At 38.9% G+C, this 72,089-nt stretch overlaps 3 long non-coding RNA genes across 3 annotated transcripts; all 3 read left to right on the top strand.

The window, feature by feature from the left end:
* Nucleotides 1–38,394: 38,394 nt before the first annotated feature.
* LOC149493240 (uncharacterized) lies at nt 38,395–40,916 on the top strand. Its single transcript, XR_016322881.1, has 3 exons — nt 38,395–38,904; nt 39,852–39,934; nt 40,746–40,916. It is a non-coding gene; the product is annotated as an uncharacterized LOC149493240 (long non-coding RNA).
* An 864-nt stretch (nt 40,917–41,780) lies between these two features.
* On the top strand, nt 41,781–44,805 carry LOC149493239 (uncharacterized). The gene is made up of 3 exons (XR_016322872.1): nt 41,781–42,794; nt 43,742–43,824; nt 44,635–44,805. It is a non-coding gene; the product is annotated as an uncharacterized LOC149493239 (long non-coding RNA).
* Nucleotides 44,806–48,485: 3,680 nt separating this feature from the next.
* LOC149493238 (uncharacterized) lies at nt 48,486–50,743 on the top strand. Its single transcript, XR_016322816.1, has 3 exons — nt 48,486–49,027; nt 49,593–49,658; nt 50,529–50,743. It is a non-coding gene; the product is annotated as an uncharacterized LOC149493238 (long non-coding RNA).
* The last annotated feature ends 21,346 nt before the right edge of the window (nt 50,744–72,089 follow it).

Genomic DNA, 72,089 nt, shown 5'->3' with positions numbered 1-72,089 from the left:
AAACATTGGGATAATTAATCTGGTAATTAGGTTAATTAAAATTGGAGTCTACTTAGGGTTTTTTCCTAGTTTACCCTAAAATAATTAAACAAGGTGGCGACTCACACATTCACGTGCATTTTTGCCCTTAGTCATATTCATTATATGCCTATTTTTGGGGGAGGGGTTCACAGTTTGGCGACTCTGCTGGGGACTTATGTAATCATTTTGCATAAAGTGGACTACAATTGCTGCATCAACTAACCTGCCCTTCTTTAGGGTTTTATTTTTGTTGAGCTTTGTTTTGTAGGGTACTTTAACACGAATCAAGTGTTCTTTCTTTAAGAATACTTGATAAGGAAATTTGGACTTAATTGTAAAATTTAATGAAAACATTTAAATTTGTTGATTTATTTGCACGATTGAGAATCTTTTTCTCCATTGCATAAAAAACGAATTTCAAATGAATTTCTTCTCTTCTGTTCAAACTTCTGAGTCTGGATAGCAAGTAGCGTTGATCGGTAGGTCTCCTTGATTATGTCGACGGACAGCCAAATCGTCCTCCCTGTTATCGCAAACCATCCCTAATCCTTTTGGGGATGGCCCATGAGTATGCGTACTGTTGGACCCACGCCAAACTCTTTGTTTCACATGTGGTTAGGTATATCCTTACTCAAGGTTCAAGGGTCCCTTAATAAGCCAATTTTCTATTTGTGTTATAGCCTATAGAACCTATCCTTTAAGGCTGTATGCAGCCAATGATGTGAAACATATCATTAAAATGAATTATGACATGATATTGTGCGCATTCATGACATATCATAAACATTAAAAACATTAAAAAGAACACAAAATATTCTTTTTAGTTATGCATAATTGGACAAAAGAGTCGATCTACCTCACATTCAGCTACCCTGATACACAATACTACCCACTGTACCCTAATCCAGCTACCTTTATCCTACCAAGTACCCACTGTTCGAGTGCCTATCCAAGTTCCAGTCACACCTACAGTGCCTTCACCAACCTCACCAGCCTCACCAGCTTCACCAACTTCACCTGCAATCCCAATGGCATCACTTGCTGACCAGGAATTGATCGATCCTTTTGAACTATTCCTAGAAATAAATGACATCTGTGTCCTGGACCTGAATGACTTATCTGAAGAGGTCGATGTAAGGACCAAGAGAAGAAAGAAGAAGAGTATACAGATGCAGCCTTACCTTTTGACTTTGAATGGTCATTTCTGCAAACCGGGAGAAACAATTCCTTATTGTGGCTTCCAGGAACCATTCTACTTCCCGACAGCTAAGAAAATGTTGCCCGGGCTGGAAATATTCGCTGATGTCTGGGACAACAAGCCCGAAACAATAACTAAACTGGAAGTGGAAGACTTCATGCAGCTCAGTCTTTTTGACGAGGTTACGGTCATTACAGGAAATGATGGGAACCAAGACCTATTGAGCCTGATCAAGCCGTACAAAGGGTCTCTCACCAACTGGTACGCCGAGGAGGAGCACGCTGCTGATAAACCCCCTCCCGAGTCAAACCTAGAGTCAAAGTCTGTAATCAAGTCCTGTACTGAGTCTGAGTCTGACCCCGAGTCTCAAACCGAGTCAGAGTCCAGTTCCAGTTCTGAGTCGTCTGTGTCGGATTTAGAAAATCCAGACTTCAAATTTGATGTAATTTTTGAGGACGATTCCGTCCTATTCAATAAGAGCTTGCAAATTATTGGCTACCCCGCGTGTCTATCTTTCCAAGCAAAAATAATGAAAATCAAATAAATGAAATAAAAAATGAAAAAGAAAAAATAATAATTGGCAAAGAAGAAAATGAACATACATACATTGCATCTGACTGTGTGAACAGGGAACAGGTCATTGAATGCTTGAAAAAGTTTGCCGATTGCTTCATGTGGAAAGCAAGTGACATCACGGGAATTGACCCGGCAATAGCGGTGCACAAGATTCCAGTATACCCTGAGGCTAAACCGGTAAAACAGAAGCTAAGAAGGCTGAAAACAGAATGGTCCTTGAAAATCAAGGAGGAAGTAGCCAAGCAACTGGAGAATAAGTTCATAGAACCTATTGCCTACCCGACGTGGTTAGCAAATATTGTGCCGGTGCCGAAGAAAGATGGCAAAGTCAGAATGTGTGTGGATTACCGGGATTTGAATAAAGCATGTCCGAAGGACGACTTCCCCCTACCGCATATTGACTTGTTGGTGGACCGAATGGCTGGACACGAGATGGTCTCCTTGACTGATCTTGCTGTCGGATACAATCAAATAATGATGCATTTGCCAGACAAAGAGAAAACGACATTCATCACGGAGTGGGGAACCTACTACAGGGTTATGCCTTTTGGGCTCAAAAAAGCCGGGGCAACCTATCAAAGAATGTCAACGACCATCTTCCATGACATGATTCACAAAGAAGTAGAAGTGTATGTGGACGATATGGTTGTTAAATCAAAAACAGCTGAAGAACATACAACAGCACTTGAGAAGTTCTTCCTTAGACTTCGAAAGTACAATTTAAAGCTCAACCCGGCAAAATGTCTGTTTGGAGATACTTCCGGAGTATTTCTGGGGCATATGGTCAGTCGGAAGGGCATAGAGATTGACCCTTCAAAAGCCAAAGCCATTCTGGAAATGCCAGCACCGAAGACGAAAAAAGAAGTTCGGGGTTTCTTGGAAGACTACAGTACATCAGCCGGTTCATCAATCAATTGGCCAATACTTGTGGTCCGATTTTCAAATTACTCAGGAAAGGAGTAGCTATCAAATGGAATGAGGATTATCAGAAAGCTTTCGACCAAGTCAAGCAATATCTGTTATCCCCGCCAATTTTACAGCCACCAAGGCTAGGAAAGCCTTTGCTATTGCACCTATCAGTGACAGAAGAAGCGATGGGTGCAATACTAGCTCAACAAGCAGAAGATACAAGAGTAGAAAATGCCGTGTATTACCTCAGCAAAAGGATGCTAGACTACGAGCTAAAATACAATAAGATAGAGAAGTTGTGTCTAGCTCTAGTTTGGGCTTGTACAAAGTTGCAGCACTACCTCTCGTCCTACACCACATACGTTATTTCTGAATCGAACCCCTTGAAATTCCTTATGGAGAGGCCGGTTCTTGACAGTAAGATGGCTAAGTGGGTGTCGGTGTTCGCAGCCTATGATTTAAAATTTGTACAACGGAAGGCAGTGAAAGGCGGAGCCTTGGCTGATCAATTAGCAGAATTACCGGTCAAAGACCAAATGCCGGAGGTAGAATTTCCTGATGAAGACTTGTTGAGCTTGGAAAGTGAAGTCTGGGAAATGTACTTCGATGGAGCTTCAAACTACCATGGAAATGGGGTTGGAGTCGTATTCAAAACTCCTTGTGGAGAATACGTTCCAATTGCAGTCAAATTAGATTTCGACTGCACCAATAATGAAGCCGAGTATGAAGCTTGCATAAAGGGGTTAGAAGCAGCCCTGGAAAAGGAAATAAAGGTCCTCAAGGTTTTCGGGGATTCCAATTTAATAGTCTCCTAAGCTTTGAGAAAATGGAAAATTAAGGAAGAGCGTTTGGTTCCTTACCTACAACTCTTGGACGAATTGGCTCAGCAATTTGAGGATTTATCCTTCCACTACCTGCCGCGAGCCAAAAATCAGTTTGCTGACGCTCTGGCTACTTTGGCCTCCATGGTTAATGTAGGGGGAGACCAAGTCATTCGACCTCTGATAGTTCGGCTATAGAAACAGCCAGCACATATCATGAATTTGGTGGATGACAAGCCCTGGTATTGGGATATACAAAATTATCTTCAGAATGAAGCCTACCCGGAGGGATCCGCCAAGACTGATCAACGGACATTGAGACAGTTAGCATCTGGATATTTCCTTACTGGGGGAGTTCTTTATAAAAGAAGTTGGAATGGCCTGCACCTAAGGTGCGTTGATGAGGAAGAAGCTCAAACCATCATGGATTCCTTACATAATGGGGAGTCTGGTCCACACATGCACGAGATAGCCTTGGCTCGGAAAATCGTGAACCTGGGTTATTACTGGTCGACCATGAATGCAGATTGCGTGAGGCACGCGTAGAAGTGCCATGAGTGACAAATTTTTGCTAAGCTGCAAAGACAGCCTCCGGTCAATTTGAATCCCATTGCTTCACCATGGCCTTTCGCAACTTGGGGCATAGACGTAATCGGAAAAATCCACCCAAAGGCTTCCAATGGTCATCAATTTATCCTGGTCGCTGTTGATTATTTCACTAAGTGGATTGAGGCAGCCTCCTATTCGGTCTTGAATGCCAAGAAGGCAGCACAATTCGTTCGTACTAACATCCTTTGTCGATACAGAACGCCATTCGAGATCATTACTAATAGCGGGTCCCACTTTCAAAGTGAATTTTCTGACCTGCTGAAGCAAAAGAAGATTCAGCATCACAAGTCTTCACCCTATCGGCCACAAACAAATGGGACTGTGGAGGCTGCAAATAAGGCTATAAAGGTCATTTTACAAAAGACAGTTCAAAAGCATAAAGCTTGGCATGAACAATTACCAAATGCCTTATGGGGATACAGGACTTCAATCAGAACGCCTACTCGGGCAACCCCGTATTCCTTAGTGTATGGTATGGAAGCAGTGTTGCCTATTGAGCTGGAAGTTCAGTCGGCGAGGATTATCCGCGAAAGCCAGATCAGCGAAGCAGATTGGGCTAAGAATTATCATTTGCAACTCTTGGGTATGGATGAAAAACGATTGCAAGCGATCCACCGAACGTAGGTTTACCAGAGGAGAATAGCTCGGCATTTTAATAAGAAGGTCAAAGACCAAAAATTGGAAGAAGGTTGTTTGTTCTTGAAGGAAATTAGACAACTAGTCATAGACCCACGTGGGAAGTTCCGTCCTCATTGGGCTGGGCCCTACATTCTAAAGAGAATACTGTCTGGCGGAGCCGTCATTTTGACTGATTTAGATGGTTTGGAGTTCACGAATCCATGTAATTTAGATCAGTTAAAAAGATATTATGTGTAATTATAATCATTGCATGATGTAAAAAAGAGCTACATTAGACCTTATTCTCCTCGAAAAAAAAAAGAAATTATGTATCGGAGATATGTAGGCAACCCTCTTTGGGCGCGGTCTAAAGATTAATGAGAAAATCATTTCATAATTCATTCTTCTTTGCCAAAAAAAAAAAAAAAAAAAAAAAGAGAAAAACCCGCTAAGTCGAAAACCCGAAAGGGCGGCTTAGGCAAAAGTCGGGGCCCGCTAAGTTGAAAACCCGAAAAGGGCGGCTTAGGCAAAAATTAGAACTTGAATAAATAAAGTTGGAAAATGCTTGGAAAGCTTAAAAGTCGAATGACATTCCCAATTAAAGCAATAAAGTCAAACAGTCCGAAGTCAAGCAGAAAACAAAAGAGTCCAAGAAAAAGAAATAAATAATGAAGTCTAAGTTCAAGTCCAAAAAAAAAAAAAAAAAAAAAAAAAAAAACGAAACATACATCCAAAGCCAAAGAACAAAATCCAAACTCCAAAGTCAAAGTCCCAAATAAAAAGTCAAAAAAGTCAAAATAAGGGAAAAAACAACAAAAGTCCAAAAGCCTATAAGAGTCTAGGTGTCCCGTCGCCTCCGTTGGGCAATATCCTCCGAGTCGTCCCTAGCTGCTGAACTCTCTCCAACCTCGCCTGTCCGGGGAGCCAACACAATCTCCTCATCAGTCCCAACCTCATTATCAGCGTCAGCCTGAGCCCAACCTTCAAGTGCACTCAGCAGTGCGTTCCTCCTTGGCCTTTCAACCGGCCAGACAACGGCAATGAACCAGGTCCAATACTCAGGAGAAGTCTGGACACCGGCAGGATTAGGTAAAGGCCTAACCATGTGATGGTCTCTAACCCAAGCCCTAAGGACGGCTCGGATAACACCCGGAGTGATGGCTGAATCAGCTGAAGTGCCATCTACAATTGGGACAGTCTGGTCTATCCCCATCTGCCTCAAAATGCGCGAAGCACAGTACCAAGTACAGTGTGTAAGGCCTAAAAGGTAAACCCGAGTACGGCGAGAGCTAACCTGGATAAAACGGGTGATGTCATACCAGGAAATGTACCACAGTACCTCATTTGGACCCAGCTCAATCAGCCATGAGGTCCATGCATGAGTAGACGGATGAGTGATCAAGATCCTCCGCATACGATATTGAGAGGGGTTGTAAGGCAAGAAAGTAGGAGCAGCAACCACTTGGAGGTGGTCCTCTAACCAAACCTGAGTAATGGATCCTTTCTATTACAAAGGAATGAACCAAAAGAAAGAAGAGACAATAAGCAATAGGAGATAGACCGTACCTCCCCAAATTGATCTTTTCTACCTTGGAGAGACTCTTAGTCCAATTGTGCATGCTGTGGTTATAAAAGGGATTCATTTTTGAAAAAAAAGATCAGAAATTGAAAAGAATTGAAAATTGAAATTGAAAAAAAAAATCCCGTTTTCTTACAAATCAAAGTGGATAACCATGCATACATATAAAATTTTCAGTACTAACCAAGTGCAGGTACAGTCAAAGAAAGAAAAATAGGAAAAATCTAGCAACCATGTCATCAGCGACGGGGCCTCCTCCTCCTCTGATCATCAAAGGCCCTCAGAGTCCAGGACGAAGAAAGTTCTTACTGCATCCCAAGCATCAGCTCCATCATCTAACTGACCAAGCCGTTAGGAACCTGGAAATCATACAAAAAACACAAGTCAATATCAAATCTCTTATGAATCCTTTTTGTGAGAGATTTATCAGTCATTACCTCATTAATGTCCTCGGGAGGAAGATCCAAGCGCTCCACATTCTCTAGGGAGACCTCCCGAAAAGCTAGAGTGCCGTCAGGAATATGGTAGGAAATGCTGTATGGAAGACGTAGGTTGGCCAGGCCTGGATGAAGCGGCCCGGTAGCCTCTAAGATGGCCCGGGGAGCCCTGGAAGGACCTGACGGGCGACTAGGCCCAGCCTGAGACGGGCCCTCAACCGGAGTGGAAGAAGAAGGATCAGTCTGGGGCCTCCTCCTTGGAGTCCTGGTCGAGGGGCCTGAAGCCCGAGAAGAATGTGTGTTAGGAGGCTGGAAAGGTGCCTGAAAATCATCAAACCGAGATCCGATACGCTGCATCAGAAACATCTTGCAGAACTCATCATAATCTCCTCTCAGAATGAACCCCACATGTGGGAAGCCCTCAATATGAGCGTCGGTAAGCGTCATCTGCTTTCCCGCTCGCATGTCCTTGGGAGGGGGATGAGGGACGGAGCAGCAGCCTCTGATCTGAAAGTCTACTCTCTCGCCCAGATAATAGCGTCTCAAGACGGGATGTGACAAGACAACCCACCGCCGGGACAAGGCCTCTGATCGCTGGAAATGGGGGTCAGCCTCAATCCAACTTTGAAGACGGGCATTCATCGCCCCCGCCTCAACCTATGAAAGAAGCAAATATGTTAATAAATCCTTTTTATATCCACATACTTAAAAAACTACAAGACACTTACCTGGTCCACGGTGCAAGTATCGAAGAAGGTCCGCAGGTCCCTTAACGACTTTCTGCGTCGAACAGTTTGGAGGTTTGTTCGGTACCACCTCCAAGCCAAAGGTACCACCCCTAATCCAAGATCAGCATGAATCAGCTTCGGGCGAGTGTAAGGAAAGTACAAATGCCTAAGTCTGCAAAACAGAAGCAAGAATCAGTGAGGGAAAATCAATAAATAAACAGAAAAACACAGAAAGGGAGAATGTTCTTTACATTACCTCCCAAAAGTAGTAGGTCCCGTTGAGTTTACAGTGGCCCCGACTCAGATCACACATGTCATCATACATGCAGCTCAGAATAGCGCCGGCCCAGTCGTACTCCTCAAGATGGGCCAGATTTTCCAAACTCTTCAAGATGGAAGGATTAAACTTATCCTTCCTGTTGGACCAGAAGGTCTAAGCGAACAGCAGCAACAAAGTGAATCTGGCTACCTGAGTAGCCGTTAGCTCTCCCTGCCTGTATCTAGCATAAATGTCGGGGGCCTGGAGGGATAACCAACATCTGGAAACGCTCAAAACAGGAGTAGTAGAGCTTGGCCCGACAATCCGGGGCAGGTCGATCCCTATCAGCTCAACCATCCGATCAGGAGAGACCTCAGTCCTCCAGTCATTATACAGCTCGATCGGCCGAATGCCAAAAGGAATCCCGGAGATCACCGAAAAATCAGTGGGGGTCATTGTCATCTCACCCCAAGGGAAATGGAAAGTATTGGTGGTGTCCCACCATCTCTCGGCCAACGCGCCCAGTAAGTCCTTGTAATTGTGCCGAGCCATCTCAAGATGTCTTAAAAAGTCCAGATGAGAGGGACTGATAATGGCTCCGACCGGGTTGTTGTGGTCGAGTATCTCGATCGGGATTTCAGCAACAGAGGTCTCGCCTACGTCCAATCTAATGTGTGGATCCTAAAGGTAAAGCAGTCTAAGAGTTATTCCTTGGTTCCTTACTAAGGGTAATATCTCAATTCTATCCTAGCATGTATGCTAATAAAACAGTAAGTGCAGAAACATAAAAAAAAAGTTCACATTTTGGCCCCAAAGGCCCAAAAGTTCACAATTTGGCCCCAAAGGCCCAAAAGTTCATATTTTGGCCCCTAAGGCCCAGAAATTCCCAATTTGGCCCCAAAGGCCCAAAAGTTCACAATTTGGCCACAAAGGCCCAAAAGTTCACATTTTGGCCCCTAAAGCCCAAAAATCCCAATTTGGCCCCAAAGGCCCAAAAGTTCACAATTTTGCCACAAAGGCCCAAAAGTTCACATTTTGGCCCCTAAGGCTCAAAAATTCCCAATTTGGCCCCAAAGGCCCAAAAAATGCCCAATTTGGCCACAAAGGCCCAAAAGTTCACATTTTGGCCCCCAAGGCCCAAAAATTTCCAATTTTTCCCCAAAGGCCCAAAAAATGCCCAATTTGGCCACAAAGGCCCAAAAGTTCACATTTTGGCCCCTAAGGCCCAAAAATTCACATTTTGACCCCCTAAGGCCCAAAAAAAAAAAAGAAAAAAATAATAAATAAACAAATAAAAGTGAAAGGGAGCTTACCTGGGCGTAGACTCCAGTTACGGAGGCGTGAGTGTCAGCGTCCGCCGTTGCATTGACTTCGTCGAGGGAAATCCCCAGAGACTCCAGAAAATCCTCGTCGCTAAGATCTGAGGAAACCATGGAGGAAGGAAGCTTTGAAGCTTTGGAAATTGAGAGAATTTTAAGAGAGATCTTTGAGTTGGAAAGTTTAAAATGAATGTAGAAGTGAAACTTCAGCTATTTATAAGGAAATAGCCAAAAGGCGGGTCTTCTAGACGCGTCCGATTTTCGCCTTCAAAATTTATTTTTCAGACAACCACTGACGCCCATAAATCATTTTTATGGTTGCCGGTGGGGGGCAACTGTGAATACTCAAATTTTGAGGCTCAAAAAGCCTATTTTCCCGGACTGCAAACAGTCCGGCCGGACCGGAGGCCATTCGGAAAGTTCACCGAAAGTATGCCAATATGGTACTTGAGTACGTCCGGAAAATTACGAGGATCGCAGAACTGGTCCCGGAATATTTTTTGGAGGTACGGAACTCTCGAAAAAGCCTTTGGAACGAAAAACTAGCGAGTGGACAGCAACCGCCGTCCACGGCGGCAGCTACCGCCCTCCACGGCAGCGGCGCCCGCCCTCCAGCCCGAGTTTTCCTATAAATACAGCCCCGATTCGTCATTTTTAGGCACTCGGTCTGTGTTGACGGACGCTCTCTTCTCCCCTACGCTCCTTGCGGTACTTTTACTGCTTTTCTGCATTTAGTGTAGGCTTTTATTACTCTACTGTTGTGATATCTGGTCACTTAATTGAATTAATTTTAATTAAATATTCCCCAAACGAGGAGCTTAATCTGGAATTTTGAAGCTGAAGCTAAGAAGCGGCCGCCGATTAACTCAGGTAATAACGAAACTCTGCCCATTTAATTTCAGCATTTTGTGCATATTCTCTTCTACTCCAATTCTGAATTAAACTGATGCATAAATGCATTCACGTCATCAATTTGGCAAATAAACTGCCTCAATTAAATATGATTAAGCTTAAAATGCCCGGTTAATTAATAATCGTGGTGTTAAAGCCTAAATCCGACAATATTGGCTAAAGTATCTGGTCAATTAATGACTACGGTATAATCGCTTTTATTTCGAACACTCCGGCTAAAAGTCCAATTAATCAATAATTGTGGCTAAAAGCCTCAATCAATCACGTTTTTTTTGGCAACAAATTGCCTATAATTCAAATAATCACCTTTTTGGCGACTAATCGCCCAAATATCACCTTTTCTTTGGCAATAAATTGCCTAAATTACATATCATCTTTTGGCATGAATGCCTTAATCATTTTGGCAACAAAAAGCCCAAACATCAATTTTTGGCAATAAATTGCCCAATCAACCATTTTGGCAACAAAAAGCCCAAACATCAATTTTTGGCAACAAAAAGCCCAAACATCAATTTTTGGCAATAAATTGCCCAATCAATTAATTTTGGCGACAATCGCCCAATCAACACTCTTGGCAAACAAATTGCCTAAATCAACCATTTTGGCAACAAAAAGCCCAAACATCAATTTTTGGCGACAAATAGCCCAAACATCAATTTTTGGCAATAAATTGCCCAATTAACCATTTTGGCGACAAAAAGCCCAAACATCAATTTTTGGCAATAAATTGCCCAATCAACACCTTTTGGCAACAAATGCCTAAAACAGAAAATCAATCAATCTTTGGCAAAATGCCTAAAAATGCACGAAGCATACACACACTCATGCATTAAGCATACCCATTCAAAGCCCTTCAAAAAAGGCCTATCGAACTACGTCGACTTTGATATTCCATTCAAGCAGAAGTACATAGGCACGTTTGGGATTTAACCCCGAGTGGCAAGTCGAAATCACTTAAACATTTCATTGGTCCAATTACATCATTTACCTTGCAAAGCATTCATTCATTGGTTAGTTCATCAATATGACATGGTCTCGGGATCCACCTCGGGTTCGCAAACTATGCCTTAAACATTGGGATAATTAATCTAGTAATTAGGTTAATTAAAATTGGAGTCAACTTAGGGTTTTTTCCTAGTTTACCCTAAAATCATTAAACAAGGTGGCGACTCACACATTCACGTGCATTTCTGCCCTTAGTCATATTCATTATATGCCTATTTTTGGGACCTGCCGTCCACGGCGGCAGCGCCCGCTCTCCAGCTCGAGTTTTCCCTATAAATACAGCCCTGAGCACTCAGTTTTACTCACTCAGTCTGTGTGGACGGACGCTCTCTTCTCTCCTACGCTCCTTGCGGTTCTTTTAATATTTTTCTGCATTTAGTGTAGGCTTTTATTACTCTGCTGTTGTGATATTTGGTCACTTAATTAAATTAATTTTAATTAATATTCCCCAAACGAGGAGCTTAATCTGGAATTTTCAAGTTGAAGCTAAGAAGCGGCCGCTATTTGACTCAGGTAATAATGAAACCCTGTCTATTTAATTTCAGCATTTTGTGCATATTCTCTTCTACTCCAAACTCTGGTTAAATAATTAAATAACCGCATTCACATCATCGTCATTCTTGGCAGCAAATTGCCTTAAGCAAATAAGGTTAGGCTAAAATGCCCGGTTAATCAATAATCGTGGCATTAATGCTAAAACTCTGAACATATTGGCTAAAGTGCCTAGTTAATTAATAACTACAGTGTATTTGCCTTTATTTCAAACAGTTCGGCTAAAAGTCAAATTAATCAATAATTGTGGCTAAAAGCCTTAATAAATCACGTTTTTTTTTGCAACAAATTGCCTACAGTTTAATCAATTACATTTTTGGCAACAAATTACCTATGGTTTAATTAATCGCTTTTGGCAACAAATTGCCTATAATTCAAAAAAAACACCTTTTGGCGACAAATCGCCCAAATATCACCTTTTTCTTTGGCAATAAATTGCCGAAATTACATATCATCTTTTGGCATGAATGCCTTAATCATTTTGGCGACAAACCGCCCAACAAAACCTCTTTTGGCACAAATGCCCCTAATCATTTTGGCGACAAATCGCCTAACCAATTTTTGGCAGTAAGTTGCCTAAACAAATATCAACTTTTGGCACAAATGCCTTAACTAACCATTTTGGCAACAAATAGCCCAAACATCAATTTTTGGCAATAAATTGCCCAATCAAACACGCTTTGGCAGCAAATGCCTAAAACAGAAAATCAATCAATCTTTGGCAAAATGCCTAAAAAATGCACGAAGCATACACACACTCATGCATGAAGCATACCCCTTCAAAATGCCTTTGAATAGGCTTTATCGAACTACATCGGCTTTGATCTCTCATTCAAACGAGAGTACGTAGGCACGTTCGGGATTTAACCCCGAGCGGCAAGTCAAAATCACGAAAACACTTTACTGGTCCAATTGCATCAAATTACCTTGCAAAGCATTCACACTTAGGTTAGTTAATCAGCATGGCATAGTCTCGGGATCCACCTTGGGTTCGAAGATTGTGCCTTAAACTTTGGGATAATTAATCTAGACTTAGGTTAATTAAAATTGGAGTCATTTAGGATTCTTTCTTAGTTTTCCCCTATAAAAATAAACTAGGTGGTGTGAACCCCTCCCCCAAATATTGGCATCTAATGAATATGACTAAGGGCAGAAATGCACGTGAATGTGTGAGTCGCCACCTTGTTTAATTATTTTAGGGTAAACTAGGAAAAAACCCTAAGTTGACTCCAATTTTAATTAACCTAATTACTAGATTAATTATCCCAATGTTTAAGGCATAGTTTGCGAACCCGAGGTGGATCCAGAGACTATGTCATGCTGATGAACTAACCAAAGAATGAATGCTTTGCAGGGTAAATGATGTAATTGCACCAATGAAATGTTTAAGTGATTTTGACTTGCCGCTCGGGGTTAAATCCCAAACGTGCCTACGTACTTCCGTTTGAATGGAAGATCAAAGTCGACGTAGTTCGATAGGCCTTTTTTAAAGGGCTTTGAATGGGTATGCTTAATGCATGAGTGTGTGTATGCTTCATGCATTTTGTTTAGGCATTAGCCAAAGAATTGATTGATTTAATTAGGCGTTTGTTGCCAAAAGTGTTGATTTAAGGCTTTTAGCCAAAAAGATTGATTTAGGCAATTTGTTTGCCAAAAGTTGATGTGATTTAGGCAATTGGTTTGCCAAAAGTGATTATTTGAAGGCTTTTAGCCAAAATGGGTTGATTTAGGCAATTTGTTTGCCAAAAGTGTTGATTGGGCGATTGTCGCTAAAATGATTGATTTAAGGCTTTTAGCCAAAAGATTGATTAATTCAAGGCATTTTGCCAAAAATTGATGTGTAATTTAGGCAATTTGTTGCCAAAATGTGATTGATTAAACTGTAGGCAATTTGTTGCCAAAAAACGTGATTGATTAAGGCTTTTAGCCACAATTATTGATTAATTGGACTTTTAGCCGAACTTGTTCCAAATAAAGGCAATTACACCGTAGTTATTAATTAACTAGGCTTTTTAGCCAGTATGTTCGGATTTAGGCTTTAACACCACGATTATTAATTAACCGGGCATTTAAGCTTAATCATATTTAATTGAGGCAGTTTATTTGCCCAATTGATGACGTGAATGCATTTATGCAGCAGTTTAATTCAGAATTGGAGTAGAGAGAAATATGCACAAAATGCTGAAATTAAGTAGACAGGGTTTCGTTATTACCTGAGTCAAACAGCGGCCGCTTCCTAGCTTCAGCTTAAAAATTCCAGATTAAGCTCCTCGTTTGGGGGAATATTAATTAAAATTAATTCAATTAAGTGGCCAAGTATCACAACAGCAGAGTAATAAAAGCCTACACTAAATGCAGAAAAGCAGTAAAAGAACCGCAAGAAGCGTAGGGGAGAAGAGAGCGTCCGTCAACACAGACTGAGTGCCTAAAACTGACGAACCGAGGCTATATTTGTAGGGAAAACCTGTGAATAACCAAATTTTGAAGCTCAAAGAGCCAGTTTTCCCGGACTGCAAACAGTCCGGCCGGGCCGGAGGCCATTCGGAAAGTTCACCGGAAGTATGCCAATATGGTACTTGAAACGTCCGGAAAATTATGAGGATCACGGAACTGGTCCCGGAATATTTTTTGGAGGTCCAGAACTTCCGGAAAAACCCCCGAAATAAAAAATAGCAGAACCACGGCCTCGGTGGCTCGGGCCACCGGACCCGGCGGCCCAGGACACCGGCCCCGGCGGCCCAGCCGCTGAAACAGTACGTTTTTGCCTATAAATACAGGCCCGGTGTGACCTTTCAACTCACTCAGTCTGTGTTGACGGACGCTCCTTCTCCCCTACGCTCCTTGCGATTCTTTATTGCTTTTCTGCATTTTAATTTAGCTTTAATTGCTTTCTTGCTTTGTTAAGTGGTCATTAAAATCAAATTAATTAATTTTCCCTTAACGAGGAGCTTAACCTGGAATTAAGAAGCGGTCGACGATTAAATCAGGTACATGAACTAAACTCTGCCTATTTAATTTTAGCACTTCATGCATGCTTCTCTTCTACTCCTAATAACTCTACAACTGCATAAATGCATCCATGTCATCATTAAGCAAACAAATTGCTTCAAGTAAATAAATTTAAGCTAAATGCCCGGTTAATTAATAATCGTGGTATTAAAGCCTAAATCTGACAATATTGGCTTAAAATACCTAGTTAATTAAATGGCTATGGTATAATTGCCTTTATTTTGAGCAGTCCTGCTTAAGTCCAATTAATCAATAATTGAGACTAATAAGCTTTAATTAAACATGTTTTTATCTTGGCAATACATTGCCTACATTGCAATTGAAATAATCACTTTTGGCAAACAAATTACCTGTAAGTGAGATTAATCTTTTTCTTAAGCGACAAATCGCTTAAATCACAATTTTTGGCTAAAAGCCTTCAAACAATTGCTTTTGGCAAATAATTTGCCTTAAGTCAATCAATTTTGGCGACAATCGCCCAATCACCAACTTTTGGCAATAAATTGCCTAAATCAATATTTTGGCTTTAAAGCCTTCAAACAATCAATTTTTGGCGACAATCGCCCAATAATCAATTTTTGGCAACAATTGCCTAAATCAAACTTTTTGGCTAAAAGCCATTAAAATCAACACTTTTGGCATCAAATGCCTAAAAATCAATTTTCAGGCAGAATGCCTAAACAAAATGCACGAAGCATACACACACTCATGCATAAAGCATCCCCATTCAAAGCCCTCTAAAAGAGGCCTATCGAACTATGTTGACTTTGATCTTCCATTCAAACGGAAGTACGTAGGCACGTTTGGGATTTAACCCCGAGCGGCAAGTTAAAATCACATAAACACTTTCACTGGTCCAATTGCATCATTTACCTTGCAAAGCATTCATTGTTTTGGTTAGTTCATCAGCATGACATAGTCTCGGGATTCACCTCGGGTTCGTAGACCATGCCTTAACATTGGGTTAATTAATCTAGCATTTAGGTTAATTAAAATTGGAGTCACTTAGGGATTTTTCCTAGTTTACCCTAAAATAATTAAACAAGGTGGCGACTCATACATTCACGTGCATTTCTGCCCTTAGTCACATGCATTCATATGCTATGCCATGATGTTTGGGGTAGGGGTTCACAGTTTGGCGACTCCGCTGGGGACTATACTTATGTAATCTTTTTGCATAAAAGTGGACTACAATTGCTGTGTAAACTAACCAGCCCTTCTTTAGGGTTTTATTTTACTATGCGTTGTTTTACAGGGTACCTTAACATTGAATCAAGTATTCTTTCTTTAAGAATACGGATAAGGAGAATTTGAACTTAATTGTACAATTTAATTAAATCATTTTAAATTGTTGATTTATTTGCACGATTGAGAATCCTTTTCTCCATTGCATAAAAAATGAATTTCAAACGAATTTCTTCTCTCTCTGTTCAAACTTCTGAGTCTGGATAACAAGTAGCGCTGATCGGCAGGTCTCTTTGATTATGTCGACGGACAGCCAAAGCGTCCTCCCTGTTACCGCAAACCATCCCTAATCTTTTTGTGGATGGCCCATGGGCATGCGTACTGTTGGACCCACGCGAAACTCTTTGTTTCACATGTGGTTAGGTATATCCATGCCCTAGGTTCAAGGGTCCCTTTATAAGCCTATTCTCTATTTGCGTCATAGCCTATAGAACCTATCCCTTAGGACTGTATGCACCCAATGATCTGAATCATATCATGAACAGATTATGACGTGATGTTGTGCGCATTCATGACATATCATCACATTAAGAGGAACACAAAAGACCCTTTTATTAGTCATGCACAGTTGGACAAAGAGTCGATCTACCTCACATCAGTTACCCTGATACACTGACCATTGTACCTAATCCAACTATCCTTATCCTTGCAGGTACCCACAATCCGAGTGCCTACCCAAGTGCCAATCACACCTACGGTGCTATCACCAGCATCACCAGCTACACCAGTCTCACCTACAACTCCAACAACCCCACCTGCATCAATGGCATCACTTGCTGATATCCAAACCCTCATCGAACAACTGGAGGCCAGAATGGAGGCCAGAATGAATGAGGCATTGGCTGCCCAAAGAACTGCCCTGATAGCTGAGCTGGGCAATGGTAATGGAAATGGGGCTTCGGCCGGGGGAAGTGGACCTGCTGCCTCCAATCAGGGTCCTGCTGCTGAACCAACAAACCCTACCCTAAACTTGGATGATGTGCCCTCCAAAACAGCTTCTGAGCTGGAAGCTCAGAGAATTAGAGAAAAACTAGAACTGCTGGAAAGGTCTGTCACTGCTCTCAAAACCCACAAGGAAGTGGTGGACATTGACTCCTTGTCCTTGTTCCCTGAAGCAAGACTGCCCCCAAAATTCAAGATGCCCAACATGGACAAATTTGATGGAACTACTTGTCCTAAAACTCACTTGAAAATGTATGTGGGTGCCCTTAACCCATTTGGATTGAGCAGCGAGCTCCTTGCTCAGTTGTTCCAACAATCCCTGACTGGTGCCGCTCTGAGGTGGTTTGTTAGCCTGGATCGGTCTAAGATGAAGACCTGGGAAGACATTTGCAATGCATTTAATTCCCAATACCACTATAATATGGAAGTGGATTTACTCGAAGAGAACTAGAAACCACTAAACAGAAAAACAACGAACCCTTTTCCTCGTTCCTTATGAGGTGGAGGGCCAAGGCCGCCCAGATGATTAATCGGCCTTCTGAGCAAGAGCAGGTGGACATAATAATAAAGAACCTGCAGCCCATCTACCAGCAACAACTACGAACCTAGTACGTACCAACGTTTTAGTCGCTCATTGCCACTGCTACGAAAGTAGAAGATCTGATTCAAATGGGGCAACTGAAAGAAGACTCAGGAACCTCCAAATATAAGAAACCTAGCCAACCTGGCAAAGTCCACGAAGTGGAAAGCATCACCCCCACCAACCGTTTACGTGTGGGGAATATGAGAAATGGCAATCAGTCTAGAAGAACTTATACTGATCTCAGGATGCCAATCCTTTTGGTTTTCCGAGAGGCTGTCAAGGCCAACTACATCAAGCCCTTAGAAGCAAGGCCACCACCAAACCCATTACCAAGGAATTACAAAGCTGATGAATACTGTGAGTACCATCAGGGGTATGGGCATAAGACTGAAGCATGCTGGACACTCAAGAACCGCATCTAGGATCTGGTGGATAACGGTTCAATTATTCCCAAAAGCAAGCCTAACATTAGCACTAACCCCCTACCAAATCACGGGGTAAATGCTATAATGGCTGACCAGGAACTGATCGATCCTTTCGAACTGTTCCTAGAAATGAATAACATCTGTGTCCTGGATCTGAATGACCTAACTGAAGAGGTCGACGCCATCACCAGGAGCGGAAGGCAATATGAACCATTGGTCCTGGATAACATCCAAAATAAGCCCTACTAGAGGGTAGAGGAGCCAAAGGAGGACCCGGTACTTGCACAGCTAAAAAAGACACAAGCTAAAGTATCAATTTGGGAACTGTTGGCATCATCCTTTCCTCATCGCCAAACTCTTTGCAAGGCCTTGAGCCAACTTCAGACATCAGTAGAGGTTAGCCCTGAAGTGCTAGTGTCCACCCTCACCCAATCATCTAAAATGCAAAGCATCGGGTTTTCTGATGATGACTTGCCCAAGGAGGGAGGCAGTCACAACAATGCCCTTTACGTCACGGTTCAAACCAGAGACAAAACTGTGCCCATGGTTCTCATTGACAATGGGTCAGCACTAAACGTCTTCCCACTAAGGGTAGCCAGTTGCTTAGGGTTGGAGGAAACGGATTTCACCCCATCTGACCAGATAGTGAAAGCCTATGACAGCACCCGAAGGGAAGTGTTGGGGGTTGTTACGCTGAAGTTAACAATCGGGCCAGCTGTGATGGAAGTCCCATTCCAGGTAATTGATGTACCAACTAGCTTCAACCTGCTTCTGGGCCGACCATGGATACACCACATTAAGGCGGTACCCTCGTCCTTGCACCAAAAGGTCAAGTTTCCCTATGAGGACAAAGTTATCACCATTCAGGGGGATGACTACAGCCAGCTTAAGAAACCAAAGGGCCAGCCTCTCTTTGAGGTCAACCCTGAAACTGCCAACTTGCCCCTCTCGGGATTTCAATATGACACTGTGCAGTTCATAGAAGGAAAGACTGCAAACTCTCGAATTCTCTTTGATTTCGGGACGGTATAAATAAACTGCATAGTGCCTTTGATGCTTAAGATGTCCTCTATGCCAGGAATGGTTATGGCAAGGTCCGGGAAGACATATCCCAAACTGCAAGCCTGGGAGTGTCTAGTAAATGAAGGGACCTTTGGACTGGGTTATGAGCCCACTAATGAAGACCGAGCTAAGAGAACCAGAAGGGGAAGGAAGGATAGTGTACAGATGCGGCCTTACCTTCTGACTTTGAATAGTTACTTCTGCAAATCGGGAGAAGCAGTTCCTTACTGTGGCTTCCGAGAACCATTTTGCTGCCCGACCGCTAAGAAGATGCTGCCTGGGTTAGAGATATTCTCAGATGTCTGGGGCAACAAGCCCGGAACAATAAACCGAACTGGAAACAGAAGACTTCATACAGCCTAGTCTCTTTGATGAGGTTGCGGTTATCACAGGAAATGATGGAAATCAAGACCTGCTCAACCTGATCAAGCCGAATGAAGGACCTCTCAACAACTGGTACACCGAGGAGGAGCGCGCTACTGATAAACCCCCTCCCGAGTCAAACCTAGTACCTAACTCTGTAATCAAGTCCTGTATTGAGTCTGAGTCTGACCCCGAGTTTGAAACCGAGTCAGAGTCCAGTTCCAGTTCTGAGTCATCTGTGTCGAATCTAGAAGATCCAGATTTCAAATTTGATGTAATTTTTGAAGATGATTCCGTCATAATCAATAAAGGCTTGCAAATTCTTGATTACCCTGCGTGTCTATCTTTCCAAGCATTTCCAAGCAAAAGTAATAATCAAATAAATGAAATAAAAAATGAAAAAGAAAAAATAATGATTGGCAAAGAAGAAAATGAACACACATACATTGCATCTGATTATATGAACAGGGAACAGGTCAGTGGATGTTTGAGGAAGTTTGCCGATTGTTTCATGTGGAAGTCGAGTGACATCACGGGAATAGACCCAGCAATAGTGGTGCACAAGATTCCGGTATATCCTGAGGCTAAGCCGGTGAAACAGAAGCTAAGAAGGATGAAGACAGAATGGTCCTTGAAAATCAATGAGGAAGTTGCCAAGCAACTGGAGAACAAGTTCATAGAACCCAATGCCTACCCAACGTGGCTAGCAAACATTGTGCCAGTGCCGAAGAAAGATGGCAAAGTCAGAATGTGTGTGGATTACCGGGATTTGAATAAAGCGTGTCCGAAGCACGACTTCCCCCTGTCGCATATTGACTAGCTGGTTGACTGAATGGCTGGACACGAGATGGTCTCCTTGACCGATCTTGCTGTCGGATACAATCAAATAATGATGCATTTGCCAGATAAAGAGAAAACGGCATTCATCACGGAGTGGGGAACCTATTGCTATAGGGTCATGCCTTTTGGGCTCAAAAATGCCGGGGCAACCTATCAAAGAATGGCAACGACCATCTTCCACGACATGATTCATAAAGAAGTAGAAGTGTACGTGGACGATATGGTCGTTAAATCAAAAACAGCTGAAGAACACACAACAGCACTTGAGAAGTTCTTCCTTAGACTTCAAAAGTACAATTTAAAGCTCAACCCGGCAAATGTCTATTTGGAGCTACATCCGGAGTATTTCTGGGGCATATGGTCATTCGGAAGGGCATAGAGATTGACCCTTCGAAAGCCAAAGCTATTCTGGAAATGCCAGCACCTCAGACAGAAAAGGAAGTTCGGGGTTTCCTGGGAAGGCTACAGTACATCAGCCGGTTCATCAATCAGTTGGCCGATACTTGTGGTCCGATTTTCAAATTACTCAGGAAAGGAGTAGCAGTCAAATGGAATGAGGATTGTTAGAAAGCTTTCGACCAAGTCAAGCAATATTTGCTATCCCCGCCAGTTTTACAGCCACCAAGGCTAGGAAAGCCTTTGCTATTGTACCTATCAGTGATGGAAGAAGCAATGGGTGCAATGCTAGCTCAACAAGTAGAAGATACAAGGATAGAAAATGCCGTGTATTACCTTAGCAAGAGGATGCTGGAATATGAGCTAAAATACAATAAGATCGAGAAGTTGTGTTTGGCTCTAGTCTGGGCTTGTACAAAGTTGCAGCACTACCTCTCGTCTTACACCACATATGTCATTTCTGAATCGAACCCCTTGAAATTCCTTATGGAGAGGCCGGTTCTTGACTGTAAAATGGCTAAATAGGTGTCGGTGCCCGCAGCCTATGATTTAAAATTTGTACAATGAAAGGCAGTGAAAGGCGGAGCCTTAGCTGATCAATTAGCAGAATTACCGGTCGAAGACCAAATGCCGGAGGTGGAATTTCCTGATGAAGACTTGTTGAGCTTGGAAAGTGAAGTCTGGGAGATGTACTTCGATGGAGCTTCAAACTACCATGGAAATGGGGTTGGAGTCGTATTCAAAACTCCTTGTGGAGAATACGTCCCAATCGCAGTCAAACTAGATTTCGACTGTACCAACAACGAAGCCGAGTATGAAGCCTACATAAAGGGGTTAGAAGCAGCCCTAGAAAAAGAAATAAAAGTCCTTAGGGTTTTCGGAGATTCCAATCTGATAGTCTCTCAAGCTCTAAGGAAATGGAAAATTAAGGAAGAGCGTTTGGTTCCTTACCTGCAACGTTTGGACGAATTGGCTCAGCAGTTTGAAGAATTATCCTTCCACTACTTGCCGCGAGCCAAAAATCAGTTTGCTGATGCTCTGGCTACCTTAGCCTCCATGGTTAATGTAGGGGGAGACCAAGTCATTCGACCTCTGACAGTTCGGCTCCAGAAGCAGCCAGCACATGTTATGAATCTAGTCGATGACAAGCCCTGGTTTTGGGATATACAGAATTATCTTCAGTATGAAGCCCACCCGGAGGGGTCCAGCAAGACTGATCAACGGACATTGAGATAGTTAGCATCTGGATATTTCCTTACTGGGGGAGTTCTGTATAAGAGAAGTTGGAATGGCTTGCACCTAAGGTGCGTTGATGAGGGAGAAGCTCAAACCATCATGGATTCCTTACATAATGGGGAGTCCGGTCCACACATGCACGGGATAGCTCTGGCTCTAAAAATTATGAACCTGGGTTATTATTGGTCAACCATGAATACAGATTGCGTGAGGCACGCCCAGAAGTGCCATGAGTGTCAGATCTTTGCTAAGCTGCAAAAGCAGCCTCCGGTCAATCTAAATCCCATTGCTTCACCATGGCCTTTCGCAACTTAGGGCATAGACGTGATCGGAAAGATCCATCCAAAGGCTTCCAATGGCCATTAATTCATCCTGGTCGCTGTTGATTATTTCACTAAGTGGATTGAGGCAGCTTCTTATTCGGTCATAAATGCCAAGAAGGCAGCACAGTTCGTTCGTACCAACATCCTTTGTCGGTACGGAACGCCATTCGAGATCATAACAGATAATGGGTCTCATTTTCAAAGCGAATTTTCGGACCTACTGAAGCAAAAGAAAACTCAGCACCACAAGTCTTCACCCTATCGTCCACAAATAAATCGGGCAGTAGAGGCTGCAAACAAGGCTATAAAAGTCATTTTGCAGAAGACGGTTCAAAAGCATAGAGCTTGGCACGAACAATTACCAAATGCCTTGTGGGGATACAGAACTTCAATTAGAACGCCTACTGGGGCAACCCCGTATTCCTTAGTATATGGTATGGAAGCAGTGTTGCCTATTGAGCTGGAAGTTCAGTCGGCAAGAATTATCTGGGAAAGCCAGATCAGCGAAGCAGATTGGGCTAAGAATTATCATTTGCAACTCTTGGGTATGGATGAAAAGCGACTGCGAGCAATCCACCAAACTCAAGTTTATCAAAGAAGAATGGCGCGGCATTTTAATAAGAAGGTCAAAGACCGAAAATTGGAAGAAGGTTGCTTGGTCTTGAAGGAAATTAGACAGCCAATCATAGACCCACGTGGGAAGTTTCGTCCTCATTGGGCTGGACCCTATGTGTTGAAGAAGATACTGTCTGGCGGAGCCGTTATTTTGACTGATTTGGATGGTTTGGAATTCACAAATCCATGTAATTTGGATCAGTTAAAAAGATATTTTGTGTAATTGTAATCATTTGCATAATGTAAAAAGAGCTACATTAGACCTGATTCTCCTCGAAAAAAAGAAATTATATATCGGAGATATGTAGGCAGCCCTCATTGGGCGCGGTCTAAACATTAATAAAAAAATCATTTCATAATTTCATTCTTCTTTGCCAAATAAAAAAGAAAAAAAAAAGAAAGAAAAAACCCGCTAAGTCGAAAACCCGAAAGGGCGGCTTAGGCAAAAGTAGGGGCTCGCTAAGTTGAAAACCCAAAAAGGGCGACTTAGGCAAAAATGGGTAGCTCATTAAGTCGAAAACCCGAAAAGGGCGGCTTAGGCAAAAATCAGAGCTTGAATGAATAAAGTTGGAAAATGCTTGGAAAGCTAAATGATATTCTCAATTTAAGCTAAAAAGTCAAATCTCATTCCAATAGCAGCCCAAAGTCAGGCGGAAAGCAAAAGTCCAAATAAATAATAAAGTCTAAACCAGAGTCTCAAATAAAAGCCAAAAAGGCAAAACATCCAAAATCCAAAGCCAAAACAAAAGTCAGAAAACAACAATAAAGTCCAAAAGCCTATAGGAGTCTAGGTGTCCCGTCTCCTCCGTGGAGCAACATCCTCTAAGTCATCCCTAGCTGTTAAACTCTGTCTAACCTCGCCTGTCCGAGGAGCTAGCACAATCTCCTCACCAATCCCAACCTCATCATCAGCGTCAGCCTGAACCCAACCTTCGAGTACACTCAGCAGTGCAGTCCTCCTTGGTCTCTCAATCGGCCAGATAGCAGTAATGAACCAAGCCCGATACTCAGGAGAAGTCTGAACACTAGCAGGATTAGGTAAAGGCCTAACCATGTGATGATCTCTAACCCAAGCCCTAAGGACGGCTCGAGTAACGCCCGGAGTAATGGCTGAATTAGCTGAAAAGTCATCCATAATTGGAACAGTCTGATCTATCCCCATTTGCCTCAAAATGCGCGAAGCACAGTACCAAGTAAAGTGTGTGAGGCCTAAAAGGTAAACCCGAGAATGACGAAAGCTGACCTGAATAAAGCGGGTGATGTTGTACCAGGAGATGAACCACAGTATCTCATTTGGACCCAACTCAATCAGCCATGAAGTCCATGCATCAGTAGATGGGTGTGTGATCAAAATCCTCCGCATACGATACTGAGTGGGATTATAGGGCAAGAGAGTAGGGGTAGCAACCACTTGAAGGTGGTCCTTCAACCAAACCTGAGTAATGGATCCTTTCTATTACAAGGGAATAAAATAAAAAAGAGAAGAAAATGAGGAAAGATAATAAGGGGAAATACCTGGAGAATGATAGGAGAGACTGTCCAGTCATCAAACCCTAAAGCAGCCTTGTCAAGACTCCTAATAGTCTCGGCCAGCACAATGCCACCAATGCAGCCCATATCCTCCATTTGCCGAACCATGGGGCAAAGACGCAAATCCCGAAAGCCTGGGTCCTGGTTAAACAAGAAGCCAGCCAATAAACAGAAAACCAAGGCCCGTATCCTCAGCCTCATCCGGTCTGGGTCGTCTGGGCAAGCCTCTGAGAATTTGTCAATCAGGGGCAGCAAGATTGCTTTCTAGTCATCAACAATCATAGCCCTAGCTTGGGGTCGACTGAACTGAAACAGGGTTTCAAACGACCTAACATACCCGATTTTTACCTCATGCTTGACCAAAAGGGCATTGGGGTCACACCCTATAATAGCACAAAACTCCTCAAAAAGAGGGCACATCTCCTCCATCATGGCCCCAAACCGGAGAACGTGGGCTTCAGGGTCCCAAAGTCTAATACAGGCCCGTAAAAAATCCCAATCAACTATTACACCCCTAATAGTAATAACAGGAGAAAGACCGTGCCTCCCCAAATTGATCTTTTCAACTTTGGAGAGACTCTTAGTCCAGCTGTGCATGCTATGGTTGTAGAAGGGATTCATTGTTTTTTTGTTTATTTTATTTCTTTTTTTTCCTCTTTTGTTTTAAAAAAATAAATAAATAAATAAATATAATAGAAAAAAATAGAAAAAAAAGAAGAGAGAAGAAACTGACCAGAATTGCTGTTTGGCTCGAAAAAGAGTGAATGAAATAAAAAAGGGGCCAAAAGCAGTTTTTATAGAGGATAAAAGCCCAGCCCGGCGGCCACCGCCAAAAAAAAAATTATTTTTTACATACATATATATATGTATATAATTTCCAGTGCCAAAAAAAAAAGGAAAAAATGTTCTTTTCTAAAATAAATATATTTTCCATAAAATGGGCAGAAACAAAATCCTATTTTCTTTCATATTTGATAACCATGCATACATATTTTCAGTACTCACCAAAGTGCAGGTACAAATAAAGTTCAGTACAGAAAATACAGTAAGAGAAAAACAAAGGAAATCTGGAAAATCTAGCAACTATCAGCGGCGGGGCCTCCTCCTCCTCTGATCATCAAAGGCTATCTGAGTCCAGGCCGCAGCTAGTTCTTGCTACATCCCGAGAACCAGCTCCATCATCTGAGTGACCAACCCGACAGGAACCTGAAAATCATACAAAGGAAAATACAAGTCAATCTCAAATCTCTTATGAATCCTTTTTGTGAGAGAGATGTGTCAGGCTTTACCTCAGTGATGTCCTCGGAAGGAAGAGTCGGGCGATCCACACCCTCCAGGGAGACTTCTCGAAGAGCTGGAGGGCTGTCAGGGACAAAGTAAGAAATACTGTATGGTAGACGTAGATTGGCCAGGTCTGGGTGAAGTGGCCCGGTAGCCTCCAAAATAGCCCGGGGAGCCCTGAAAGGACCTGTCGATCGGCTAGGCCCGGCCTGCGACGGACCCCCAACCGGAGTGGAAGAAATGGGATTGGTCATGGGCCTCCTCCTTGGAGTCCTAGTCGAGGGACCCGAAGCCCGAGAAGAACGGGTGCCAAGTGGCTGAGAAGGAACTGGCCCCTGGAAATTATCAAGCCGAGATCTAATGGGCGGCATCAAAGAGATTCCGCAGAACTCATCGTAATCTCCTCCCATAAGGAGCTCCACATGTGGAATATCTTCAGTATGAGCAGCAGTGAGTACCATCTGCCTACTTGCTCTCATGTCCTCAGGAGGGGAAAAAGGGACAGTCCGGCAACCTCTTATCTGAATGTCCACCCTCTCGCCCAAATAATATCGCCGCAGGATAGGGTGCGACAGTACCACCCTCCGCCGAGACAAGGCGTCTGACCGCTGGAAATCAGGATAAGCCTGAATCCAGCTCTGTAGACGGGCAGTCATTGGCCCCACTTCAGCCTATAAAAGATGCAAATATGTTAATAAATCCTTTTTATTTAACATATCTAAGAATCACTAAGCACATACCTGCTCCAGGGGGCAAGTGTCGAAAAAGGTTCTCAGCTCCTTCAGCGATTTCTTGCACCGAACGATATGAAGGTTTGATTTGTACCATCTCCAAGCCAAAGGCACCAGCCCTGATCCGAGATCAGTCTGAAGCAGCTCTGGGCGAGTGTAAGGAAAGTACTCGAATGCCCAAGTCTGCGAAACACAAAAAAAAAGAGAGAATCAGTGGAAAAGAAAGACGAACAGAAAAACACAGAAAAGAAGAATGTTCTTTACATTACCTCCTAGAAATAGTAGGTCCCGTTGAGTTTGCAGTGACCTCGACTCAGGTCGCACATATCATCATACATGCAGCTCAGAATAGCACCGGCCCAGTCATACTCCTCCAAATGGGCCAGATTTTCCAAACTCTTCAAGATAGAAGGGTTAAACTTCTCTTTCCTGTTGGACCAGAAGGTCGAGGCAAACAGCAGCAAAAAGGTGAATCGGGCCACTTGAGTAGCCGTCAGCTCTCCCCGCCCGTATCTAGCATAGATGCCAGGGGCCTGAAGGGATAACCAGCGTCTAGAAACGCTCAAAGCAGGGGTGGCAGAGCCTGACTCGACAATCCGTGGCAGGTCTATCCCAATCAGCTCCACCATCCGGTCGGGGGAGATCTCAGTCCTCCAGTCATCATAAAGCTCAATCGGTCGAATGCCGAAAGGGATCCTAGAGATCACCGAGAAGTCCGCAAGGGTCAGTGTCAACTCACCCCAAGAGAAGTGGAAAGTATTGGTGGTGTCCCACCATCTCTCGGCCAAGGCACACAATAACTCCTTATAGTTGCTCCGACTCATGTCAAGATGTCTCAGATAGCCCAGATAAGACGGGCAGATAATCGCGCCAACCGGGTTGTTTTGATCAAATATTTCGAGCGGAACTTCAGCCACAGAACTCTCACCCACATCCAATTTAATACGGGAGTCCTAAAAGGTAAATCAACCTAAAAGTTACTCCTCGGTTCCTTACTAAGGGTAATATCTTAGTTCTACCCTAGCATGCATACTAATAAAAACAGTAAGCACAGGAAATTTTTTTAAAAAATCACAATTCGGCCTAAGGCCCAAAATCTCACAATTCGGCCTAAGGCCCAAAATCTCACAATTCGGCCTAAGGCCCAAAATCCACAATTCGGCCTAAGGCCCAAAATTCACAATTCGGCCTAAGGCCCAAAAATTCACAATTCGGCCTAAGGCCCAAATAATAAATTATATGCAAACAAAGGTGAAAGGGAGCCTACCTGGGCGAAGATGCCGGTCATGGAGGCGTGAGTATCAGCGTCTACCATAAGATCGACCTTGTTGAGAGAAATCCCTAGAGACTCGAGTAAATCCTCACCGCTGCTGTAGCTTGGGGAAGCCATAGGAGAAGTCTTGAGGCTTTGAGGAAGTTGAGAGAATTTGAGAGAGCTCTTTTGTTTTGGAGAGTGTAGAATGAATGAAATGAGAATTTCAAGCTATTTATAAGCAAATAACCAAAAGGCGGGTCTCTTGGACGCGTCCGATTTTTGCCTCCAAAATTTGCGTTTCAGATAACCACCGATGCCCATAAATCTTTTTTATGGCTGCCGGTGGGGGGCAACTGTGAATACCCAAATTTTGAAGCTCAAAGAGCCAGTTTTCCCGGACTGCAAACAGTCCGGCCGGGACGGAGGGCATTTGAAAAGTTCACCGGAAGTATGCCAATATGGTACTTGAAACGTCCAGAAAATTACGAGGATCACGAAACTGGTCCCGGAACTTCCGGAAAAACCCCCGGAACAAAAAATAGCAGAACCACCAGCCTCGGTGGCTCGGGCCGCCGGGTCAGGTCACCGGCCCCGGCGGCCTAGCCGCAGAGCTCCGGTGGCCCGGCCGCCCAACCCGGCTGCCCAGCCGCCGAAACAGTCCGTTTTTGCCTATAAATACAGGCCCGGTGTGACCTTTCAACTCACTCAGTCTGTGTTGACGGACGCTCCTTCTCCCCTACGCTCCTTGCGATTCTTTACTGCTTTTCTGCATTTTAGTTTAGCTTTAATTGCTTTCTTGCTTTGTTAAGTGGTCATTAAAATCAAATTAATTAATTTTCCCTTAACGAGGAGCTTAACCTGGAGTTAAGAAGCGGTCGACGATTAAATCAGATATATGAACTAAACTCTGCCTATTTAATTTTAGCACTTCATGCATGCTTCTCTTCTACTCCTAATAACTCTACAACTGCATAAATGCATCCATGTCATCATTAAGCAAACAAATTGCTTCAAGTAAATAAATTTAAGCTAAATGCCTGGTTAATTAATAATCGTGGTATTAAAACCTAAATCCGACAATATTGGCTTAAAATACCTAGTTAATTAAATGGCTATGGTATAATTGCCTTTATTTCGAACAGTCCTGCTTAAGTCCAATTAATCAATAATTGAGACTAATAAGCTTTAATTAAACACGTTTTTGTCTTGGCAATACATTGCCTACATTGCAATTCAAATAATCACTTTTGGCAAACAAATTACCTGTAAGTGAGATTAATCTTTTTCTTAAGCGACAAATCGCTTAAATCACAATTTTTGGCTAAAAGCCTTCAAACAATTGCTTTTGGCAAATAAATTGCCTTAAGTCAATCAATTTTGGCGACAATCGCCCAATCACCAACTTTTGGCAATAAATTGCCTAAATCAATATTTTGGCTTTAAAGCCTTCAAACAATCAATTTTTGGCGACAATCGCCCAATAATCAATTTTTGGCAACAATTGCCTAAATCAAACTTTTTGGCTAAAAGCCATTAAAATCAACACTTTTGGCATCAAATGCCTAAAAATCAATTTTCAGGCAGAATGCCTAAACAAAATGCACGAAGCATACACACACTCATGCATAAAGCATCCCCATTCAAAGCCCTCTAAAAGAGGCCTATCGAACTACGTTGACTTTGATCTTCCATTCAAACGGAAGTACATAGGCACGTTTAGGATTTAACCCCGAGCGGCAAGTCAAAATCACATAAACACTTTCACTGGTCCAATTGCATCATTTACCCTGCATAGCATTCATTGTTTTGGTTAGTTCATCAGCATGACATAGTCTCGGGATCCACCTCGGGTTCGTAGACCATGCCTTAACATTGGGTTAATTAATCTAGCATTTAGGTTAATTAAAATTGGAGTCACTTAGGGATTTTTCCTAGTTTACCCTAAAATAATTAAACAAGGTGGCGACTCATACATTCACGTGCATTTCTGCCCTTAGTCACATGCATTCATATGCTATGCCATGATGTTTGGGGTAGGGGTTCACAAAACCCGTGCTGGAGGGCGGCCGCCGCCGCCGTTGCCGGCGGACTTGCTAGCCTGACGAACCGGGGCTGTATTTATAGGGAAAACCCGGGCTGGAGGGCGGCCGCTGCCGCCGTGGTCGGCGGACTTGCTAGCCTTTCATCCCGAAGGCTTTTTCGGGAGTTCCGTACCTCCAAAAAAAATATTCCGGGACCAATTCCGCAATCCTCGTAATTTTTCGGACGTTTCAAGTACCATATTGGCATACTTTCGGTGAACTTTTCGAATGGCCTCCGGTCCGGCCGGACTGTTTGCAGTCCGGGAAAATAGGCTTTTTGAGCCTCAAAATTTGAGTATTCATAGGTGGCGACTTCATAAAACACACATGTGAGCATACCTCGTTCTAGCTCGATTTTGCCTTCGGGGGAAGGTTCACACAGCAGAGGAGGCTACTCTTGCCCGGTCTCTTCTATGACATGTTCTACCTCGAAGAGAGGGTATATGAGTAGGAACTAGGTACTTCATAGAGGAGGCTCCCACATGCAGTCCCTTGCTGTATGTTGGCTACCTGAGGGATAAAAGGGAAGTGAGAGATTGTTATAGCATGGACGGCACAAAGGCCAATGAGCATCATGCTGTAGCGTGGACTCCATTTCAATTTAAGGATAAAAGCACAGCCTCGAATCATTGGTTTCAGGGACTAGTTTTTCAACTTTTTTTCATAGAATCTATGGTTTGGAATTAATCGCGTAATCAAAATATCGATTTTGCATGAATGTTAGTTTATCGATGCATGGGCATACTTGGATGCATGGCAATAATAGGATATGGATAAAGCACTGAAAGCATAAATAATTGTAAAGTGTAATTCAAAGGAGAGCTCGACTCTAGCCTTGTTTATCAAGGATTCTAGGTCGTGCTACACTCTTCCCAAGATATCAACCGGTTAGTTCAGTCGTTGTAAACGCTCAATTTTTGCCCTAAAAGGACTCAGTGATGTTAACCTTTTCTTTGTATAAAATGAAATCAGGATGTCTTGATTGCTCTGATTCTTAAACTGATTGGTTCGTGTTAAAGAAAATGATTTGTTTGACCGTTTTTACTTTTTCAGATTTTTAGGGGTTTCCTAGCGAAACCGGGCCCCAGAAGCGCCTTGGGCTCACCCGATGCGCCATCTCATTTTGTGTGCCACCGGGACGTTTTAGTAAAAATGAGTCGGATCAGATTTTGTGGCCCACTAGTGGCACTTACCAACTAATCCTTAAAAGGTCACCTCAGCTCCCCATTTGCCTATAAATACGATAAGGGTTTAAAAGATGAGGAGGAGGTTTTTTTATCACAGAGGGGAAACTCTATCATTTTTATTTCTCAACCTTTGATTTAAAGCTACACTTCATAGTTCTAGCTTAAATCAAGAGTTCAATCATTCATTTTTGCTAAAAACCCCTCATATCTTGTGATCAAATACCCACAAACAATCTCATTTAAATAAAAACTTGGATCATTCAACAAGCATTACAACATTTTGAATTTCTTAGTGCCTTTTTGAAAAAATCTTTGGATTCTCTCTATAACTAGGTAACCTCTGAGAGTTCTAACTCTTCTTCTTTGTCTTTTTCATCTTTTTAAGTGTTAAAAATGCCTACTTTTCATTGGTTGTGAGGGAAACCCAGTGATCAAGCAAGTTCTATTGCTTGAGCTACAGTGGCGCATGCCACATGCCACATGATGAAGGCGCCACACTACTTCATGTGGCACATACCACCATGGCCAGCCAAACAAAGTAGAAATAAGATTTTTGGGCTTCTGATCTGGGCAAGACCCCCGCATGCCACTATGTGTGCCGCACGCCACTTCTAGTGGTGCACAAGTCTTCAATTCAGTCCCTAGAGTCAATCTTTTCAAATAATACGTCATGATTCTGGGATCCAATCGAGTCGAGCATTAATCACCTTTGCTTAAAATGTGTATAGAACTCATTTTTGGCCCATATAATCAAATAAAGGATGGCAAATGAGTAGTGATGGTTATAGTTATTCATCATTCATGATGAACAATAAATTCTTGAACTCAAATCCTATTCTAAGCTAAATAATAATGATTTATTCTTCTATCATTTACTTTCTAGTTCATTTAGTTTCTGTCATTTTCAATTCCAAGTCATTTGCTTCATGTTTTTTTCGCTATTTCACTATGATTTACTGTGCTAACCATTGTTCCTTAGTATTGTTACCTTTTGTTATAATTCTTTGATGTTATTGCATGATTTATGGCCTTGGAATGTTTATTTTATGTTTATCATGTTTATTGTTTTATTCTTTATGATTTATTTAATGCTTTATGTTGAGCTTGATGCATGGGTCCATAATAGATTCCATAAATAGCTTATTTGTAACATTATTGGGTTTGGAAAATATTAATAAGTTGAAGGGTAGAATGTAAGGTAGAAATGGGTTGTAACTCTATTCTCCTCCCCCTTTTCTTTGCTTGACTGTTTTCATATTATATTTAATTATCACTCCTCATGATTGCCATATTCCAAAAATGCATTAGAACATATTTTACACCTCAATTAGAGTTAATCATATTATTGAGATTATGAATGAATGGACAACGAAGGAGATCGGTTTCTAACTGGGCGGTTTGAGTGCCTAACACCTTCTCTTGACCGTACCTAACTTCCTTATCTAGTCTTTGGTAAACAAGATTAGTCATTTCCAAAGGAATGGCTAATTCATGAATTTTTCCCTAAAGAGGGTGGCAACTCCAAAAATAAAGTTCTTACCAAAGTAAGAAATATTTTACAAAAATCACATTTTCAAAATAAGGCCGCCTATCTCGAGGATGTTAAAATGGGTCTAATAAAAGAAAATCAATTTTCATAAAATTAAAATAAACGAAGCTTGTTTTTCCTTTTAGTCATCGAAAAAAATGACGTGACCTCATTCGAGGGCCCGCTACCTAGGCCGAAATCCTAGATATGCCTTCGTACCTCGTTTATATGAGGATCAAGGGAAGCAAAGTTCTACCATCGATTAGGATGGTAGGGTTTTGGGTGTCATTCTTAGAATGGGCTGATGATTTTCCTGACGGACCGGGCTTAGAGTGTCGAATGGACTGGGTTTGGTTTGAAAACTCATTTTATGATATGCTTGACGGACCGAATTTAAGGCATTTTGAATGCCGAGCAGACCGGGCTTGAGAGTTATAAAGTGCCAGATCGACCGGACTTAATTGACAAGGTTTTGAGTTAAGTTTTATACCCTAGGTCATGAGGTTGAAAGGTCGGGTGGTGCAAGTGTTCGGTTTCAGAGCTCCAAGATGTTAAACGGTTGAAGAGACTCAGTCTTTTCTCCAAATAGCTAAGGATGGACACAAGGGCCCGATTTAGCCTTATATTATATATTTAATTAGCTTTGAACCAAGGAGGATCGAAGTGTATATGAAAGTCGAAAGATCAACTTTTGAGTACCAAGTCAGATTTTGACTCAATTAAGGAAAAAGAAAAAAAATCGGACTATAAAGCCTTAGAAACGTTCACCGAAGGGAGAATTAGAGTCATTGAAGCTTGAGAAACGCTTGATCAAGCAACAAGAGGTGCTGAGAAATGAGGGAGAGAGCCATATTTATAGCCTAGCCAGTACCGGCATCCTTTCTGCCTGGGGATGGCAACAGGTCAAGTACCCACGTAAAATGCACTACCTGAGCTCGAACCCGATTACAAGTTAGGTACCCGAACCCATCTGAAATTCATCCCAAATCTATTCAGAAATTCATATTTACTATCTGAATCCGTCCCGATTATAATTACCCATTTAAAAATCCGAACCAGTTTAAAGATCCATTTAGCATTAAAAATATTTTTTATTTAATTTTTTTAAAATAAAAATAAGTAGAAACTATAAAATTATTTATTTTAACTTAATAAAAATATAATATAAATATTAAATAATTATAGCATTAATTATAATTAAAAAGTGTGTATATATAAATTTTTATTTAAAAAATAATTATTTTAAATATTTTTTTAAATATTATTAAATGGGTAACGGGTAGCGGTACCGCGACACGAATCCGAATTTGACCCGAACCCACTACGGACAGTAAAAATACTATCCGAATCCCCCCAAACTCGTTTATTCACTACCCGAACCCGCTAAAATCTAATTGGGTCAGATCGGGTACCCACTGGGTCAAGTTAAATTGCCATCCCTATTTTTCCCCTATACAGGGGGCCTTGGCGCCAAACTGAGGCAGCTTCTGACTGCCTGGCCAATACCGGGCACGGGGCTATCGGTACCATCGGCAAGCAGGCCGGTGCTGGCTAAGCCAAATTACCTCCTTGCCCTTTTGGCTTGTTTTAAGATTTTCTATCTTCGGAAAGCCCGTTTGAGGTCCAAACATCATCCTATCGAGTTGATTTTTGTGCCATTGGAACTGTAGAAAAATCTCCTATGGTTTTAGGTGCTAAAATCAGGATCAATAACAATATAAATTAAATTGAAGTGTGTATGTTTTATACACACAGTGCTGTTTTATTAATTAACCATTATATTCACATTAATTTTATATGAAATTTTATTTTAATATTATAAAAATCTAAATAATGTAAGACAAAAATTATGATCAATATTTAATATTAAAAAATAAAAATGAGTATAAATGGCAAGTAAAGATGAGCAATGACAACAAATTGAATGAGTAAGAATAACGAATATAGTCAACGTGCAACTCATGTCATAAAAAGACTAGTATATATAAAAGTACAAATGGGATGGAAATATTGGATTTTTAAAATGCTCCTGCTAATTAGCAAGTCTTCAAAAATATAAAATGGAAATGCATACTACTTTCTTATACCGCAATAGAACTTAAAATCATTGTGGCGTTATATATTGATGAAGACAAAATCATCTCCAAAATTAGAAAAATTAATTTAATATGTCATGTATGTATTATTGTCGAAACTTTTTTGTTTAAATGCCATTCTTTGAAAAAAGTTGAGGTAATTAGACCATTGATATAAAATGATATATTATTTTAAAAAAAAATTTTTAGTCGCACTTGCAATAATCTAATTGGATATAAAATTTTATTAATAGCCAATCTAAATTAAATTATCTTTATTTTCTCAATCAATAGAACCAATCCATAAACTTTTGTAGGGGCAAATATACTATTGGGTTCGCCAAAATGTCCCTATAATCTTTTAATTTTATAGGTTGATTAAAAATATCATTAAAAATAATTTATTTATATTTAATTAGAAAAATTTTAATTTTATTTGGTATTTTATTGGTTGAAATTGTAACGCGCTATTTTTTTTTTTTTTTTTTGTGTCTCAAATAGTAGTTTACCAGTCTGTGAATAGTACTATAAGTCTAAGAATCGGTATTATTTCGGTCCGAAAAAATTATTATTTATATTTTTATATTTTATTTAATATTTTTGGAGCATGCATACATGATTTTTATGGGTAAAAAGTAAGTAATGAATTTATCTGAAGAATTTAGATAATCAGTGAATAATGAATTATGGTGTTTTATTAATTAAGAAAATTTAAGAAATTATTTTTAAAGAGTAAATTTAAGAATTTTGTACATATACATAATATTTTGAAGGAATTTAATTGGAGAATATTTTTAGCCATTAGATTAGAGTACCATTGACTTAATCTTAACCACCCAATTATGTGAAAATACTAAAATACCCCTTTAGTTGCTTTATAAAATCAACTACAATCATTGAGCAACCATTTTTTCCCTTCTTCTCCATGTTAATGCCAACTTCTTCTTCCTCTCTTCTTTGTTTGTCTTCACTTCTTTATAAAGACCGATAAAACTACTATTCACATACCGATACAACTAAAGTAAGCTAAAATTTGGGAATTTGACATGTTAAGGCCTAATGAGGTGAAATGATGTTATGAAGGTGCTACTAAGACTAAATGCATGTGTTATGATTAGAGAGTTGATTTGCCTAAGTAAATCAAATATGAGACTTTTTCCTACTTATGCCATAACATAGAAAAAGTCATCTTTTGGGATTACGACATACCTTTAAAAGATAAAATGCTTTTGTTTGATGGTAAATAATTTATGTGTGCGAAGTTTGGATGAAATGCTATGCTATACCTTGAGAAATGAGAAATTTCCTATGACTTGAATCATAGATTTATTTGGATAAAGGTGTTTATAAATCATGTGTGATGAAGTTCTCTTGATTATTGGTATGTTTTAGGATTATTTGATGAATATAAGACATAAGTTTGAAAAGTGTTCTTTATAATAAGAATTTCCTATGATAAGATATTATGCTTAAGCATGAAACTTTAGTGAATTACTTGAGTTCTAAACTAATCATATAATATGATTTCAAGAAGACTAAAGAAAATGAATTTTATGAGAAATGTTATGAATTAGAAAGAATAAAGATATGTTTTTGGGCTCTAATATACTTGGTGTGAACTTGATGTGTGATTTGATTTATTATGTAAGATGAGCATGCTCGGCATTTGATGCCATTATGATATGAAGCTATGATCATATGTTAGGCACGTGGGTGACTTATGTTAGAGCAGACGCCCTCCATATGTTATGATAGGCTATTGAAGCCCCTATGATTATGTTGGCATATAAGGCCACTATGAATAAGTTTATGAAATCTTACTTGTTTCATTTTCTCCTAAGTATATGCGAGCCCTTTAGAAAATATTTTTAAGGAAATTAAATTAATGAGATTATATTATTTTAGTTGATCTTAGTATAGGAATAAATGATTATATTATCAAATGAATCTTTAAAGCATGATAATTTGGTACATGGTTTTAAAATAAATAGCATCCTTATTGATAAAATAAATGTCTACAGTAATGAACATATGATATAAAAGGATGAAGTTGTATATGTTATCAAATTGTAAGTTTAGTTTGATATTTCTTTTGCTATAAAAGTATATGCATGTTGAATGTTCAAATGATTTTATTATTGTGAGCTTTTTTTTATGAAATTTATGTTCTAAGTATGTTGCTATCGCAACATTGGTAAGTATGTGATTTATGAACACCACTGAATTTTATAATCAACGCGTTGATTTTTATCACACGCAGGTTGAAGATCATGGTTGTTGCTCGAAGACCAAAAGCGTAGCATCAGAGCAGAAGAAACTATTTTGGTAGTAGTAGAATTAGTTTTATGTAATTAAAAATTATGATATGTATAATTATTATCTATATGGAGATTATGTTATTCGAATTATAACTTAAGCATGTTATTCCAAATTATTTTGGTGTATATATTTGGAGTTAAGCTTGGGACTTATTTAATGATTGGATGTAAAATATTTTCTAAGTTAGTTGGCATGGTTGGATTATTAGGATTTGATATACAAATGAATGCATTTAGTTGATGATTATTATGATGCTAATGAGAGATTACATAGTTATGAAGTTATAGAAGTGTTGTTTGTGTTGTGTTGATTATTGGAGTTTGATGGGGTTTGGAGTTTGAATTTGGGAGTGTTTTGTATTCACATATTTGGCAAGCTTAATTTTTAAAGGAAACTCTTGCAGTTTTTCTGTAGGATTTTCGCAAATCGTTTTCAAAAAGAAAAATATTCTGGTTGTTAAACTTGTGAATACTAAATCACTTCTAATTCATAACTTGATAATATGAGTTATATGTTAGTTACGATGGTGGCTCCGACACCGAATGTGGCATCCACCGTCTGCTCTTCCGAGATTGGGTGGTGGGTGTTACAAACATTATATTAAAAATATCATTAAAGATATTTTAATATTATTCTAATTAAGAAACTTTTAATTTTATTGGCTGAGAGAGCTATATTCATTAAGATTATTTTATTGGCAGTAATTGGTACATACATGTCTCAAAATTAGAGACATTGGAAATGATTTTTGAGTTGTTCAAATTATGATATTTATATTATATTTTCAAAAGCTAGAGAAAATAGGAAAATAAAGAAATAATGAGGTTTACATAAATATCTCTAAAAATGTTTTTATAGATTTTAATTTCAATATATACTTCCTTATTCCTTAATGCCTAAACTACTAATTGAATAGAAATTTTAATTTTATTCTTAAAAAAATTTTGAGGAATTCTAACATTATTAATATATATTAAAAACTTCAATTATAGTAATAATATCGTAAAAATATGATAATAAATAATTAAAATTTCAATTATAGCAATAATTTTATCCATGAATACTTTTATATACTTATTACTCTATTTATTTTTTTATCAGCGAAAAAATTAATTTTATTAACTTACTAATATCTAAAAAAGCCTTAATTTATCGAAATACTATCCTAGACCAATATACTCACATATACCTAACTCTTCATATTTCTTTTTATATTTTTTATTTTTTTAAAGATTTTACAATATTTATTATTATTATTATTATTATTATTATTATTATTATTATTATTATTATTATTATTATTATTATTATGTAGCAGAAAATAAAAAAGAGTAGTAATTTTAGCAATGAATTAAATAGAAAAAGATAAAATTATAATGTTGACCCTAATTTTGGCATTAAGACTTAGGAAATTCCATCACGGTTCAAACCACTTGAGAATCAGCTCGATTGGAAGTCATTTGGACCTTGAACCAACCTCCGGAAGCGTAACAACACAGAAATCAAGCAAAAGGGTAAAATGGTCCTTTTTCCCTAGGTACCAACCGGCCCAGTATCGGTACAGATTAGGTGGCTCGGTACCTGTAATACCCTGAATTTTTATTTTCAAACATTATCCAATTAAATTTAATGAACCGACAGCTTGGAAATTAATATTAATATTTTAGTGCGAATACTGTGAGAAACCGAACCGAAAATCGATTGAAAAAGCCGAAAACCAGTTGAAAACCAAAGATTTGGGCCGAATCGAATCGAATCGAACCGGTTCGACCCAAAACATCTAGAAACTTCCTCCTCTCTATATTCAACACTTATCTCCCTCACTCATTGAGTCCTGCGCCTCCAGTTCACCGACAACCTCCCCAGCCACTGCTCCTCCCTTCTTCTTCTTCTTCTTTTTCTTCTTCTTCTTCTTCTTCCTTTTTTTCTTTCCTTCTTTTCCCTTCACTGCGTCTGTGTTCTTGACGAGGCAAAACAGCAGCAGCGTCGCGCGACACCCCCAGCTGATCGGACCTCCTCGCGCGCCACCGCTGCTCCCCGCGACAGCTCGACCTCGGCAAGCTTGCCGTTCCGCCCCTCCCTCCGCTCGAACCAAGCGGAGACAGCAGTCTAGAGAGGACTGCATCGCGCCTCAACAGATCTGTCGCGCCACCGCCCTGCCGCCGCTCCAGTGTGCCTCCGACCACCAGGAACGAGCCTGTCCAGCTTCTTCGCGCCGTCTCCGCCTCTCTCCGGCACTGTCAGTCGGATCCGGCCACTGGCAGCTACTGCTCTTCGATCTGGCATGTGTAAAAATCTCCGATCTAGCGAAAATTCGACAAATTTATATTTTGAGGTAAAAATTAATTTTAATGATTTTCGTTACTTGAATTAAATTTAATTATTGTAGTTAATTAATTTAGTTCATTAATTTAGTTAACTTAATTTTAGTCATTTTGCGTAGTTAATTAATTTTATGTGGTGAAAATTAATTTGAGTAGTATTGAATTATTGATTAATGAAATATAGAAAGTAAATACAGTATGAACTAACTTTTGAGGAGTTAAATTAAAAGCAATTCGTGTTGATTTATTAATTTATTAACAATATTTAGTTAAAATTTAATACGGTATTAACCTAAATTAATTGAAAAGTCAGATAAGTCAGATGTATGGAATTAAAGAAAATTTATAAATGTATGTTGGTACGGAAAATGTGGAGGATGGGATTTGTTGATTGAGTTGATTGCCCGATGGATGGGCTGTGTGGTTTGGAATTAATTGATATAATGTTGATATTTTACCAGGTGGATAATCCAATTTTTTGGGCGGATGCTGCCGAAAAGTCGTTAGAAAATAAATTGTATTTTAGAAATTAAATTACTTATAGCGATTAAATTATTCATAGAAATTAAAAATATAGAATAAGATTATGAGAGCGATAAATAATCAAATAAATAAATAAACAAGAGGAACGAATTTATATGTAGTTCAGGGAATTAAATACCGACTAAAGTTATTAATGTTATGAATATTATATGATCAATCGCATTATCATTATTAATATTATTATCATTAATCATATTGATGTTTTGATTAGTATTATCATAAAATATTAATTACCAAATAATTAGACGTTCTACTCAATGAATAAATTAGAAGAACTAAATCAAATAAAGATGCACTATAGATATACAGTTTAGTTTGATAAGTTAGTGAACCGACGAGTAACGAAAACAAATAAATGAATGTAAACTGCTTTTCCCAAATTAGAATTCTTATGTAGAATTTTCTTATTATATAGAAACGTATAAAGTCTCGGACTGTGAAGACAAAGGCTGGGAGCGCACAATAGGAAAGGCAGTCCTTTTAAGGACAACAAAAACAGTGAGTAGTGTTAGATAACTAGTATCATCCGCCTGCATTCATGCATTCACGGCTAAATGTTATCATGCATTATTTTATTGAATTGCCATATTATGATGCACCATTTGTTGATATTAAAAATTGTTTGATTACTTGTGCTGTGAATACACTATGCCTTGTTTGTGTGGAATTGGGATGACGTGGACCACCATGGGTTTGTGAGGACGGTCTGTGATATGGATCCTGAATATGATATGATATGAAATTTGACCGTCGGCCGGGAAAATGGGAGATCGGCTCCCCCGTGTGCACCTGATGATATGGATTGTATGGAAAACCACAGGATGGCTTCTTGTTGTTGCGCACCTGATAATCTAGATTTGATTGTAGCCCGCAGGGTGGCCTCCTGTTGTGAGCACTTGATGATCTAGATTGGATGGAGACCACCGGGTTGCCTCCTGTGGGTATGGAAAAGAAAAGAGAGAATGGAAAAACAATGAGAGGACTGGTCAGTGAGGATTAGACCAGTTGGCCGTATGGGGGATCGGCTCCCCGGTGCACATGTATGAGAGGGCGAGCCATGTGTGAGGACGGCTCGTTGGGGTTTCAGGTGGTGCCACTGACTAATTTCCACGTGATGTGATTATATGAAGGTGATGATACTTGTGATTGCTGTTGTACTGCCATTTGTGTGACAAACTGCATGATCATATAATTAAACGGTAACTAGATAAAAATATTTAGCATCTGTGTGATTGTGTGGGGTGAGAGGGTTATCTAACCCTACTCATTGAGTTTGGCGCTCACCCCTGCCTACTATTTTTTTTTTCAGGTAATAGAAAGAAAGAAAAGCCTTGTAGAGTTGAGACACTTATTGTAGAAGACTGTTAAGGATAGAAATAACGATGTAAATATAAAGGTAGAGTTCCGCAATTGTATTCCAGTTGGGTTGTAAATAAATAATAAAGTCCATATTAAATATATGAATTGTATTTTGAATGCATATGTATAATAAGTTAATGGGCCTGAATCCATAATTATGAATAGACTGTGAGATTTAAATAAGTTAGGCTTACTACGGGCTTCGGGGGCCTTAAGCCCACCCAGGTCCTAGTGCCGGTCCGACCCACGGAAATGGGTCGTGACAAAGTTGGTATCAGAGCATAAGTTGGGCCTTAGGAATCAATTGCGGAACATAGGAAATTAAATAGAGAACTCCTATGTTGGGATCGGCCGTAACCAACAAAGGAGCTGTAGTCGGGATTGAATTCCATTTTAGTGCCGATGGACGCATCGTGCATGAGGATGGAATATTTAATAAGTATGCTTCAATATCCTTAGGATAAATTAATAAGCAACATAAGTGAAATGAAATGTTATTATGAAAGTCAACTTTTAATGATACATGTTAAGATAATTAAAGGAATAAGTGTTAGAAGTAAGTACGGCAATTAAATAGAAGGTGTGGAGATCCCTATAGAGAAAGATAACCAATAGTGCAGGGATGTTCTTAGTAAATGAACTATTTAAATAATTCCGCTAGCGTACGATAAGGATAGAGGACGTGTATAAAAGGAACTGATAGAGTGAGCTCGAGTAACCATATGATAATATAGACAACGAGAGTTATAAGAAAATTTTTCTTAAAATTTTGGATTAAGGTAACATTTTTTTCAGTTTTGAGTAAGAAAAGATTTAGTCATAACATATGTACGTTAAATAACTCTATTTTGATTATAAATAAATTAAATTTCAAATTGTTTTGCTTTTTGCAAATTATATTTGGTTTTCATAAAGAAATGTGTAATAAAATTTAATTTTGGAAAAATATATGTATTAAGCCTTTTATTATAAAACTCGTTTAATTGCAAGATTTTTATTTAAAGAAAGATTTTCTAGCAACTGTCTGTATGATAGTTTGGAGATTAAGTAATAAAGCTTCCTATAGCGGTAGACGTACAATCAGAATACCCCACTCACTTTATTCCCTTGACCTGTATTTTCGTTTTTGAGCTGTCTCCTTGGTATTGGAAGCAATTCCTTATAACTTTACAATTTTCCATGCGTCCATTCTTATTCTTTCCCATTAGATTCAATTCGAGGACGAATTGTCTTAAGGGGGGGAGATTGTAATACCCTGAATTTTTATTTTCAAACATTATCCAATTAAATTTAATGAACCGACAGCTTGGAAATTAATATTAATATTTTAGTGCGAATACTGTGAGAAACCGAACCGAAAATCGATTGAAAAAGCCGAAAACCAGTTGAAAACCAAAGATTTGGGCCGAATCGAATCGAATCGAACCGGTTCGACCCAAAACATCTAGAAACTTCCTCCTCTCTATATTCAACGCTTATCTCCCTCACTCATTGAGTCCTGCGCCTCCAGTTCACCGACAACCTCCCCAGCCACTGCTCCTCCCTTCTTCTTCTTCTTCTTTTTCTTCTTCTTCTTCTTCTTCCTTTTTTTCTTTCCTTCTTTTCCCTTCACTGCGTCTGTGTTCTTGACGAGGCAAAACAGCAGCAGCGTCGCGCGACACCCCCAGCTGATCGGACCTCCTCGCGCGCCACCGCTGCTCCCCGCGACAGCTCGACCTCGGCAAGCTTGCCGTTCCGCCCCTCCCTCCGCTCGAACCAAGCGGAGACAGCAGTCTAGAGAGGACTGCATCGCGCCTCAACAGATCTGTCGCGCCACCGCCCTGCCGCCGCTCCAGTGTGCCTCCGACCACCAGGAACGAGCCTGTCCAGCTTCTTCGCGCCGTCTCCGCCTCTCTCCGGCACTGTCAGTCGGATCCGGCCACTGGCAGCTACTGCTCTTCGATCTGGCATGTGTAAAAATCTCCGATCTAGCGAAAATTCGACAAATTTATATTTTGAGGTAAAAATTAATTTTAATGATTTTCGTTACTTGAATTAAATTTAATTATTGTAGTTAATTAATTTAGTTCATTAATTTAGTTAACTTAATTTTAGTCATTTTGCGTAGTTAATTAATTTTATGTGGTGAAAATTAATTTAAGTAGTATTGAATTATTGATTAATGAAATATAGAAAGTAAATACAGTATGAACTAACTTTTGAGGAGTTAAATTAAAAGCAATTCGTGTTGATTTATTAATTTATTAACAATATTTAGTTAAAATTTAATACGGTATTAACCTAAATTAATTGAAAAGTCAGATAAGTCAGATGTATGGAATTAAAGAAAATTTATAAATGTATGTTGGTACGGAAAATGTGGAGGATGGGATTTGTTGATTGAGTTGATTGCCCGATGGATGGGCTGTGTGGTTTGGAATTAATTGATATAATGTTGATATTTTACCAGGTGGATAATCCAATTTTTTGGGCGGATGCTGCCGAAAAGTCGTTAGAAAATAAATTGTATTTTAGAAATTAAATTACTTATAGCGATTAAATTATTCATAGAAATTAAAAATATAGAATAAGATTATGAGAGCGATAAATAATCAAATAAATAAATAAACAAGAGGAACGAATTTATATGTAGTTCAGGGAATTAAATACCGACTAAAGTTATTAATGTTATGAATATTATATGATCAATCGCATTATCATTATTAATATTATTATCATTAATCATATTGATGTTTTGATTAGTATTATCATAAAATATTAATTACCAAATAATTAGACGTTCTACTCAATGAATAAATTAGAAGAACTAAATCAAATAAAGATGCACTATAGATATACAGTTTAGTTTGATAAGTTAGTGAACCGACGAGTAACGAAAACAAATAAATGAATGTAAACTGCTTTTCCCAAATTAGAATTCTTATGTAGAATTTTCTTATTATATAGAAACGTATAAAGTCTCGGACTGTGAAGACAAAGGCTGGGAGCGCACAATAGGAAAGGCAGTCCTTTTAAGGACAACAAAAACAGTGAGTAGTGTTAGATAACTAGTATCATCCGCCTGCATTCATGCATTCACGGCTAAATGTTATCATGCATTATTTTATTGAATTGCCATATTATGATGCACCATTTGTTGATATTAAAAATTGTTTGATTACTTGTGCTGTGAATACACTATGCCTTGTTTGTGTGGAATTGGGATGACGTGGACCACCATGGGTTTGTGAGGACGGTCTGTGATATGGATCCTGAATATGATATGATATGAAATTTGACCGTCGGCCGGGAAAATGGGAGATCGGCTCCCCCGTGTGCACCTGATGATATGGATTGTATGGAAAACCACAGGATGGCTTCTTGTTGTTGCGCACCTGATAATCTAGATTTGATTGTAGCCCGCAGGGTGGCCTCCTGTTGTGAGCACTTGATGATCTAGATTGGATGGAGACCACCGGGTTGCCTCCTGTGGGTATGGAAAAGAAAAGAGAGAATGGAAAAACAATGAGAGGACTGGTCAGTGAGGATTAGACCAGTTGGCCGTATGGGGGATCGGCTCCCCGGTGCACATGTATGAGAGGGCGAGCCATGTGTGAGGACGGCTCGTTGGGGTTTCAGGTGGTGCCACTGACTAATTTCCACGTGATGTGATTATATGAAGGTGATGATACTTGTGATTGCTGTTGTACTGCCATTTGTGTGACAAACTGCATGATCATATAATTAAACGGTAACTAGATAAAAATATTTAGCATCTGTGTGATTGTGTGGGGTGAGAGGGTTATCTAACCCTACTCATTGAGTTTGGCGCTCACCCCTGCCTACTATTTTTTTTTCAGGTAATAGAAAGAAAGAAAAGCCTTGTAGAGTTGAGACACTTATTGTAGAAGACTGTTAAGGATAGAAATAACGATGTAAATATAAAGGTAGAGTTCCGCAATTGTATTCCAGTTGGGTTGTAAATAAATAATAAAGTCCATATTAAATATATGAATTGTATTTTGAATGCATATGTATAATAAGTTAATGGGCCTGAATCCATAATTATGAATAGACTGTGAGATTTAAATAAGTTAGGCTTACTACGGGCTTCGGGGGCCTTAAGCCCACCCAGGTCCTAGTGCCGGTCCGACCCACGGAAATGGGTCGTGACAGTACCACACCAATCGGTATTGATGCAAAGCCCTTCGGTACCAATTGGAGGCCCATCGGTACCAACCTAAACCTAGGCCAACCTTGAAAAGGCACACTCCCCCCTCATTTTTCACACCTCTTGTTGCTTGATCAAGCAATGCTCAAGCATCAACGACTCTCATTCTCCTTTTTGTGAACGATTCTAAGACTTTAAAGTCCGATTTTTGCTCTTTTTCTTTAATTGAGCCAAAAATCTGACTTAGCACTTAAAAGTCAGTCCTTTTCGACTTTCAATCACACTTTGGTCCTCCTTGGTCCAAAGCTATGATTAAGTATTTAATTAATTAATATTAATTAATATATATACTTGATCGAGTCCTCGTGCCCATCTTTAGCCTTTTTGGAAGAAGACTCAATCTTTTTAACCATTTTACACCGTGGAGCTACACAATTGCACATTTGCACCACTCGACCTTCAAACCCCTAACCGACCTAGAATATAATCACTAAACTTAATCTCTATCAAGCTCAGTCCATTTAATATTCAAAATGCTTTAAGCCCGGTCTGTCCTGCACTCAAGCCTAGTTTGTCCGACACCTTTTAAGCCCCTTCTAACAATCGCATCACATCAAAACCCTATCATCTTAATTGATGGTAGAGTTTTGTGCGCCTATCCTCATACAAATGAAGTACGAAGGCATATCTAGGATTTCAGCCTAGGTAGGGGGCTCCGACCGAACAAATTGGTCGGGATCGTGAGGAATGTGTCACACGACCTAGAATCCTTAATAAACGAGACTAGAGCTGGGCTCTCCACCAAATTACACCATTTATGCTTTATTATATTTTCAATGCTTTGTCCATATCACTATTATTACCATGCATTCTAAGTACGATCATGCACTGATAATCTGGCATTCATGCAAAGCAATACTTTTGATTACTTGATTAATTCTAAACGATTGATTCTATAGAAAAAGTCAAAAACCTGGTCCTCAAACCTAATGATTCGAAGCTAATGCATTTTATCCTTATATATTCCCCGAAAACAAAAACAATGTAAGGTGGCAACTCTAAACATACCATTAAGCACTCCAATGAGCCAAATCCAATCAACCTAAGTACTATCTGAGCCAAACAACAAAAAGGAACCATAAAAAGTTCTTGCCGGTCTGTGAGAAACCGATGACTGGCCCCGTATGGATTAGCTCTATCCTTCAAATCTTTCCCATGGCTCTTAGAAGGGGCCTCATATATAGCAATTAGGAAGCAATTCTCATCTTAAATGGAAAATTTTGTTGAGCTTAATTCTATAGAGACCAAAATCTAGTACGTTGAATTAAAACAAATTAATTGATAATGGAAATTGAATTGTGTGAGATTATTCTCTCTTTATTTTTCAATTGCTCCAAATATATGGATTTGTTATTATTTGACCGTAGGCATAACCATGTCAGAATCAAACTATAGCAGTGGTTCAAGGTTCGAAACCGTTATCAAAACCGGATATTTAAGATTCAATTGCAATTTTTTATTATTTGAAAATTAAAACTAGCAATTTCAATTGGAAATCGGCGGTTCCGATTTGGAATCGTTGAAAGAAAAAAAAAAAAAAGAAGAAAAGACCACACATGATTTTTAATTGTTAAAATTAATTTTGATTTTCACCATTAATTGCAATAATTTTACCATCATCTTAAAATTTGTTAATATAAATATAAGTTGTAAATTATAAATGGAAAAAGAGAAAAAAAATTAAAAAATTACTTCTCACCTAAATGTTTTCAATTTAAATCTTTTACACTTTATAATATTTTTTTACATACAAATTATACAGTGTTTATATAAGATTTGTTTTTTAAAATTCTCAAATAAATTATTTATTTTGCTTTTAGTCTTTCTTTTAGTGGCCTAATGACTAAAGAAAACCTGAACTTTGCCCCTTTAACAATTTTGGCCAATTCTTTTAATTGCTACAATTGATATCGCAAAGTAATTTTTTTTAACAATTGTAGCCTCTGTCCATTAACCATTACTACTATACTAATGTGGCCATTAGTGGGACCCTAGACATGACATGTCACTTGCTGACTGTAAATTTGTAAGGTATAATTGTTGAAAGAATTGGCTAAAATTATTAAAAAAGCCAAAAGTTCAGGGTTTTTTTAGTCAATTTCAAGAAAAAGAGTTTTTTTTTTTTTTAGTCATTCAAAATTGTTAACACTCATGTTATACTAGTAAAATATTAAAGAAGATATGAAAATTCAATAAAATTATCAACATAGTAAGAGCGGGAAACCAAATGCTATATAATTAATCGATCGCAAATCCGCTTTAATTCCAAAAGTGATAATATTATTTGTAGTAACCTCTTCAACAACATTATCGCCTTACTTAAATTTGCTCTTTTCTTTAGAAGGATAATATCAAATACCTTTATACTAATCTTTCTTGAGAAATTTATATATGAATGTGAATTTTTATCAATCTTCGATATTGAAACTTATTATATTTTAATTGTAAAGTTTAGCACCTTTCGAAGTTTCAAGTCATAATCTCCTTTTCAAATTTTTTTTCTTCCTTTATTTTGTGTCATATAATTATTATTTTCAATTAATTCTTATTAAAATGAAATAACTTTTTTAGCATTAATATTGATTGTTTGTCATTAATTATTATAATATATCATTTAAAATAAAAAATATTATAATCAAAATTTAGAAAATATTTAGTTATATTTATTAAATTAAATTTATATTACAAGTTATAAAATTATTTATTGACAAATAAATTATATAAATATTAGAAATTAATTTTAATAAAAAAAACATGGATGTATCACTAAGTTGTATATGCACTTACCATTAGACTATGCTTTAGTGTGCATGTAATAAATAATCCTGACTAAAACTGGTAAACTAACAAACTTTGGCCTAATGACAAAAAAAAATCATGAACTTTGACCTTTTTAACAATTTTGGCCAATTCTTTTAACAATTATATCTTGCAAATTTACATTCAGTAAGTGACATGTCATGGCGAGGGCCCCATTAACGGAAACATCAGCATAATAGTAACGGTTGATGGATGGAGGCATAATTGTTAAGAAAAAATTACTTCGGGTATCAATTGTAGCAATTAAAAGAATTGGCCAAAATTGTTAAAAATGCCAAAGTTCATGTTTTTTTAGTCATTAGGCCTTTTTAATACTATTTCTTGTTATTAATATTCTTATTTAGCTAGAAAACTAAAAAAAGGTAAAAAAAACTTGAAAACAAGTTATATAATTCCGGTTTCGAACTAGAATCGGTAAGAGTGTGTGAAACAACCCAAATTTTTATTTTCAAAACATTTCCCCAATTAAATTTAATGAACCGACAGCCTGGAAATTCATATTAATATTTTAATGTGAACACTGTGAGAAACCGAACCAATAATCGATTGAAAAGCCATAAACCAATTGAAAATCAAAGATTTGGGCCGAACCGAACCGAATCGAATCGAACTGGTTCGACCCAAACCATCTAGAATTCTCTTCTCCCTCTATATCCAGCGTGTGGCTAATCTTTCCTCACCCATCCCTGTGCCTCCCGACCACCCAGCAGCACCACCAGCACCACCAGCACACTGCCAGCAACTCCACCTCCTTCTTCCTCCATTCTTTTCTTCCTCTTTTCTTCTTTCTTTCTTTCTTTCCTTTCCTTTCCTGCGTTTGCATTTCTGGCGAGACAGCAGCAGATCGCGCCATCCAGCCATCGTGCGCCACCACTGCAGCTCACTGTCGCAGTCGATCCGCCATCGCCACCCCTCTCTCCGTTTGATTCCAGCGAGATCGATAGTCACCGACAAGACTACGATCTCACCTCGATCGGGACCGTGCCACTGCCTTCGATCGCGCAAGCAGTTGCACCACCAACCTTCTGCGACAACACCATAGCCATAGTTGCCACTGCCGCCGTTCCAGCACGCTGATCGGTCGACTCCGCCTCTCTCCGCCTCTGCCAGTCGGATCCGACCATCAACAGCCACTGCTTTTCAACCCGGCACGCGTAAAAACTCCCGATCTATCAAAAATTCGACAGAGATTATATTTTTGGGTAACAAAATTAATTTTAATAATTTTAGTTACTTAATTAATGTTATTATTGTAGTTGATTACTTTCATTATTGTAGTTAATTAATTTAGTTAATTTAATTTAACAATTGTGAGTAGTTAATAGATTTATAATATTAGTGTTGATTCAATTAAGGAACCTTGATAATGATATGTTAATAGAATTAAAGTGTAGATTAAGGTAGTTTAGGTATAATGTTATTGTAAATTTTAAATTTGATTGTGTGGGGATGTTGAGATTGAAGGAGGATGGGAAAAATTTTATTTGATTGATTGCCCGATGGATGGGCTGTGTGGTTTGGAGTTATTAGATAAATTGTTGATATTTTAATAGGTGGATAGTCCAATTTTTAGGGGAGATGCTGCCGAAATTTTGGTAGAAAATAAAATGAATTTCGGTAGCAAATAAAATTCATTATAGAAATTTAATTATTTATAGAGAGTAAATTATTGATAGAAATTAAATAGGTTAAGATTAGTAGTGTGATGAATAAATATTTTATCTGATATAATTTTTTTTTTTCCGATGTCATTCTCACTTTGCTTAGATCGCCCGTGTCCATCCAGTGCTCCTCCAGGACAGAATCAAAGCTAGAACTTCGCTTTTCATCACTGTGAGTAATAATAAATAATGCATATCAACATGCATTTGCATAGTATTTTTTTTTTACAAACCTTATATATATATATATATATATATATATATATATTTTATATTAAAGCTCATATTTATTTTATGTTGCATAATTGTATATTTGGATGTATTTGGTGTAGTACGTTGAAAGAATTGTTTGAATAATTGTGTTGTGCATATATTGTGATTTGTTTGTGTGGAATTGGGATGAAGTGGGTCACCATGGGTTTGTGAGACTGTTTCTGTTATACGGATCCTGATTTTGATTTCTGTTATATTCTGATTCTGTTATATGGATCCTGATTCTGTTTTTGTTAGCCGAGTAAATGGGAGATCTGCGCCCCCGTGTGCACCTACTGTTACCGTTACCGTTAACCACGGGTTGGCTTCTCGTCGTTGCGCACCGGACAGTCTAGATTTGATCGCAGCCCACAGGGTGGCCTCCTGTTGTGAGCGCTTGATGATCTAGATTGGATGGAGACCACCGGGTTGCCTCCTGTTGGTATGAAAAAGAAAAGAGAGAATAAAAAAACAATGAGAGGGCTGGTCAAGTGAGGATTAGACCGGTCGGCTAGTATGGGGGATCGACTCCCTGGTGCACAGGTGAGAGGATGAGCCATGTGGAAGGACGGCTCATCGGGGGTTCGGTGACTCCACTAACTAATTTCCACGTGATGTGATTATTTGAAGGTAATATTATTTGTGGGTGCTGATGTTATGCCATATGATTGATTGTTGTGTGATCATTCAGTATATTAGGGCGCATTTCATGTGACTGTATGTGGTGTGTATTATTTATTATTATTCACTGAGTTGCAAAACTCACCCCCCTTCTCTCCAAACTTCTCAGGTAGTAGGAAGTTGCTGATCCAACGGAAGCTCTGCAATCTTCTCCGCAGAGTTATAAATGTAAACTTTATATTTCTGTTATTTAATTTTGGATGTATAAATTATTCTATTGTCAGAATATTATTGAACTCCACAGTTATAGGGTTGTGCATTTAAATTGGGCCTTGTCATATGCGTTACTTTTTATAAATGGTATGGAATGTACAAGTTGAGTAATTAGGCTCACTACGGGCCTCGGGGGCCTTATGCTTACTTGGGCCCTAGTGCCGGTCCGGCTCACGGAGTCGGGTCGTGACAGTGTGCAATTGATTCGATTAAGTCAGCCAATTTGGGTTTGTTAATATAAGTTCAGTTAATAATTCGGCCAAAAACTTTTAGATTTTTTCTTATCGGTTAAAGGTTTGAAAAAGAACCAATATGACCAAGTTAACCAAATTAAACTACACTCTAAATTATGTCGTTCATGTAGAAAGAAAGTGAATATTGAATATGGAAAAATCTAAAATGCAGACTATTTTCACCGACGCCCCCGAGCGATCCGAAAAACATGTTCTTTTTATTTTTGATGGAAAATGATCTTTCTTTGAATAGTGGTGACAAAACATTCCATTGGATACGATGCCGATAAATCGGTCTTATAAAACATTTTTGAGTCGCCACCCATTTTTTCAGCAATGGGACCGTTTCCAATTTTATAAAAATGACTCCATTTTAACCCAATTTCATTTAAGGCCAATATATATATATATTAAAAGACTAGTCAGGCGCACCAAGTGCGATTCTGGGTAAGGGAATTGGGTACGTCGGCCCGTTGGAAGCCGACGCCGGGAAAATCTAGCCTCTTTTAACCTACAATTTCCAATTTGTTTTTAGTTAGAAAAGCCAAATTATTTATTCAAACCCAACCCGAATAAATCGAACCGAGTTCCTATGTGGAAAATTATTTAATCATCCTAAACAAGTTCATTCATTGCATCCATAATCATTCAAACCATCCAGTTCAAAGCAGTTAAATCAAGATGAATAAAAGACCCGCTCTTGCCTTATGGTTAAAGGCGGGCCACAAACCAAACCTAAAGAATACATTCTACCCTGAAAATATTAAACCCAAAAGCCAAAAACCCAAAATCATGCATAATTATTCTTTAATGTTCTAAACTTAGTTAAATTGTAATCTGCCCACAACTGGTTATCTTCAGGTTTATTACAAAAATTAAATTTGATTTTTTTTGTACAAAATTCGTTAAGCTTTTTAAAAGAACAAAAATTGCTTTAGGAACCCTAGAACGGTCACGTCACGCAGCTGTTCTATGGAAGAACAGTTGCGTGACGGATCCAATAGCTGTGTGATGCAGCTGTTTATAATTCAGAAAACTTCCAGATCCGTAAACCGTTTATTTCAAATCCATAATTAAAAATATAATATTAAATTAATAATACAATTATGAGTATGAACAGTTCCGTCACGCAACCCTTAGATCCGTTACGGATCTAATTGCTGCGGGACGCAACTAGTCTGGGTAAAGCAATTGTGTTTTGGACATGAACAGTTTCGTCACGCAACTGCCAGGTCCGTGAGGGATCTACTGGCTGCGTGACGCAACTGCTCTGGTCCGTGTTTACTTTTCAAACAACATTTTTTACGTTTTTCTTTTATTTGAACATGCTTTCATACAATCCAAAAACACGCAAGAGTGAGCAGAATATCGTTTAACTAAAATTAAACTACTAAAGCAACAATAAAATAAATAACAATGAATAAACAACTAAAAATACCAAGAAAAGTTTTAGGGAATTACCTAACCCTCACACTAAGGATTGTAAACAACTTGAACGCCTTAGAGAATGAAGGTTCAGGGATTCCAGAGGCTTTTGTCCACAAGGATTTAACACTCACACCTTTCTCTCTAATTTTCTCTTCCTTTTTATGATTTTCGTTTTTAACCTATTTGATGTTTAACAGTTGTTTTTCTTTAAGGGAACTCAAAAGAGTTTCTGTAGAAAAAACTAGCCGCAAGTGTTTTTTACGCCCTAAAATTCTTGTCCCGAATAAGAGATAAAATGCTGTATTTATAGAGGTAGGGCAACAGGGGATAGCTGCGTGATGCAACTGACGGCTGCGTGACGGACCCGATAGCTGTGTGACGCAGCTCACTTTCTGCACCATTGCCACGTACTCAAACAGAATGAAAAACCGTTATGTCGGCATTCACGGTGATGTCATCTAGATTATAGCTGCATGACGCGGCCGACAGTGCTGTCACGCACCTACTAGCTGCGTGACGCAGCTGTTATGCAATTCATACACATTTAAATTGATCTAAATTAAATCCTTGGCTTAAAAGACTTCCGAATAGCTGTAACCTTTCATTCTGCGTCCTCGTATCATCATTGGGTTAGGTGGGGGCATACAGAAATGCGTCAACACAGACACACCACGCTTTCTCCTCTCTGCCAATATCGAATTATTCTCACTCGGCCTCAATCACAATCTCTTCTTGCTCTGCTATTGCTCACTCCAACTCCAAGTCTTCTTGCTCTGGTGCTATCTATTGCTTCCCCTCCTTTACTATTCTCGGTCATCTATTATAAAGTAAGTCACTATTTTCAAGTTTCAACTATATTTTTATGTTTTTTCTTCATCATTTGAAAACCTAAACTCCTAAATCCCCAATTAGGACTCTGATCCATGTTTTTATGAATTTTAAATTCCTCGATATGAGATTTTCTTTTAATTTGTTTGTTTTTGAATTTGAATCCCTAAATCCCTAATTATGACTCTTATTTTTGTAATTTCTATTAAACATGCGTCCGTATATTATATACTGTTAGTACATGCGTTAGTGAGGATGATAGAAGGATTTTTAGCAAACAGAATGAAATGGGCTTAGTTCGTTTTACTTTGTTAAATCGGTTTTCTCTTATTAGACCCATTCATTAATCCTCGAAAAAGGCGATCCTTTTAGAAAGGGATTAGAAAACGTATCTTACTTTGGTAAGAATTTTGATTTGGACTCGCCACCCTCTTTAGGGAAAATATCATGAATTAATCGATTCTTTGGAATCAACTAACTCGGTTTTAAACCAGAGACTAGGTAAGGAAATTCGGTACGATATCGGGAGGGTATTAGACACCCTAACCGCCTAGTTAGAAACCGGCCTCCTTCATTATCCACTCGTTCATAACAATTAATATTATGATTAACTCTAATTGAGGTATAAATTTTTTTAAGCATTTTTGAACATCATGACAAACATGCACATTATCCCATACAACAAACATAAATTAAATCATCCAAAGAAAGGGGGAAGGGGAAAAGAATTACAACCAATATCCTAAATATACAATCTACCCAATTAATTTCCCAAGTAATTACCCAACCCACTAACTATTATAAATATGAAATAATAGGATCCATTAAGGTCCTTTACATTAAGCTTAATAAATAAAAGCAATGAATAAACTTAAAGAAACAATTACAAACACAGAATATACTTATCCATAACAATTAGATAGCAACAACATACATTCACAATAATAAAGATGATGAATGTTAATATTAAGATGTTCTAAGCTAAGATTAGATGGATTAGATTAACAAAAACTAAAGTACTGGAATTTAAAGTGCTTGAAAATAAAAGAGAACAAATTAAAAGCATTTATTTTAAGGGTAAAATAAGATTAAGGTTCAATATTTTGACGTTCGTCATGGATGATAAACCAATATACCCTTCACCATCCATCTCTTGTTGTTTGTATGTTTATTTAGTCCATAACGAGGCATTTTTGTGATCCAGAGCAAGAAAACTCTATGCTTGACTTAAAGGAACTCTGAATCGGTGCCATTTTATTGATTTCTACTTTCTAAACCTCAGAAATGAAGGTCCATGCGCCACTAGAAGTGGTGTACGAACCTTGCCTTGATCAGAAGACTCAAAACAGAATTTTAAGGCTTTCTGAGTACGAATGAAGTGGCATGCACCACACATAGTGGCATAGAGCCACTGCTTAGTGGCGTGCGCCACTTCTGAAGCAGTCAAAGGGTTTCTAGTTGATCATGGATTACTCTCCCAAGCAGTAAAAAGTTGGTTTTTTTAAGACACTAAAAGAACAAAAAGGATAAAAAGAAGTTGATGGCTCTTAGAGGTTACCTTGTTTTGAAGGATTCCAAAGATTTTGGGGGAAAAATGAATCAAAAATTGAAAAGCTTTGACTTTAAATCTAAATTCAGTTTAATATGAGTGTTTGTGAGTCTATTTCATAATTAGGTCAGGAGCATTTTCCTAAAAATGATTGATACAAACCTTCAATCTAAGTGAAAAACAAAAGTTTTCCTTATATTAAAGTGTAGTTTTCAAAATAGTAAGGTTTCTCCTTAAGCAACCCAAAAAGAACCCCTTTCACATTTCCCAATGCCCTATGTATAGGCAAATGGGGAAAGGGTGGCCCTATTTTAGGGCTTAGGAGGTAATTGCCACTGGTGGGCCTAGAATCGGGCCAAGCTCATTTTTACCAAATTGGCTCGGGTGGCATGAAAAATGAGGCGGTGCATCGGGAAGCGTGTTGGATAGACCCTAGGCGCTTCTCGATCCGGTTTTGCTACAAAACCCCTAGAAACTCGAAAAAGTAAAAATGGTTAAACAACTCAATTATCTTCGTCATGGACCATCTACCCTAAAATCAAATCAATTGAATGTCCCAATTCGATTTTGTGCAAAAAAAAAAGGTTATCATAATGAGACTTTAGCGGCAAAAATTGAGCGTCTACAGTTAGCCCCACTTTGATGATATCTTGCTTTTTGAGCAAGAAGTCATCAAAGTGTAAAGTAGATGCACAAGTAAGAAATACTTACCTGGTGGTTGTTGAATTGTCATGTCTTGTCGAGACAAGGCAGACATCCTTTAGACTAATTTGCATTCTTTGAACGGCTTGGTTCTAGCAAGTGTGCCATCTATGTGGCTTTGTTGATCTTTAGTGCCATTTTGGTGGTGCTTGGCGATGAATTACGTCATGATGGTTGACATCTTTTGCGTATGATTGCGTCATTGTGGTGGCTTTAATGAAATGCATCACTTTGGACGGGTGCATCCTTTGAACGGATTAAACTGAAGGAAAACGCCAGTTTTGACAATCTGGACAGGAGGTGCACCGCTTGGGATGGCCTAATCTGAAATGCACCACTTTGGACGGGTGCCTCTATTGGACATGTGGAGTGGAGGAATTCTACCATTATGATGGTCTGCAACTTCTACGGATGATTATGCCATTTTGGCAGCTTTACTAAAATGCATCACTTTACAAAGGTTCATTCTTTGAACTGCTTCAACTGAAGGAAAAAGCCAGTTTTAAAGATCCGATCAAAGGTGTGCCACCTGGGACAGCTTAATCTGAAATGAGTCATTTTGGACGGTTGCGTTTTTTGAACGGCTTGAATTGAGGGGAAATGCCAGTTTCCACGATCCGGCCAAGAGTTGCGCCACTTAGGACGGCTTAATCTGAAATGCGCCACTTTGGACGGGTGTCACTTTGGACGTGTGGAGCGAAGGAATTGTGCCATTATGATGGTCGGGGACTTTGCGAACGACTGCACCATTTTGGCTGCTTTGTTGAAACGCATCACTTTGGACGGATGCATTTTTTGAACAGCTTGCACTGAGGGGAAACAGCAGTTTTGACTATCTGATCAGGAGGTTTACCACCTAGAATGGTTTAATCTGGAATGCGTCACTTTGGACAGGTGCGTTCCTTAAACGGCTTGAACTGAGGGGAAACGTCACTTTTGACGATCTGGTCAAGTGGTGCGCCACCTGGGACGGCTTAATCTGAAATGCGCCACTTTGGATGGGTGTCACTTTGGACTTGTGGAGTGGAGGAATTGCGCTATTATGATGTTTGGAGACTTCTGCAGATGACTGCACCATTTGGCGATTTTACTGAAATGCATCATTTTGAACAGGTGCATTCTTTTAATGGCTTAAATTGGGGGGGAACACCCGTTTAAACGATCTGATGAGTAAGTATACCATCTAGGATGGCTTAATCTGAAATGCGTCACTATAGATGGGTGCATTCTTTGAACGACTTGAACTGGGGGTAAACGCCAGTTTAGACAATCCGGTCAAGAGGTGCACCACTTAGTACAGCTTAATATGAAATGCGCCACTTTGGATGGGTGTCATTTTAGACGTTTGAAGTGGAGGAATTGTGCCATTATATTGGTCAGCGAATTCTGCAAATGACTGCACCATTTTGGCAGTTTGCTGAAATGCATCACCTTTGGACGGGTGCGTTCTTTGAACGACTTGAACTGAGGGGAAATGCCAATTTCAACTATCCAATCAGGAGGTGTGCCACCTGGGATGGCTTAATCTGAAATGCGTCACTTTGGATGGGTGCATTCTTTAAACAACTTGAACTGAGGGAAATGCCAATTTTGACTATCCGATTAGGAGGCGCACCACCTGGGATGGCTTAATCTGAAATGCGCCACTTTGGACAGTTGGGTTCTTTGAACAGCTTGAACTGAGGGAAAACACCAGTTTCGATGATCTGATTAGGCGGTGCGCCACTTAAGACGACTTAATCTGAAATCCGCCACTTTAGATGGGTGTGTTCTTTGGACGGCTTGAACTAAGAGGGAAATGCCAATTTCAATGATCCAATCAGGAGATGCGCCATTTGGGATGACTTAATCTGAAATTTGCCACTTTGGATGGGTGCATTCTTTAAATGGCTTGAACTGAGAGGGAAATGCCAGTTTTGGCGATCCGATCAAGAGGTGCACTACTTGGGATGGTTTAATCTAAAAATGATCCACTTTGGGCAGGTGCACTTTGGATGTGTTGATTTGAATTGCGTCACTTTGGAGGAACCTGGAAAAAGCAATTTCTGCTAACAGGGAATGAAGGCCTTTGGTCGATTAAGGTTAGTAATAAAAATTTTCATGGTTATGCTCGGACACGCATGCTCGTGTGAATATGTGACTTTGCACCAAAAATATGTGAAAATGCATGACTTTGCATGAATTTGTGTAAAATTGCATGGCTTTACGTAAATTTATGTGAAGTTATTGAAAATTGTATTATGGCACGCAAAATGAGGAAATATTTTACCTGTTAGCAGAGATGGGTTACCAGCTAAGCATAAGAGTTGGTCACTACAAATGAGCTCAAGCCTAAATTGGGCTTAAAAGTCGAAAAGTCTATAAATAGGTGAATGTGATCTAAGTAGACTTCACTTTCCACCTAAAACTTTCAAAGACTATTGAAATTCTATGTTTTCGTCCTTCTCTACCAAACGCAATGGCAGTTAAAATTGTCGCCGACTGGATTCCTAGAGGTGTCATGATTGATCCCGTCACTCGAATGCTGAGCCACAGCATGAAACTAAGGGAGACTATTCTGACTGTCGTCGATTCCAACAGTTTACGGCTAGATTTACCTAGGTACCTTTGCTGGAACACAGTCGAGGTAATTCAGAACCTTTTCTTTTAATTTTCCTGAATTAGGAATTAGAAATGAAAAACTAGGAGAAATCATAAATGTTTGGCTTGATTTGTGTCTGTCTGCGCCTTTGCAACATGTACCACAGCAGTTAAAGTGTGGGCCACTTGCTTTATTATTTGCTTGTGTTGATCCTGGGCCTGGATTATGGCATGAGCCCTTGATACTATGGCGAGCGCCACTTCTTGCGCCTGGCACCACTAAGATAGGAAATTTGCATGTCTTTTTTTGGTTTTTCTTTGATAACCTACAGTAATCATGCATGTTTCTGTGCTTTGCACTTATTAGTACACTTTGTTTTCGTACCGCCCCCGAGCGACCCGAAAAACGTCTCTTTTTATTTTTCTGATGGAAAATGATATTATTATGAAAAGCGGTGACAAAATATTTTATTGGATACGATGCCGATAAATCGGTCTTATAAAACATTTTTGAGTCGCCACCCATTTTTTCGGCAATGGGACCGTTTCCAATTTTATTTTATAAAAATGACTCCATTTTAAACCCAATTATATTTAAGGCCAAATTATTAAAAAAGACTGGTCAAGCGCAACAATGCGATTCTGGGTAAGGAAATTGGGTACGCCGACCCGTTGGAAGCCGACGCCCGGAAAAACCGGCCTCTTTTAACCTACGATTTCTAATTTGTTTTAGTTAGAAAAGCCAAATTATTTATTTATTTAAACCCAACCCGAATGAATCGAACCGAGTTCTTATATGGAAAATTAATTAATCGTCCCAATTAAATTCAATCATTGCATCCATAATCATCCAAATCATCCAAACCAAAGCAGTTAAATCAAATAAATAAAAGACCTGCTCTTGCCTTATGGTTAAAGGCGGGCCACAAACCGAACCTAAAGATACATTCTACCCGATTCAAAATTTAAACCCAAAAACCCACAAACCAAAATCATGCATAATTACATTTTAATACTCTAAACCTAATTAAATTGCAATTTGTTCATAATTGGTCATTTTCGGATTTATTGGAAAAATTAAATTTTATTTTGTACAAAATTTATTATTTTTTGAAAAGAACAAAAATTGTTTCTGGAACCCTAGAACAGTCGCGTCACGCGGCTGTTCTATGGAAGAACAGTTGCGTGACGCAACCGATGGCTGCGTGATGCAGCTGTTCATAATTCGAAAAACAGAACACTAGGCATGAAAAACAACATTTTTGGACATGAACAGCTCCGTCACGCATCTGCCAGATCCGTTACAGATCTAGTAGTTGCGTGACGCAACTGATCTGGGTAAAGAAACGATATTTTGGACATGAACAACTCCGCCACGCATCTGCCAGATCCGTTACGGATCCACTGGCTGCGTGATGCAGCTGCTCTGGTCCGAGCTCTGTTTTAAATTATTTGTTTAAATCATTTTTTTATTTAAATATGCTGTTAAGAGAATCGAAAGTGACCACGGATGAATAAAATACAATTTAACTAAGATTAAATTAATAAAACAATAATGAAATAAATAATAAATAAATAAAGGAACACAAAAGGTGTAAAGAAATTACCTAATCCTCAGATTGAGGATTGTGAGATGCCCAGAAGGAGGTGGAGGTGATGGATGTGGACACAGTGGCTCGAGCCTATCTATTTTACTTGCTGGCGACCACTCTCTTCACCAACCATGGGAACGATGCAGACTTGGTGTTGTTGCCCCCACCGCAAGAACTTGATATGACTAGGTAGCAGAACTGGGGAGCTGCTGCTCTGTCTCATCCACATTATGGGATGAACCTCTGCGTGAGAGGGAACCATCTAAAGATTGACTACTAACGAACCATCGAGGTACAGTAATGAAACCCATTCTACTATTTTCATTATCTCTTTCTGTGAACCCCTTTCCCCCGAATGTCATAGGCATGTGATGCATATGACAAGAGAAAGAAATGCACGTGAGTGTGTGAGTCGCCACCTTGTTTAATTATTTCAGGGTAAACTAGGAAAAAACCCTAAATGACTCCAATTTTAATTAACCTAGTTACTAGATTAATTATCCCAATGTGTAAGGCATGGTATGCAAACCCGAGATGGATCCCGAGACTATGTCATGCTGATAAACTAACCGATAAATGAATGCTTTGCAAGGTGAATGATGGATTAATGAAATGTTTAAGTGATTTCGATGATTTCGACTTGCCACCCGGGGTGAAATCCCGAACGTGCCTACGTACTTCCGTTTGAATGGAAGATCAAAGTCAACGTAGTTCGATAAGCCTTCTTTGAAGGGCTTTGAAGGTGTATGCTTAATGCATGAGTGTGTGTATGCTTTGTGCATGTTTGTTTAGGCATTTTGCCAAAGGATCGATTGATTCGATTAGGCGTTCGTCGCCAAAAATGTTGGTTTTAAGGCATTTGTGCCAAAAATGGTTGTCGAGCGATTTGTCGCCAAAGTCGTTGATTTTAAGGCTCTTAGCCAAAATGGTTGATTTAGGCAATCTGTTTGCCAAAATGATGTGATTGGGCGATTGTCGCCAAAATGATTGATTTTAAGGCTTTTAGCCAAAATGTGTTGATTTAGGCAATCTGTTTGCCGAAAGTGTTGATTGGGCGATTGTCGCCAAAATGATTGATTTTAAGGCCTTTGGCCAAAAAGTGTTGATTTAAGCAATTCGTTTGCTAAAATGTGTAATTTAGGCGATTGTCGCCAAAATGGTTGATTTTAGGGCCTTTGGCCGAAATGTGTTGATTTAGGCAATTTGTCAAAAATGTCAATTTTACAGCTTTGAGCCGAAAATGGTTGATTTTAAAGGCATTTTAAGGCATTTTGCCAAAAATGTCAATTTTACGCGATTTGTCGCTAAAATGGTTGATTTTAGGCCTTTGGCCGAAAATCGGTTCATTTTAAGGCATTTTGCCAAAAATGTCGATTTTACGCGATTTGTCGCTAAAATGGTTGATTTTAGGCCTTTGGCCGAAAATCGGTTCATTTTAAGGCATTTTGCCAGAAATGTCGATTTTACGGCTTTGAGCCGAAAATGGTTGATTTTAAAGGCATTTTGCCAAAAATGTCGATTTTACGCGATTTGTCGCTAAAATGGTTGATTTTGCGGTTTTTTACCGAAAATTGTTGATTTTAAGCGATTAATTTACCAAAATGTTCGATTTAAGCAATTTGTCGCTAAAATGGTTGATTTTAGGCCTTTGGCCGAAAATCGGTTCATTTTAAGGCATTTTGCCAAAAATGTCGATTTTACGCGATTTGTCGCTAAAATGGTTGATTTTAGGCCTTTGGCCGAAAATCGGTTCATTTTAAGGCATTTTGCCAAAAATGTCGATTTTACGCGATTTGTCGCTAAAATGATTAATCTTATTTATAAGCAATTTGTTTGCTTAAAAATCGATTAAATCATAGACAATTTGTTGTCGAATTGATTGACTAAATGTAGGCAATTTGTTGCCAAAACGTGATTGATTAAGGCTTTTAGCCACAATTATTGATTAATTGGACTTAAGTCGGATTTGTTGAAAATAAGGCAGTTGAACCGTAGTTATTAATTAACTAGGCTCTTTAGCCAAAATTGTCGGATTTAAGCTTATTACCGCGATTATTAATTAACCGGGCATTTAACTTAAATTCATTTACTTGAGGCAATTTGTTTGCCTAATGATGACATGGATGCATTTATGCAGTTGTAGAATTATTAGGAGTAGAAGAGAAGCATGCATGAAGTGCTAAAATTAAATAGGCAGAGTTTCGTTTACGTACCTGATTTAACCGACGACCACTTCTTAATTCCAGATTAAATTCCTTGCTTGGGGAAAATTAATTTAGTTTTTGTTCGATTTTAGTGTCCAAATATCACAATAAAAACGCAATAAAAATTAAATTAAATGCAAAAAGCGGTAAAGAAATCGCAAGGAGCGTGGGAGGGAGAAAGATCGTCCGTCAACACAGACAAGGGGTGTCAAAATTGGACTGAAAATGGCCTATTTATAGGCATTTTCGGACCAAGGGCGGCAGGTGCCGCCGATGTTGGCGGCAGGTGCCGCCGGGCGGCAGGTCGGCGGTAGGTGCCGCCGTGCTTGGTGGCTCCCTCGGGTCTTTCACTTCAGAGAGGTTTTCGGGAGTTTCGGGTCTCAGAAAAATATTTCGAGACCTGTTCCGCGATCCTCGCGACATTCCAGACGTTTTAAGTACCATATTGGCATACTTCCAGTAAATGTCCAAAATGGCCTCCGGTCCGGCCGGACTGTTTGCACAGTTGCTGCAGCAAAGTCAAAGTTACTGTAGCAAAGTCAAATTTACTGTAGCAAAGTCAAACTAATTGGCATGGCACTGTTGCAGGCCGGATTGTTTGCAGTCTGGGAAAACTGGCTTTTTGAGCCTCAAAATTTGAGTATTCACACTTTCTGGTTTTTATTTACAACTGACTGTTGTTTATTTTTGTTGTACATATCTGGGCTTGCAAGCATCAAGTGCTGCCTATGCCCATCTTTCTAGATTTGGTGCTGGTGTGGACGAGATGACCCTTCCTAGAGGTAAGCCCTGAAGGTACAGCAAGAAGTATGCTCACACTATTTTCGATCCTTCAGTATTCCATCCGATGTTGAATAGCTTAGATTGGACCACTATGAGTTTCTTCACTGAAATACTAAAACTTACTTTATTTTCCTTCTTTTAGTTCATGCCATTAACTGTTTATTGTTCCTTTACAAATCCAGAAATATCCATGGGGCTAGGTTGCTGATTTTCCAAATTTTATCCAGGCATTAATGCTGTATTAGTAGAGGAGGCTGCTCTTACCCGGGCTCTTCTATGACATGTACTATCTTGGAGAGAGGGTGTATGAGTGGGAGCTTAGCACTGCACAGAGGAGAGTGTTACATGGAGTCCCGTACTTCATGATGGAGACTCGGGAGATAAAGGGTGAGATGATTGCCATGATGTGGCGGGGTATAATAGCTACTGATCATTTGGCTGACTGTGTACCGGTGCTTATGAGGTCCTCGCTCGGACTCAGTTGCTCATACGAGTACCTATGTTTGCTGGTGATGAGCCGACTTTGGAGGAAGAAAGTAGCGGCAGGGGGTCGAGGACTACCCCTTCTCGAGCAAGTATCATTTTCTCTTCTTCTCTATGCTTTTCCCTAGTGTGTGATCTTAATTGCTTATTATCGGTGCTTTGTTATGGCAACAGCAGCATGGCAAGAGTGTAAGAAGGGATCTGACACCGAGGCGCTAGACTCTGCTATTGTGGTTGGTGAGCTAGAGCATGCCCTAAGGGCCTCTTTCACCTTTATTTCTGCATGCATGGGATTGACCGCTTAGAGGATGCTGCAGACGCACACAGTGAGTCCATACCCGATGTCTCCACCTGGTTGCATTCACATAAATGTGGTTCTCCTTATTTTCAGTCTTTTCTTTATTATTTTTCATTCTCAACGAATGCCCTTACCTTATCTTATAGGTGGCCATTTAGGACTACAATGAGGTTTGCTAATTGTTTGAGGCTACAAGGCCTAAGCTTGTTGTGGCGTGGCTCTTCGATGAGCATATATCTATAAGTTGAAAGAACAAACAGAAAAAGAATATGCTATGCGTGTTATGTAATTCTAATGGGCTTAAATGTATGTACAGAGCTCGCATGGGGCCAGGAGGTTGAGGTCAGGATGCTCGTGGAGGTCGTAGAGTTAGTCATGGTGTCAGACATAATTCCATATCAGTTGTGATTGGAGAGGCCAATGACGCTGAGAGTGAGGACTCGGAGGAGATGACCTCATATATATCATAGAGCTGTTGCACTTCTTTCTTCTTTATTCTTGTTATTATTTTTATTAGATAGGCCATAGATTTTGGGGAATGTTGTTACTTTGTAAAGAAATTCAAACATTTGTAGTTTATATCAAAGTAAATGACGATTTCCCACTGTTTCTGAGTTTTGATACATGTGTGATTGCTTTATAAATGTCATTAAAGTGGCTTGTGAGCTTGTAAAGCTGAGATACAGTAAGGATTACAAATTTACTACTATCAAAGCTGAAGTGGTGTGCGCCACTATTATTATGGTTGGAGCCACACATAGTGGCTTGCGCCACTATTAGTGCAGTGACAAACAACTGTCAGTTTCGTCCTTTATTTTTGCGATAAAAAGCCCATGAAGTACTGACATGCTTCAAAAGCTCATTTCTCTCAAACAAACATAGCTCTAACTCGGAAACTACCCCAAAACATTTCCTTTCTTCTTTATTTCTATATGGATCAGACTTTGGCACCATATTTGAAGCATTATTCTATAGTTTCACCTGAGAAGATTGGGATACACTCTCACCTTTTGAACTGAATGGGCTGAGCTGCTTCTAGAACATTTGAGTTTAACCCGGTTTATTATAATGGTTCATTAATCATTCTGACCATTTAGACAACTTATTTCGACATAATGACTTCGAGATCTATCCATTGTTTGAAGAGTTTAGCATTATTTCTAGGAGTATACTCGTGACTAAAGAAATTCCTGCGGTGTCTGGGCTTGATATCGACCCAGCTTTGCTAATACTTCATGTGTTTGGCTTTCTGTCTTATAAGATACATACTTATGATTTTGGAGTTCATGTCATGCCCCTGCAGCCATTGGTAGATCGCGCTAATCCGCACTAGGCTTCTCTTATTTGCTTTTGCATTCAAAGCTAGTACTTGGTTTTGAGCGGCATTGACGGCTATGGCAGCCTTCTGCTAATTTCTATAGTCAAACAGACGGCTAGGCGATGCACGCTGTTTCCATTTATTCTCACTGAGACACTAACTTTGCTAGGATATCATACTTCGAATCTAGACTCAAAGCTTGGTTCAATGGGGAGCCCACTTCTATTGTAGGTAAACGCATTTTATCATTGTTCCTATTTTTTATGCTCTAACTCTTTCTTAAGCCGTCCTTGCAGGCTTTCAGCTTGACAAGCTTTTTTTATTATTTCTTTTCTTTTTTGTGTTTTTGCTTGCTTTAACTATTTCTTAAGCCGCCCTTACAGATTTTTGACTTAACGAGCTTTTTTTTTGTATTTACAGTTGTGGGCCTATGAGAAGCTTCAGGTGATGGAACCACCATCAGACCATCGAATGTATGATTATGGGCCAAGAGTCTTCGTTCGACGTAATCGTCGCTTGACTGGGGATACAATCGAGGACTAGACAGCCATTTTTCAAAATATCACAACTAAAGATATTAGATTGACATGCCCCCCTAGTGGTATATAGAGCGAGTCACAGTCTCCTCATACATGCTTTGTGTGCCCCTGTGCAGGCTGACCATGACGGTCGCTTATTATCCTAGTCGCATGGCTAGGCAGTATGGCCATCATGAGGTTGTCCCTGATTATGTTGGGTTTGAGGGCGGACTGATCACCCAAAGATTTCTGTCTCACTTTATTGCCACTTGGTCCAGTCATACCACTGTCCCCGTTTCTGATGTAGGTGACGCTTCTTCTTCTACTCTGTACTGCTTATGGCTGCAGGCTTATTTTGAAGTCGAAATTGATTCTGAATCTACTAATCTTCTGACTATTAGATATTTATTAGGACCTGGCAGATAGATGCCTTTATCCTGCTTTTTAATGTTATGTACTAGACAATTATTAAACAATGCAATTATTCATAAATCACTACAAAAAAAACGCTAATTTGCGACCGAAATTTGCGACCGACAAGTATCGGTCGCAAATTTGCGACTGATTTGCTACACAAGAACAAACAGTCGCAAATTTTAGCGGTAACAATTCCCGCGATTTTGTTTCTCAGTTTGCGACTACTATGTGATGGATTTGCGACCGATTTGCGACTCAGGGTTATTCCGTCGCAAAATTTCGCGGTTCAAAATTAGGAATAAATTTTGCGACCGATATGCGACATATTTGAGACCGACTGTGATAGTCGCAAATCGGTCGCAAAATGACACGAAAGTAAAACGATGTCGCAGGGTAAAAAATTGCGACCGATATTAATATAATTTGCGACCGACTGTCGGTCGCAAATTTTAGGGCTTTAAACGCCCTCCTTCTTCTTTCTTCTTCTTTCTTTCTTCTCCTCCTCCTCTCCTCTCCTCTGTTCGCAGGCTGCTCCAGCCGCTCCTGACGCCGCTCCAGCCCACCTAACGCCGCTGCAGCCCCTCGTGACGCCGCTCCAGCCCCTCCGATCACTCCACCCGTCTTCTTGAGGTATTTTGCGATTTGTGTTTCGAAATTTTTTGAATTTTTTTTTTTGCGATTTATTTGTATTTGGGCATAATTATTTGTATATTTGTAACGTTATTTAGTTTATTGCATCTTATTGTTTCATTGAAACTAGTCTGTTGAGCATCATAATCAATTCTCATTGAGCTAATGATTTCCAGCTACATTGCTCATATTTTTCTTCGTAATTGTTTGTTTCTTTCATATTTCAACACTTTTTTTTTCTAATTGTTTAGCTGTTCCTTATATTTTGCCATGTCGCTTTATTAGGTTACCTCTTATTCTATAATTGATAACTGTCCCTATAAGGCAATAACCTTTTATGTACCTGTTAAAACTGTTTCCATAACAATTTAAGAATAGTCTATTTCATAGAAACAATAATGCATAGCAATTTAAATTGGATGAGCCTGTATTTGTCTATTGTTCAATCAAAATTAATGATAAGATGAACAAAGATATGTCTGCAATTTGAGCCCATTTGAATTGGAAATTATGTCACCAAAGCTTTACAATACAAATTTAAAGGCCTCCTAGCAGCTATTCTTAAAGAAAATAAAAAAGAGATGGCAGTAATTTTTTTATTAAAAATTTTTTTATTATCAATTATATATTTTTAATTTACGTAAATGTATGAATGTGGGGAAATATATGAATTGTGCAAAACGGACATTAATATTATTTATATTCAACGTAAACTGCTTCCTAATTAATATATTTTTAGTTCTTTCTGTTTAATTTTTTTTTCTTTTAAATCATGTTGGTCTTACATAAAATAGCATCTCAAAAGAATGTGTTTGTGTGTATATATAAAATCCCTCCCTCCCATCCTTTCAATCCTAATTGTAGTAGATCCAATCCATAAGTTAGAAAAGCACTACTACATGTTCATGACCATCATCATAAGTACAGTACTGCTAATGATGATAAAAACCTAGAAATTGATTAAGGTAGAGAAATAGAAAGAAATTAATTAAGAAAGATAAGTTCTATTACATAAGTACTGAAAATTAACTAGCAATTATTAAATAATTGATCATTAAGCTCTATTATTGCATTATTAAATTGCTAATTATGGCAGCTTGTGCATTTTGTGCATTTTGTGTTGGACCTTATTAGCAGCTCAGGAACTGAAGCATCTTTTGCAGCCAGATATGGTTGTTTGGTTATCATAGAAAATGTAAGGCTCTTTGAAATTTTTAGATCAAAACTTAAAGTTATATGCTTCTTCAAACTAAATTTGGTTTTAGTGCTCTGCAGGTTGAGCGTCTAGCTGTTGGAGCATTAGTCTCTATAAGGGGAATTGGTCGTGTCAAGATTGTGAAATTTTTGCAGGTGAATTTCAAAAGACTAAAGTGCCAACTAATTCGATGCCTTTTCACAACTATAAAAGAAGATGATTTCAGTTTTTGTAGAGAGAATTGTATGCTGCTACAGACAAGCTGTACATTCTTACAGACTACTCTTTTTCTTGTTTACCAGGCTAGAATATATTCTCCTTTTTCTTTGAGAAAAGTTAGCCTGCAGTTGTGAATTATGCAGCCTATGCATATATGCAGTGTGCTGGCCATAATATTGAATACTATATATATATATATATATATATATATATATATATATATATATATATATATAGGGAAAAAGGAAATGAAAAGCAGAATTCAAGTTCATTACTTCAAAGACGAATAAGTACTTCAATAACATGATCATGAAAATTCTCTAATTGCATTATATATATATATATATATATATATATATATATATATATATATATATATATAGGTTTCCATTTTGAAGCTCCTCTTCCTCTTTCTATTTGGAATACTTCAAAATGTGTAGCTTATTATGACTCAGCTTCTCCAAGGCAACTAATTATTTGTTTGCAATTCCAATTTGCAATCAGAGCCTTACTTGATAGGTGAAGTTATACCAACAAAGGACTGGATTATCCTTGAAGGTGAAAGCATTATAAACTCAAAAATAACTACAGTAAAGGAGGCTCTTTACAGTTTGAATAGCTTGGAAATTAAATTAAAGGTAATCACTGTTTCTGAAATGTGTCCATGAGAGCACAGCGGATTGTAATGTATTCATATATGACAGCAAAATATTGTTGTGCATGTGAAAAAAATAATGCTATTCATGGATTGAAGGGTTTTAAATGATTTAAATTAGTTATTTTGGATATTATTATGAAATAATGCTTTATTTTTATTATTGTTGTTATTATTCTTAAATTTTTTTTTTAATGAATGATGCGTTTGGTTTGTTGCATTATGAAAAAATAATACTCGTTGCGAAGATGTACAAAGTTCAATATAATAAAGCTTGCAATTGCATTGATTAATTAATTTTTTGTTTTCAGGAGAACTATACTACAGCTTGAGAGCGTATTGTTACTTCTCAGACCGATGAATCCGAAGCTGAGTCAAGAATTGATGAGGTAGCGCTTTATTTCGAGGCTATAGGGGGCGAGAAGAAGAGGAAGGTATACGGCATCGGGTCTCAGGCATCACAGTTTTATTGCGGCTCAGCAGCTCACGCTTCTACAGCCAGCGCAGCACGACAGTCGGAGCACACTGACTCACAGTATGATGATGATATACGGGCTCAGCTTGCTGATCAGCAGAGACAGATTGCAGACCTTAGAGAGCATGTGATGCGGCTGTCCGGTGAGCCCCGTGCTGGTACTTCTTCCGCTGATCCTGCGCTTGCTACAGACCGACATGTTTCGACGTCTCCGCAGCAGCCACTACCGGCTCCTGATCCCGATGCTGCAGCCGATACCTTGGTCACCCCTCCTGGCGCTACATCACATCCAGCAGCTACTCCTCCCGGCGATCCGACATCGAATCCTACAGATGAGCAGCAGCATAGATTTGATTTTGGACCTTTTTAGTTTTTTATTTGTATTTTGATATTTTAATTTGTTCAGTACAATAAAAATTACATTTTTACATTATTCTTGAATTGCGTGTGTGATATATATGTATATATGTCAATTTTCATAGGTACGGAAAAATTTTGGTTTCATAATAATATTTAATTTTTTTTATTTTTTTTCATTTTGCGACCGATTTGCGACCGATTTGATACCGAAAATTACAATTTTAAATTAACATTTTGCGACCGATTTGCGACCGCTTTAAAAATTTGCGACCGATTTTTCTGCGACCAAATTGGTGACTGAATTTCAAATTAAACCACAACCAAAATTTGCGACCGATTATTCAATTTTGCGACCGACTATATCGGTCGCAAAAGTGCGACCGATTAAATAATCGGTCGCAAATATTATTTGCGACCAGGTATTTTGCGACCGACAATATGCGGTCGCATATCGATCGCAAAGATAAATTTGCGACCGATATAAGCAATTTTGCGACCGATTTGTCGGTCGCAAAATAGCATTTTTTTTGTAGTGAATGTATGCACTAATTATGAATGAATGCCTTTTTCTTAAAAATGTTTGAGATATTTCCTTTTAGTCCATATCATCAATGTAAGTTTTCATCATTTGCATTATGACTAAAACTTAACACAACAAGCTTTAAAGTTAATAAGCACATAAAAGTGAATTTTATTAACTGGGCTTTGCCACAAACGTATTATTTTATAAAAAAAATTTCTTCAACCAATCTAAGTTTCTTGCTGTATAAACTCATTGCCTTCCAAATCTGATAGCTTCACTGCACCCTTTGAGAACATCTTCTTGATCATGAATGGACCTTCCCAATTTGCCTTGAAATTTTCTCTCAGGTCATGAATATTTGGCCTCATCTGTTTCAGGACAAAATCTCCCACTCTTAATAACTTTTAGGTTGACACTTTTATTGAAGTATTTAGTCATTTTCCTTTTGTATAATTGATCCATAAATCTTGCGTTAAGCCTCTTTCAGTCGAGGAAAGCTAATTCTTGATTGTGGCTTTTGATCCATTGACATTCTAGAATTTTGGATTCCATCATTACGCACATGGTCTGCACTTCTATCTCAGTTGGTAGCACAGCTTCCATTCCATAAACCAAAGAATAAGGAGTTGCTCAATTCGCAGGCTTAGCAATGGTCCTGTAACCCCATAAAGCATACTGCTGTTTACTAGCCCAATCACGATGATTCTTAGTCATTTTCCTCAAATCTTCTTGATATTCTTGTTTGCAGCTTCCACTGCCTAATTTGCTTGTAGACAATGCGGGGAAGACTTATGATGCTCAATTCCATATTTCGCTAATAGCATTTTCACTTTTTCTCGAAACTGAACTCCATTATCTATCATTATATGATGGGGGATCCTATATCTGCAAATAAAATTCTTCTTGATAAATTTGCCCATTTGCTTGACACCTATGTTCTTTTAAGATTCTACCTTAACTCATCTTGAGAAATAATCTACTTCCACCATAATGAATTCGTGTCCAATGGATGCAGGTGGCGAGATCTTACCAATAATATTTATTCCCCAAGCTGTAAATGGCCATGGTGAAATAGAAGGATGTCATTCTAATGGTGGAATGTGACTCAAGTCTTTGTGAATCTGACACTCGAAGCACCTTTTCACAAAAGAAACACAATCCCTTTCTATTGTCGACTAAACCCTAAGAATCTTCTTTGCTAAATCTTTTCCACTCATATGAGCCGCAAACCCCCACGTGGATCTGTTTCATTAGTTTCTGAGCTTCCTTCGTCGATACACATTTCTATAATACCCCTTCTAGCATTCTCTTATAGAGTTGACCATCTAAGACTGCAAAGTGTAATGCCAAGCATTGTAAAGCTCGTTTTTCATCTCTAGTAGCTGAATCTAGATAAACTATTTTGGTCATCCATTGCAAAATATCATCAAACCATGGCTGGTCATCTTCCTCAATATCCATAATCCGTTCTCCTTCATAACTCAGAATACTACTTGAAGACATTATAAAAGGCTTCTTAGGCATATATGATATTTCTTCCCATGTTGATGCTAAATTTGCCAAACAATCTAGAACTTGGTTATTCACTTTGCTTGTATGTGTAAAAGTTACTCTTGTGAAACTCTGAATAACAAAATGCAGGTAGTCAAGGTATGGCTTCAGCCTGTCTTCCTTTACTTCCCAATTTCCATTAGCATGCTCGTTTATCAATTTTGAATCACTAATGCCTCAACTTCCGCGGCTTTGACAGCAATCAGAGCTTCTAATCTAAACAAACAAGCCTCATATTCCACCATGTTATTCATAACTACAAATCGCAACCTTTTCATCATCGAGATAACCTCACTGTAGAGATTCTAGCAAGACACCTACTCCGGCTCCTTTACTGTGAGTTTACCCATCAAAGTAGAGCTTCCATCCTTTCTTTTCTATTAAGTTCAAATGTTCATCAAGAAAGTAAATTTATGTAGAAATTAAAGGAAAAAATATGTTCTATTTCTCTCAATTATGTTATATTTTTCAACCTTTACTCCACTATATATATACAAAAATTGTTCCAATATAGGAAGTAATCTAAATAGGAATAAACCTAAACTAGGAAACACAATCTTTACACTAATTAGGAATAAACCTAAACTAGGAAACACAATATTTACTCTAATCACAAAGATTTCAACACTCCCCCTCAAGTTGGTGCATAGATATTACTCATGCCTAACTTGCAAACTAAAGGATGAAACAATTTACTATGCAAACCCTTTGTGAAAACATCAGCTAGTTGCTCTTTTGAAGCTATATAGGAGACACTTATAAATCCTTCGGCTATCTTCTCTTTTATAAAGTCACGATCAATCTCTATGTGCTTAGTTCGATCATGCTGGACTGGATTGTTCATAATACTGATGGCTGCTTTACTATCACAAAATAAGGATATATTTGTTGTTTCAACCAACTTTAACTCTTCCAT

Source organism: Jatropha curcas, chromosome 10 (genome assembly GCF_041381405.1).
Source record: "Jatropha curcas cultivar XTBG-Jc1 chromosome 10, XTBG_Jcur_1.0, whole genome shotgun sequence".
Classification (NCBI taxonomy): domain Eukaryota; kingdom Viridiplantae; phylum Streptophyta; class Magnoliopsida; order Malpighiales; family Euphorbiaceae; genus Jatropha; species Jatropha curcas.
Note: the sequence above shows the minus strand (reverse complement) of the source record. Positions and strands in the feature narration are given on the sequence as shown.